Source organism: Ipomoea triloba, chromosome 13 (genome assembly GCF_003576645.1).
Source record: "Ipomoea triloba cultivar NCNSP0323 chromosome 13, ASM357664v1".
Taxonomy (NCBI): Eukaryota; Viridiplantae; Streptophyta; class Magnoliopsida; order Solanales; family Convolvulaceae; genus Ipomoea; species Ipomoea triloba.
The window spans coordinates 12,100,541-12,164,204 of NC_044928.1; the positions used below are offsets into that span (position 1 = coordinate 12,100,541).

The 63,664-nt window shown below is 37.5% G+C and overlaps 2 protein-coding genes, 1 long non-coding RNA gene and 1 pseudogene across 3 annotated transcripts; 3 read left to right on the top strand and 1 right to left on the bottom strand.

The window, feature by feature from the left end:
* Nucleotides 1–27,335: 27,335 nt before the first annotated feature.
* LOC116001871 lies at nt 27,336–28,310 on the bottom strand. The gene is made up of 2 exons (XR_004094318.1): nt 27,978–28,310; nt 27,336–27,889 (listed from the first exon to the last, which is right to left on the bottom strand). It is a non-coding gene; the product is annotated as an uncharacterized LOC116001871 (long non-coding RNA).
* A 4,541-nt stretch (nt 28,311–32,851) lies between these two features.
* LOC116001204 lies at nt 32,852–33,694 on the top strand. The gene has a single exon (XM_031241094.1). It carries the CDS (start codon nt 32,852–32,854, stop codon nt 33,692–33,694), a length of 843 nt encoding a protein of 280 aa, XP_031096954.1.
* A 4,630-nt stretch (nt 33,695–38,324) lies between these two features.
* On the top strand, nt 38,325–38,729 carry LOC116001205 (uncharacterized protein Mb2253c-like). Its single transcript, XM_031241095.1, has one exon. It carries the CDS (start codon nt 38,325–38,327, stop codon nt 38,727–38,729), a length of 405 nt encoding a protein of 134 aa, XP_031096955.1.
* A 1,073-nt stretch (nt 38,730–39,802) lies between these two features.
* LOC116001206 lies at nt 39,803–50,111 on the top strand (annotated as a pseudogene).
* Nucleotides 50,112–63,664: the final 13,553 nt, after the last annotated feature.

Here is a 63,664-nt window from a genome sequence, read left to right on the forward strand (position 1 = left end):
ATATATATATATATATATATATATATATATATATATATATATATATATATATATATATATATATATATATATATATATATATAACAAAAAAAACAAAACAGAGCAACCCCTCGCCGGAGGGGTTGCTCCGTGTTTGTTTATTGTTTTTTTTTAAATGTTTATTTTTAATTTTTAAATAGTTATTTAATTTAATTTAATTAAAATAATATTTCTAATTTCAATACTTTTTTTTTTGAAAATTCTAATTCCAATACCTAATCTTTTGTGTAATTAAATTCTTGTTATATTGGATTGAAATGGAATGAAAAATTTATTTTTAAATTTTATTGTGATGTTAATGTGTTTTTTTACTGTTTTTAACTATTTAAAATTAATTTATTATATTATTATAATAAGCTAAAATAATGCATACAAAAAATTTGAGTTATAAAGAATATCATGAAAATTTATTAAACGTTAGATACTACAGAAAATAATTAAAAATTATTATACACAACGTTAGATACTACAGAAAATAATTAAAAATTATTATACACAAAATTATTATACTATCACAATTTGAAATAATAATAAAAATAAATATTTTAAATATTTAATTACAAAATATTATAATAAAAATAAATATTTTAAATATTTAATTACAAAATATTATAATAAAAATAAATATTTTAAATATTTAATTACAAAATATTATAGTAAAAATAAATATTTTAAATATTTAATTACAAAATATTATAGAAAAAATAAATATTTTAAATATTTAATTACAAAATATTATAGAAAAAATTATTATACTATCACAATTAAAAAAAATAAAAAATAAATAATAAATATTTTAATTAAAAAACATAATGTTTGACCAACTTTAATGAAGGTGGTGTAAATAGCAAATTTTATTTACACCACCTATAAAGCTATCAAACCTATTAAATGGTGGTGTAAATAGAATTTTGGGTGGTACAAATAGAATTACCCATTAGAAAAGTAACACACTTTAAAATTATTGAGACTTGCCTGTGTTTATTCAAGAAGAATTTGTTTAATGTGACAGTTTGCAAATCCCGAGGGCCGCCCGTAATATCTCAAATCTTGACTTGTCCAGAGGTTTTGTGAATAAATTTGCAAGATTTTTCTCAGTGGATATATAGTCCAGCTCGATTTCTTTGTCTTCAACTAGCTCCTGGATAAAGTGGTGCCTAATGCCGATGTGCTTTGTTCGGGAATGATGAACTAGATTTTTTCTTATATTGATTGCGCTTGTGTTGTCACAATATAGCGTCATAACATCTTGATTTAAACCGTAGTCGGACAGCATCTGGCACATCCATAGGAGTTGAGTACAGTAGCTCCCAACATCTATATATTCAGCTTCAACTATGTTAAGAGATATGGAATTTTCCTTTTTACATAGCCAAGAGACTAAGTTTTTGCCAATAAAAAAATAGCCACCAGATGTGCTTTTTTGATCATCAGCATTTCCAGCCTAGTCAGCATCACTAAATCCTGCAAGATTCAGATTAGTATTATTTGAAAACCATATACCATAATTTATTGTACCTTTGACGTATTTGATAATACGTTTCACAACTTTAAGGTGTGATTTCTTTGGATCAGCTTGATATCTTGCGCACATTCTAACGCTAAGCAAAATATCTAGTCTGCTTGCTGTAAGATATAACAGACTACCAATCATGCTTCTGTATAGAGTAGGGTCTATTGAAATGCCTTTTTTTTTTATCTTTGAATAGCTTTGTAGTGGTTGATATTGGGGTTCTGGCATCTTTTGCAAATTTTAGAACAAACTTGGTTAGTAAATTCTTAGCATATTTCTCTTGTGAAATAAAAATTCCCTTACTTATCTGATTTACCTGTAACCCTAGGAAGTAGGTCAATTCCCCGATCATGCTCATTTCAAATTCTTTTTGAATGACTTTTACTAGTTCATCTGTGGCACCTGCTTTAGTAAAACCAAACTCAATATCATCGACGTAAACTTGAGCAATGTTTATGCGCTTACCTGACCTTTTCATAAATAGGGTATTGTCTGGGTCAGTCGTTCTTACTAGGAGCTACTAGGGCGAATGTTTTGTCGTAGTTGATTCCTTCTATTTGGGAATACCTCTAAGCTACAAGTCTAGCCTTGTTACGAGCTATATGCTGGTTGAATCTGTTTTGTTTTGAAATATCCATTTTGTACCTACAACATTAACACCATGAGGTTTAGAGACGAGATTCCATACCTTGTTTCTTTCAAATTGACCTAGTCCTTCCTGCATGGCCTTGATCCAGTGTTCATCTGTTAGGGCTTCTTTCACTGTTTTTTGGCTCAATTTTGAGGTGTAACATGCATATCCAGCCAACTCAATGTAATATCTCTTTGGTTTTGCCCTAGTTCGAACTCCAGAACTCGGATCTCCGGTGATATTTTATACTGGATGATTTTTTTGGATGCATGTTGTTACAACTAGGTCATGGTCTAAGCCAGATTCAGATTCTGGATTATGTGATTGAGTTGTGCCTGGTTCAAGTATGGATGGTTCTTGCGATGAGTTAGGAAAATCTGGACTATTTGCCAAAGATTCTGGATTATTTGTTGGAGATTCTGAATTATTTGTTGAATATTCCAATCGAGATCGCGGTATCTCAAATAATTCTAGTTGATCATCCACCACAACATTTTTCGATTCCATGATGGACTTTGTAACTTTTTTGTACACACGGTAAGCTCGACTATTGGATGAATATCCGAGAAAAATTCCTTCATCACTTTTAGGTTCAAATTTTGCCGTTGGATTCCTATCCTTCAAAATGAAACATCGTGAGCAAAAAATGTGAAAATACTTAAAATTTGGCTTCTTACCTTTCTATATTTCATATGGGGTTTGGCTTGTGCCAAGACGAAGATAGACTATGTTGATAATATGGCAGGCGGTATGAATAGTTTCGGCCCAGAACTTTCGGGGTAAGGCTTTTGCGTTTAACATTACCCTACCCATCTCCTAGATAGTGCGATTCTTTCGTTCCACTACTCCATTCTGTTGAGGTGTCTTTGGTGAAATTGACATTCCAGTTCTGATCACAGAGTTGGCTTATGCTTATGAGGTTTGCATGAAGGCCGTGAACCAGCAATACCGTTTTGAGGTTTGGTAATCCTGCAACATTCAATGTGCCAACTACAATAATCTTGCCTTTTACGCCATCACCAAATGTCACTTCTCCCTAGCTTTCTTTGATATCATTTAAGTACTTGACATTTCCCGTCATATAGCGTGAGCAGCCACTATCAAAGTATCACCTTTCTTCTCTACCTCAATTCTCGGTGAGAAAGGAGACATGACAAATATAATAAGATTCTTAACCCAAACCTGTTTAGTGAACGACATAATAAACAACTACTTGTATTTCTCAGCTCTTTGATCTTTGTAGAAATAGTAGCATTTTGGTCTGGTGTGTCCTCGCATCATGTAATAATGGCAAATGGGATTATAAAGTTTGTAAGTTCCTTTGTTTTGCCTAATCGTACCGCGGTTTTGCCTCGCTGCACTTGTCTCTGGAATATCTTCTGGATCTGGTCCAGTTGGTTTGACAAAGACAGTTGAAAGATGGTTTTAGTTGTGGTGAACAATAAGAGTATCAGCCTCAAGGAATAGCTTAATTGGAATTTAAGTAACGAGGGGTTAAGCATAAGTTTATGTGGGGATTGAAAGCTAACCTAAAGATATTTGAGTAGTGCATGTTCAAGAAATCAATAATGAGAATAAGTAAGTGAATTAAAAGATAATAAATGAAATAGAGGTTTGAACAAAAAATCCTTGCATAAAATCCCATTTGTGTCTAAAGTTTAAGTTATGTAAGTCTAGATGATGAACTTAGGGAAATGGTTTAAGTGCAAATGCCACTCTCATGATCAATTGGACTATCAACTAATCCTAAGTTCCATTCTCATGGCAACTTGGCTAGAAGAAGCAATTCAACAAACACTTTGTGTGCCTATTTCCTTCAAACTCCATTTTCTCAAAGGTGAGTAAGAAATATGAGAAGAATGGCTATGGTGTAGCCCTATTCTCATAGATGGAACACCAATTCCAAGTATCTCTTGCATAATTCGGCCATAACTACAAAGATCCAATTTAATTTCACCCAATTCATAACCAAGTTCAACATTAACACAATACAAAATCTAATTTATGCAATTCAATTCATATTGGGATTCATACTTAAGGGAGTTCAATTCAAATCCTAAATATGTTTAACTATTCATACTTTAATGTAAAACTAGAAGCAATTGAAGTAATAAACATAGAATTCAAAACTTTAAGAAATATAAATGCAAAAATATGAAATAGAGAACTTAACTTGATGATTTAATTGCAAGAAGGAAATTGGAATTCTTCCTCTAAATCTTCTAATAGATGGTGGATTACAAGTGTGGAAAAGTTTATGGAATGTTTTCTAGAGAGAAATCCTATATGGAGAGTTCAGAAGTTCAAAAATTATCTACAAACTAATCACACAAAGGTATTTATAGTCTAAAATTTGTGCCTTCACGCAGCATTCTAGACAAGGAGTCACGATGTGCTTTCCCCCGTGAGTCTCAATGACCAAAAACTCATCATTGAGACTCACGCTGGCACTCACGGTGTGAGTGCTAGTGTGAGTTTCAATGATCAGTTTCTGATAAGCATACTCACGTTGAGACTTACACCACGAGTCTCAGTATGAGTCGCCTATCAGAAACTCTGCTGTTGACTCACGCTAACGCTCAAAGTGTGAGTGTCAGCGTGAGTTTTTCTAGACGAACTTCAGGCTATTGTTTTGCTTCCCCGTTCCCAAGTGAGCCCTAAAGTGTTTTCCTTGTGCTTTAAAGTCTCGTTTTCTCCCAAGATTAGCATATTTTCATAGTTGCTTGCTCATTACTCGGTCATTCCTTCCTTCAATCAAGATATGCCAAATTACGCATTATCCCACCTTTCTTTACCTAACATTTGAGCAAAAAACAAGCATAAATGACCACAAATATAAGGCTTTTTAATAACATATCAAATCTCCCCCCATTCAGACTTTGCTTGCCCTCAAGCAAGACAAAATCCAAGCAACCACAAATAGAAATACCAAACACACTCATCATAAATGATTTTGCAAACATGTGATGTGCAAGAAGTCAAGAACATATTGGCCATCCTTCTTCCCCCGAGAACTGTGGTGAAAGAGTGTTACACCCTCAATTGGCTAAATGTTTAAGGAAACAAAAAACCCTGAGATCACTCAACTTTTTTTTCTCAGGGGAAACCTCTCAACACACTTATCCACAAATAACAGAATGATTCAATCCACAACCTCCATGGGTCTACCAAGCCGAGCCCACTAATGGGAACGATGCACACGGGCTTTCCAATCTTTGCCACATTAAGCCCCAACGACCCATTTAGATAAGTGTGATAGTGTAACACAAGCCGCTCCACGCGTTTTGGCTTAGCGTGAGAGTCTCTCTTTTTTCTAATCACCTCTAAGATATCCCGTCGAGTCAACTGCCTTCACGTAAAGCTCTACGCTTTTTTGAAGTCTGTGCAATAGTTGCTCGAATCCTACGAGATAGCTCACCTCATGTTTTTCCCTCTCAATTAAGGATAGCTTAATGTCTTTTTAGCTTTTTCTATTGATTCTTTTTGCATCCCCCTCATGCCTTTTTCATTGGGAGTAGGGAATCACACATCTCACCAAAAGAAAATCTCACCTTTTGCCTTGTGCCACACCGAAAAAGTTCATTTATGGTTCTTATCACCTTACATTCCACAATCCTTTCCGTGTACACTCTCATTTCGAGAGATCCTTGACCATGGTCCATGAAAGTGGTAGATTGAACCTCAAACAGGAATGCAAATGAATATAATCCTACTTGGGCCCTATGCGCACCTCACAATGGTGTAATAGGCGGTTTTAAAAAAGTTTCAGCCATTTTAGCCTATAACACTCTTTTCACAACAGATGTAGGGTAAAAGGAACAACAACACACAAATGCACCACCTATGTACTCCCAATCTTTAGCATGAACACAAAGAAAGCATAAAATACCTCCCACAAATCAAACCTCCCCACACTTGGAGGTTTACATCGTCCCCGATGTTAAGACACAATTTAATGCACAATGGAGGAGAAATTGAAATGAAAGCACACAAGAGAAAGGGTAAGACACATAATTTTAATTTGGCAAGAGCTTCACATAAACACATTAAAGATATCCTTCCTAAACACAATAATAACACCTTTGAAAGTATAAAGGAAATAATAGAAATACTCCCTCAAAGTTGTGTGCACTGGTGATTTTTAGCATTCAAGCTTGTGCTAACTCTCTATCTCTCTAAGAATCCCTATCAAGAAAATAAGAAGTGACAAGCAAAGAAAGAAACATAGTGAAATATTTTAAAAAAAATTGTAAAGAAGAATAAAAGAATCACAAATAATAAATAACAATCTATCCAAGGTGGCAGGAAGAAAACTCCCTTCTCTCTTTGCACTTTCTTCTCAAGGTATGTTGTCAAATGTTGAGCATTGAGAAACTCTCTTAAGTTCAATACTAGTGTATTCTCTTCAAAAGTTTGGCATTGATCTACTTCAAAGAATATTCTCTCATACTCCCTCTTCTTATTTTCTTCTTCTTGTTCCCTTTCTTCTCTGATTTCATATTCAAAATTCTCATCTCTTGTCTTTTCTTTACCTCTCTCTTCTTCACTTTCCTTCTCCTCTTCCATGATTCGGCAATGAACTTCCTAGCTTAAACAACACGTTCTTATTTTCAATATTTTCTTCTTTGCCCTTAACAATTTCTTCAAGCTCTTCTTCCTCTATGACATTCTTCTTTCACTTCCACTTCATCATCCACAACTTCATCAATATTCTCAACATAAAAACCAACACAATCATCATAAAAAATGTCCCCAAATGTAGGAACACAAATATCATCACAAGTAATTTCCTCATCACGCATATAACTCCATGATTTAGCACCATTATTACCAAGAGTAGTGATACCACAACTAAAATCAAGAGTCTTACCATATGACGATTCAAAGGTATCACCATGAGGTTCTTCATCATCCAACACTACTTCCACATCATCATTCTTCGTTTCTACAAATTCATTTCTATATCCCCTACGATTTTCCTTCTCTTGGCCTTGTAACTCTTCACTAATGTGGATCTCTAGCTCACTCTTCCTTATATCTTTAATGACATCCTCTAAGGGCACTTTGACGCTCACTTATTTCCTACAGTTATGCCTACCTTGATCAACCCTTGGAGTCACTCTAATATTCTCCTCCATGCTATCATCTAGTACAACGTTGATTTCCAAACGCCTTGCCAATGCCCAAGTTTCCTCACTGAATCTATACTTTTCTTGCGGCTTGGCATTGTACCCTTGATCAACTCCATCCCTCTGGTGCTTGTCCCTACATTCACATGAGAATTTTGTTTTACATCTATTGCAATAAAGATACTTATGGCATTGATACCTATGGTGAGGGCCTTTACAAGCGTGACAAATCACTTCTAAGTTCATATCCTCAAGCATATGTTCCCCAGTGGTTTTGTAGGGATCATTTGGATCTCTTGGTTTGGGTTCCAACCAATGTTTATATATGTGCTCGACAATGAATTTCTTTTTGGGTAGAGGTGTGTTTTGAGTATAACGTTGTGGAAAATAGGTTTGGGGTGGGTAGGATTCATAGGATTGAGAATTAATGACTTATCTTTGTGGAAAGTAGTCCTCATCCTCATTACAGTGGCTAGAGGGGTAAGATTGAGAACTGTAGCTTTGGTGATATGCACTATTTCTATCCCCCCGGTGCTCATAGTAGTAGTCCACTTAATCTTGATATCCCTCCTCATAATCATCCCAATAATACTTAGGCATTCGGTATTCCCTAGAATGATCATAAGAGATATCCCTCCATAGTAGTTGGGCCCCCATTGAATGCTCATAATCATGAACATAATAAGACATTTGGTAGCTCTCCAGTGGGTCATTGTTAGGAATAAAATGTAATAGTTTTGATGATACAAATTGTAATTTTTATTAGTCCACTTATTTTATTTTGAGTCTAGTGTACAATCTCCAAAGGTCCAAGTCTAAAGTCAAAGTCATACGAAATTGAGGAGAATTAGACTTAGTCAGCATATTGTTACTTATTAATTATATGCTGTGAAATTCATCAAATGATGAAATGGAAGATTGGATAAGGAGCGCATAGCACAAGCCAAAGGTCTTTGGTTCAAAACTTAAGATCAAATTTTATTCAGAGAACATGAGGATGACTCAACGATGGAAGAAGGACAACTATTAGGATGACAAAGTGAACAGTAAAGCTGGTTCGAATTTATTTATGCAAGAAGGAGAAAATGCTACTAAGGTCATTCTGAGAATAAAGATAATTTGAGAAGAATATTAACCAACGATTTAATATGGAGTAATGGTTGGAGTATGAAGCATGAACCAAAAGGTCCAGTGTTCAAATCCTTATGTGAGGAATTTATTTTAAGCGAAGAGGACGACACTCTATTTCAGAATGCAAACTGGAAGGTACATGTCCCTGGGAGCCCAAATCTTGGAGATAAAATTCCTAGTGAAAATTTTTATTTTTGGTAACATAAATTCTATCCAAAAGTAAATTTTTGGACTGAAATTGGAGCCAAAATTAAATTTAACTTTGGGATAATAATTCGAAAATCCAAAATTAATTTTTGGATGCATATTTTGAATTAAGGAAGTGAAGACCAACTTGGAGGTGTCGGTGAATTTTCGGTGATATAATTTATGCTCAAGCAAGAGTCACCGGAGAAAATATTTTGGAGAGATCAACTTGACAATTAGAAGAAGAAATTGCAAAGTCAAGTATTCACACTTGAAAAGTCAAAATTGGAGGGCATCTTGATAATGAAATTCAATTCAAGATCTGAGAATGCAATTGGACGAATGGGCTTCTTACAAGAGGAGTAATGACATAGGTCAATTTTCAAATTCATCTGACAAAGGCCATGGAGAGCTTCAGAACAAATTGGCAAATAATTTCAAAGATTCAAAATGGACGATCAAGATTTGAAGATCTACAACGAGTAGATAGCTTCTTCAAGCTATAAATACCCATGTAAGACTTGAAGACAAACACCTCCCTCACCTCTGTTAATCACTCATCTGCTTACGTATCTGAGATATCATTTGAAAGAAGAAAAATTGAGTGAGTGCTAAAAGTGAGCTATTATTCGAAAAAGAGAGAAGAAAAATTGAAGAGTGCAAGTATTGAGCTGAATAGAAAAATTCAAGTCTGAGAGAGAAGAAGAAAAATATTTCTTTGTAAAATCATATCTACTGTGAGTAGAGGAAAGGAGAGTAGCAGGTGTGGCTTGTGAAATCCGAGTTGAGTGCGAGGCACTTGGAAGGAGCGTGGCTTTGTGCGAGACGCTCGGGAGAAAAGCTCGGGAGTATAGCACTGTGCGGGATACTCGGAGGAGTGCGGCTTTGTGCAGAACACTCGTGAAGACTAAGTGTAGCTGGGTGCAAAACGTTTGGTTGAGGAGCGTAGCTGGGTGCAAGACGCTCGTGAACGTAGCTGGGTGCAAGACGTTCGGGTTTGTGTGTTGCTATAGGCAAAGAGCATTCGGAGTAGCAGATGCTAGAAGGGCACTGATCCACTATTTGTATCTGGTTGATTGAAGATAGTGGAAATCTTCCTTGGAGTGGAAGGAAGAAGTGGAGTGGGAGAATTACACCATCTCCGAACCACTATAAATCTCTCTGTCTCTTTACTTTGGTTGCACCATATTTATTCTTGCATGCATATCTCGTACTAACCCACTAACTGATATATCCATCTGGGTGTTGCAAAGTCATACGTGTGCATGCATAGCATTACAGTGCATATTTTATTACAAGTCTTCATATTCAAAGTGCATGTACTGAGCATTTCAATTTCCTAGAGCTTATTTACTATTCATGCACTATTCACACACTATTCCTTACTATTCACTCACTATTCACATTTATTTGTAAGGGATTCCTCCTGATTCATACAAACCTATTTATTATTCATTCTTTATTTATCATCTGGGTTTGCTATCTCTTTTATGTGCATGCGATATATCTCTTCATATCTGAACAAGTTATTTATAGCACTTTACATACTGATATTCCGCTGCGAACTCTAAGTTGTTTATTTGCTTTATGCTTGCTACCAAGAGTGGAAATTACCAAAGTGTTATATTTTTTGAAATTGTTGAAAAGTCTATTCACCCCCCCCCCTCTAGACTTTTCCCACCTTATTGGGACCAACAAGTGGTATCAGAGCGGTTGTCTATTTGAGTCAAAATTTGACTGCTAGACAGATCTCAAAACTTCAAGATGAAGAGAGACTTAGCTCAGAACTTATTATTCTCACTTGATAAATTTGATGATTGGAAAATTCGCATGCAGGTCCATTTATCTGCTTTACATGATGAGATGTGGGAAGTGATTTCTGATGGTCCAATTAAAATTCTCAAAGTCGACCCATCATCAGAACAATCAAGCACTACACCATCTTACATCTCAAAACCAAAAGTTGAATGGACTCCAGAGGATAGAATACGAAATAACTTGGATAATATTGCCAAGGATATTTTGTTCAAAGCTATTGATGACGCAACATTCCCGAAGGTCCGAAAATGCAAAACGGCGAAAGAAGTATGGGAAGTTCTCATCAAGATAGGTGAAGGAGATGAACAGGAGAATGACAATAAACTCACAATTGCATTAAAGAAATTCGAAGACTTCAAGATGCAAAGTGGCGAGACCATCGCAGATATGGAAGCAAGATTTATTAAAATCTTGGGAGAAATTGTCGATCTGGCAAAGAGATTGATCAAAAGGAGATATCGCTCAAAATACTCCGAGGGCTACCGTCAAGTTGGGACATGAAGGTTACCGCGATGCGTGACCATAGGGATCTCAAGATGCTATCAACCGACAAGCTTTTTAGTGATCTAAAAGCTTATGAGTTCGAGATGAAGTCAAGGACGAGGAAGAACGCGAAGAACGAAACAACGCGCTAGTTGCCGAACAACCGTCCGCGTCAAGGTCAATAGAAAATAGTGAATTATTATCTGACGAAAATTTGGCCTTGTATGTTAGGAAATTCAAGAAATTCATGACGAAGAAGAACAACAAATTTCCTCGAGCAAACTCGACAAGAAGGCCAAGGATGGAATCACCAGATGATTCGAACTTATGCTACAACTGCAAAAGGCCAGGACATTTTATGGCTGAGTGTCCCTATCCCAAGGTAAGCAAAAATCAATTTGAAAACTCACAGGAAGGAGTGAAGGGCAAAGAAAGAAAGTTCAAGAAGGACAAAAGAAAAGCTCTTGTAAGTGACCCACTTGAAATGAGTGAGTTAGAAGATTCCACAAGTGATGAAAGTGATAGTTCAAATGAAGACACTGCACTATTTTGCATGAGTACATCCAATGAGTCAAACTACCATGAGAAATGCTTAATGGCGCATGATGTTGAAGAAGATGAGGTAACATCTAAGACTTTTGATTCTGTAAGTACTTCATTTTCGCAAGAGTCCATCTCTCTTTTAATGAGAGATTGTCAAACCTTTATGGACACTTATTCTCAAATCGAAGAGCGCAATAATTTATTAATTCTTGAAAAAGAAGAAATAAATAAGAAATTGCAAAATGCTCTACTTGAGGCAAGAAACTTGAATGCCGAAATTATTCGTCTTCAAGAAGAGTGTAAATCAAGGGAAGTTCGAGAACATAACTTAAGGGAGGTTATTGCATCATTTGCTCATTCGTCTAAAATAATGGACAAAATGGTAAATATGCAAAAATCGCCAAACGATAAAACCGGTCTCGGTTATGATCCGTCGTGTTCTCAAACCTCTCAGATGTTGACCGATTCTACTACTACTTTAAATAATAAAGTCCAAGTGGTAAAATTTGTTAAGAGTCAAGATAGCACAATGAGACAAGGATTTGGGTATCACACAAAAGCCAAGAATAGTACTGTACGGCCGAAGCCCCATAGAAATAATATTTCGCCAAATCAGTCTATTAAAAGGCATGGATTTAATTATTCAAAGAGATATACCAATGAGTTAAGTGCAAAAAGACCACATTGGAAAATGGGAAACAATGAGTTAAGTGCAAAAAGACCACATTGGAAAATGGGAAAATTTCCAAAAAGTGCAAAAAGACCACATTGGAAAATGGGAAAATTTCCAAATAGTGGAGCTAGGAGATTTTCTCCTACAGAGTCATATTGCGTTGAAAATATTAAACCTTGGACTAGACCAAGATTTAATTGCGTTGAAAATATTAAACCTTGGACTAGACCAAGATTTAATAGGTTCAAACAATATATTTCTTGGACTAGACCAAGATTTAATAGGTTCAAACAATATATTTCTCAGGTGCCATATAGTAGAGTAAATTTTCAAAACCGTGCACCAAAAAGGTTTTCAAAAATTAGGCATGATTATAATGTTGATAATGGTTACAAATCACCTAATCTTGGATCGGTGAGATCTAGGTGGATTTGGGTACCAAAAAGTACTAACCTCCAAGGACCCAAGCAAAACTGGGTACCTAAAAATTGTTTTAATTGATTGCAGGAAGTTTGGTACTTCGATAGTGGGTGTTCACGACACATGACTGGAAACAAATCTAGTTTTGTAGATTTTAAAACTATCGAAGGACCAAAAGTCGTATTCGGTGGAAACGATCGATACGGCAAAACAAAAGGAGTAGGTACAATAATGCGGAACGGGTTGAAAATCGAAAATGTATCCTACGTGGAAGGGCTAAAATTCAATTTGTTTAGCACAAGTCAATTTTGTGACAAGGGATACCTCGTAGAATTCTGCAAAAACAAATGCCAAGTGAAGAACGAGTCAACCGGCGAAATCGTACTTGAAGGAACGAGAAAAAGAAACATGTATGTTGTAGATTGGAGCACAACAAAAGATTCTGTTTGTTTGGTGGCAAACAGCTCGAGCACTACAAGCTGGGAATGGCACAAGAAGTTGAACCACTTAAACTTCAAGACTATCAACAAGCTAGCAACAAAGAATCTAGTCAAAGGCCTACCCAACATCACATACGAGAAAGATCAAATCTGTGATGCGTGTCAGAAAGGAAAGCAAATCAAATCATCGTTCAAATCCAAGACTCATGAATCAAGCACAAGACCTCTTAGTCTACTACATATGGATCTTTTCGGTCCAGTAAACCCAATAAGTATGAGTGGTAAGAAATATACTCTTGTTGTTGTTGATGATTTTTCCAGGTACACATGGATGATATTTCTCAACAAGAAGAATGAAGTGGAACAAAAGCTACCGGAACTGTTGAAACAACTGCAAACCGAAAAGGAGCTCAAAATAGCAAAAATCCGTACAGATAGAGGAACGGAGTTTGTGAATAGTTTATTTCAAGCCTATTGCAATTCCCAAGGAATTTTGCATCAATTGTCAACTGCTAGGACGCCACAACAAAACGGTGTAGCCGAAAGAAGAAACAGGACGCTTAAAGAAGCCACAAGAGTTATGATTTCGGCAGCCGATCTACCAAAACGCTTTTGGGCTGAAGCAATCAACACTGCTTGTTACACGCAAAATAGAAGCACGATTCACAAGCTGCACAATAAGACACCGTATGAATTATGGAAAGGGAGGAAACCTAATCTTAGTTATTTTCATTCATTTGGTTGCAAATGTTTTGTTCTTGTTAATGGAAAAACACATCTAAAAACATTTGATGAGCGTGCAGATGAAGCAATATTTTTAGGTTATTCATCTACCAGCAGAGCATTCAGAGTATTAAATAAATCGACAATGGTGGTAGAAGAATCAATCCATGTTGTGTTCGATGAATCAGCAAAAATCAAGGAAGCAGATGTTTCGAAAAGTGGTAAAAATGTTCAATATAATTTAATTACCACTAATGAAATTTTTGAGAACGAAATCTTGCAGGGATTAAGCGATCTAGAATTAGATAATTCTAAGATTGGCCATCAAGGCGTGCTAAACACAAGAAATACGAATGAAGTTGCAAGGGAGCAGGACGAGGAACAGGATGACCCTGAGGATGACAATCAGGATGACGAGGATAACAACGAAAGCAATGTGACAATTCCTACCTCATGTGTGAACAATTCCTCACCACCAACCAACTCCAAAGACAACTTTCAACCAGATCTAAGATGGCTTAGAAATCACACTCAAGATCTTGTGATTGGAAGAGTACAAGACGGCGTGAAAACAAGATCCGCAACACGAGATACTCTATTCGCATGTTTTCTATCTCAAATCAAGCCAAAGGAAATTGACGAAGCTCTAAGTGATCCAAGCTGGATTGAAGCCATGCAAGAAGAGCTAAATCAATTCAAGAGAAACGACGTGTGGGAGCTCGTTCCTAGACCAGAAAATTACAATGTAATAGGTACAAAATGGGTCTTTAGGAACAAAGCGAACGAAGATGGAATCATTGTTAGGAATAAAGCGAGGCTAGTTGCAAAGGGATACTCACAAGAAGAAGGAATAGATTTTGATGAAACGTTTGCCCCGGTTGCACGACTTGAAGCAATAAGAATATTCTTAGCCTACGCAGCATACAAGAATTTTACGGTTTATCAAATGGACGTGAAAAGTGCATTTCTTAATGGCTTACTTGAAGAAGAAGTGTATGTTGAACAACCCCCCGGATTTGAGGTACAAGGTAATGTTGATAAGGTCTATAAACTAAAGAAGGCGTTGTATGGTTTAAAACAAGCACCTCGAGCTTGGTATGATACACTATCGACGTTCGTAATTAGTTGTGGTTTTACCAAAGGCCTTGTTGACAAAACCTTATTTAGAATTCAAGAAAATGATCATATTTTATTAGTACAAATTTATGTTGATGATATTATTTTTGGAAGTACTGATAAAACCTTGTGCGAGAAATTTTCTAAGCTAATGCAGAACAGATTCGAAATGAGCATGATGGGCGAATTGAACTACTTCCTTGGACTACAAGTCAAACAAATGAAGGAAGGAATCTTTATCAATCAGGCCAAATACACAAGATCTTATCAAGAAATTTGGACTGGAAGGAAAAACCTCAGTGAAAATTCCTATGAGCACAGCACAACGAATAGACAAAGATGACGAAGGGAAAGACGTAGATCAAACGATGTATCGACGAATGATTGGATCTTTGTTATACCTCACTGCAAGTAGACCCGACATATCTTACTCAGTGGGTGTATGTGCTAGATTTCAATCTAAGCCGAAAGAAAGTCATCTACTTGCTACCAAGAAGATCATTAGATACCTCAAAGGAACAATCAATGTTGGATTATGGTATCCAAAAGAAGGTAATTTTGAACTAACCGGATATTCAGATGCAGATTTTGCAGGTTGCAAAATTGATCGTAAAAGCACCTCCGGAACGTGCCAGTTCTTAGGGGGAAGGTTAGTTACATGGTTTAGCAAGAAACAAAACTCCATTGCTACAAGCACTGTCGAAGCCGAATATATCGCAGCTGGGAGTTGTTGTTCGCAAATTTTGTGGACGAAGCAACAGTTGTAAGATTACGGAATAAATTGTGAGGACGTTAGTATTTTCTGTGATAATACTAGCGCAATTGCAATTTCTCAAAATCCAGTGCGGACTCACGGACAAAACACATCGACGTACGACATCATTTTATTCATGACCACGTCGAAAAGAAGGATTTTAGAATCGATCATATTCCCACGGAGAACCAAATTGTCGATATTCTCACAAAACCGTTGTGTGAATCTCGTTTTGCAACTTTAAGGCATGAGATGGGCATGATCGAAATGAGCTAAATATCACTTTCATATCCTTAAGCTCAATTTTATTTAATTATTATTTAATGTGCTTAATTTTAATTGATACGTGCCTATATGCGTATATGTGCTAAAAATGCATATTATATGATTTTGTGCTTTAATTTGTGATTAATTGTCAAATACGTGATTATGTGCGTGCATGATAATTTGTGCAAATTTTGCACAAATTGTGCTTTAATTCTTTCGAAATGCATATTATATGTGTTATGTGATTTTTGGATGATTTCGTGAATGCTGGTACGTATTTCCCATCTTTTATGTTCAAAGTGTTCACATGCTTTTAGTCAAAGTACTGTAGAAAATCTTTGTTGATATCTTTGACATTTATTTTATCTTGTCTTGTAAGTCATGTGATGAAGACTATGTCTTTGCATGTATTTTGATAGGTGAGCATATGTGTCAAGTTTTTACCATCTTTTACTTTTACTAGAGTAGCTAGATTAACAACTGTAAGAAACTAGAGTTCTTACTTGTCACTCAGATATACTCTAGAGAAAGTTAAAAGAATTTATGAGCTACACCTGTCACATGTCAGCATTTATTTCAAACTTGTATTATTTTTAGCTCATGATTACTTATGAGACTTGCTATTTGATTTTATCTGATTTTTACGTGTCTCATATTTTTTTTTATCCCTTTTCGAAAATATTTTTGCATGTATCTATTTTTGCATGGATCTATTTCATCAGGGATATTCTTGAGCTGAAGCTACCGATTTTACCCAAATACCCTTTGAGTTGACCGAATTACCCTCAAGCCTAAAAAGACCAAAATTATTTCATTAAGGGTAAAGTAGTCTTTTGAACTCCCCAAACCTATTAAAAGACACCTTTTCGGATTCCCAAATTTGAAATCAGATTTTGAAAAACCACAATCCCCTTTCTCTTCTCTGTTTCGACGCAACTCTATAGCCGAGAACACCAAAGCTTCTCAAACTCGAGTATTTACTCCTACACATTCCAAAATAACCCCAAAAATGGCACCTACTACCCGAAAAACCTCTAAAAGAACCCCACCCACGATTTCTACTAAGAAAATTGAGACCGGGCACTTGTTCGAACCCGTCGACTTGGTGAATGTGGCCATCGACAAACAGCTTGCTCAAGAGATTATTGATGGATTAGAGAAGTCTGAACTGTTGAAGGTATGCAAATATTAATTTGTTGGTATTTTTGATGATGCCGTGTGTAATTTCTTTGAGCATGCCAAGTTGAAAAATGATGCTATTGTTTGTCGTATAAATGGAAAATCTGTTTGTGTGAAACAAAGTGATATAAAATGTCTATATGCTTTATCTGATGAAGTTACAAGCTTTGAAGGGTATTTTTATGATAAGGACAGTTTTTGGCCTGTGGTTCGAATGGATGAGGGAGATGCCGACAGTTTTTGGCCTGTGGTTCGAATGGATGAGGGAGATGCCGTGCCCAAATTTCCTGGATATCGAATGGATGAGGGAGATGCCGTGCCCAAATTTCCTGGATATGGGAATGATTTTAAGTTAGAATTTGCTAAGTTGGGTGAAATAATTGCTAAGTGTTTGTTGAGCAAGTTAGGAGGTTTTAACCGAATCACCTTGCAAATTGCTAGAATTATGCATGCTGTGTTTAATGGTGTCAACGTGGACTGGAGTGAGTTCATATTTGATAGGCTTAAGAGCATGGTGAATAAGACCGAGAAACCGGGTTACGGTTTGTTGATCGGAGAGTTGTTGAGAAAGAAGGGAGTGAAAATGGGTGAGATAAAACCGATACTTGCTTGCAAGTATTTGTTTAGGGTGAACATGAAGAGACCCATTGATGAAGATGACCACACATACGAAATTCCTTTGAATAGAGTGTTTAAGAAGGTTATGACTTCAAAAGAGAAAGTGGTTAGCAAAGAAAATGTTACTCGAGAAGAAATGGAGGCAATTGAAGCCTTAGAGGAAATGAGTGGTAACATTGGAGGGAGTGAGCGTGTGGAGTGTCAAAATAATGAGAGTCATGCTAGTGAGGGGGAAGGAAGAAAAGATGAGAGTGAAGGTGACCGTGTTGTTGAAAGGAGTGACCGTGAGGTTGAGGATGGAATTTAGGGAGAAGAAATTCTTGAGAATGAGAGTGTGGAAAAGCATAACATTGAGGGGGAAGAAAATTGTAATGTTGCCGAAAGAGTTGAGGAAATTGTTGGCGATCAACAAGTGCAAGAAAATGTGGCAACAAATGGTAATGAAATGCAACAAAGTGTGGCCGAGAGAGTAGAGAATTTTGAGGTTGAAAATGTTGAGGTGGAAGCAACAAATGTAGGTGATAATCTGGCTGAAAATGTTGATGAAATGGAGGTGGCAGTGGCAGACCAAGAAGAGAATCAAGAAGCAGTCCAAAGTGACAGTTTCATGGCAGATTTTCATGACACTTTTGAAGCAAAACAAGATGATGATGTGAGGGCTAATGAAGACATCCAAGCTGATGGTGTTGAAGTGGCAGAACAGGAGAACCAAACTAGAGGAGAAGAGCCCCATATCAATCCAATTGAGGTCATTAACGTGGATGAAAACTTGACTGCCGGACAGGATGACCGACAAGATGACTTGCAGGATGACCAGAATGAATTTTCTAAGGAAAATTCGAATGATGATGATGGTGTTGGAAATGTCAAGATTTTGAAAGCTTTGAACGATCTCAAGGAGGCAATTCACTCAACAAACAAAGCTGTAAATTATCAAGTTTTGCTTGATAATTTTGCAAAAGTGAAAGCACAAGTTGGTGAGATTAATCCATTTACAAAGTCTTATCTTAACACTTTTATTAATGAGTTGTTAGAAGCACTTGACAAGGAAAGGATTGCGGCCAAGAATCTTGTCGAATCACATCACAGTGAAAATCTTCAACACAAGATTCGGACGGAGAGGATAATATACAACATGGCCCATGAAATTGAAAAACTTAAAGATGCCGTGCACACCAATGGAGTGGAAACCGCAGCAAGAAAGGAAGAGCTAGCTTTGGTGAAAGCTACGAATGTTGCCCTGACCAAAAACATAGAAGAATTGATGGTGGTGAACAAGGAGATACGCTCGGCGCAACGTGGTGAACACATTATCATCAAGAACATTTGGGATGCTACCAAATAGGGGGAAGAGTGAAATACCCTCTCATTTTGGTATTTTGGAGAAAGAAAAATGAATGGAGAAAGTGAAGGTGGTGGCAGCAGGCTAGGACTCACGAAGGCAGTAGCATGTGTTGGTGTACGAAATGGTATGAATTGCTACTTTAAATTTTGTGACTTAAGGCATTATGTACGTATGGGCTTGCTTAATACTTTGACTTGGTACTACTATGCTACATTGACCGTATGCTATATATTATGATATTTTGGAGATTATTATATTTCATTGTATTATTTTTTAGAAGTCATAATTTTTTAGACACACTTGAGTTTTTTTGTAAAATGCAATTTGAGGAAGAAAAATGAAAATTGATAAAGTTAGAAAAATTTGAACCTCAAAATAAAATTGCATGATGTCTAGAAGGTGTCTAAAAATAAAAATTGAGTCCGTAGGTCCAATTTTTGTCAAACTCGTCAAATTGGCTAGTCAAATAAAATAAGAAAATAAAAATATCATTTTTTGAAAGACTAATAAGCCAAAATGTTCGGGTATATGATTTGGTATCATCAAAAAGGGGGAAATTGTTTGGAATAAAATGTAATAGTTTTGATGATACAAATTGTAATTTTTATTAGTCCCCTTATTTTATTTTGAGTCTAGTGTACAATCTCCAAAGGTCCAAGTCTAAAGTCAAAGTCATACGAAATTCAGGAGAATTAGACTTAGTCAGCATATTGTTACTTATTAAGTATATGCTGTGAAAGATATCAAATGATGAAATGGAAGATTGGACAAGGAGCGCATAGCACAAGCCAAAGGTTTCTAGTTCAAAACCTAGGATTAACTTTTTATTTGGAGAACATGAGGATGACTCAACGATGGAAGAAGGACAACTATCAGGATGACAAAGTGAACAATAAAGCTGGTTCGAATTTATTTATGCAAGAAGGAGAAAATGCTACTAAGGCCATTCTGAGAATAAAGATTATTTGAGAAAAATATTAACCAATGAGTTAATATGGAGCAATTGTTAGAGTATGAAGCATGAACCAGAAGGTCCAGTGTTCGAATCCTGATATGAGGAATTTATTTTAACACTCTGTTTCAGAATGCAAACTGGAATGGATACTGGAAGGTACACGTCCCTGGGAGCCCAAATCTTGGAGATAAAATTCCTAAGTGAAAATTTAATTTTTGGTAACATAAATTCTATCCAAAAGTAAATTTTTGGACTGAGATTGGAGCCAAAATTAAATTTAACTTTGGGATAATAATTCGAAAATCCAAAATTAATTTTTGGATGCATATTTTGAATTAAGGAAGTGAAGACCAACTTGGAGGTGTCGGTGAATTTTCGGTGATATAATTTATGCTCAAGCAAGAGTCACCGGAGAAAATATTTTGGAGAGATCAACTTGACAATCAGAAGAAGAAATTGCAAAGTCAAGTTTCACACTTGAAAAGTTAAAATTGGAGGCCATCTTGATAAGGAAATTCAATTTAAGATCTGAGAATGCAATTGGACGAATGGGCTTCTTACAAGAGGAGTAATGACATATGCCAATTTTCAAATTCATCTGACAAAGGCCATGGAGAGCTTCAGAACAAGTTGGCAAATAATTTCAAAGATTCAAAATGGACGATCAAGATTTGAAGATCTACAACGGGTAGATAGCTTCTTCAAGCTATAAATACCCATGCAAGACTTGAAGACAAGCACCTCTCTCACCTCTCTTAATCACTCATCTGCTTACGTATCTGAGATATCATTTGAAAGAAGAAAAATTGAGTGAGTGCTAAAAGTGAGCTATTATTCGAAAAAGAGAGAAGAAAAATTGAAGAGTGCAAGTATTGAGCTGAATAGAAAAATTCAAGTCTGAGAGAGAAGAAGAAAAATATTTCTTTGTAAAATCATATCTACTGTGAGTAGAGGAAAGAAGAGTAGCAGGTGCGGCTTGTGAAATCCGAGTTGAGTGCGAGGCACTCGGAAGGAGCGTGGCTTTATGCGAGACGCTCGGGAGCGTAAGGAGACGCTCGGGAGAAAAGCTCGGGAGTATAGCATTGTGCGGGATACTCAGAGGAGTATGGCTTTGTGCAGAACACTCGTGAAGACTAAGTGTAGCTGGGTGCAAAACGCTTGGTTGAGGAGCGTAGCTGGGTACTAGACGCTCGTAAACGTAGCTGGGTGCAAGACGTTCGGGTTTGAGTGTTGTTGTAGGCAAAGAGCATTCGGAGTAGCAGATGCTAGAAGGGCACTGATCCACTATTTGTATCTGGTTGATTGAGGATAGTGGAAATCTTCCTTGGAGTGAAAGGAAGAAGTGGAGTAGGAGAATTACACCATCTCCGAACCACTATAAATCTCTTTGTCTCTTTACTTTGGTTGCACCATATTTATTCTTGCATGCATATCTCGTACTAAGCCACTAACTGATATATCCATCTGGGTGTTGCAAAGTCATACGTGTGCATGCATAGCATTACAGTGCATATTTTATTACAAGTCTTCATATTCAAAGTGCATGTACTGAGCATTTCAATTTCCTAGAGCTTATTTACTATTCATGCACGATTCACACACTATTCCTTACTATTCACTCACTATTCACATTCATTTGTAAGGGATTCCTCCTGATTCATACAAACTCATTTACTATTCATTCTTTATTTATCATCTGGGTTTGCTATCTCCTTTATGTGCATGCGATATATCTTTTCATATCTGATCAAGTTATTTATAGCACTTTACGTACTGATATTACGCTGCGAACTCTAAGTTGTTTATTTGCTTTATGCTTGCTACCTAGAGTTGAAATTACCAAAGTGTTATATTTTTTGAAATTGTTGAAAAGTCTATTCACCCCCCCTCTAGATTTTTCCCACCCTATCGGGACCAACAGTCATCATAGAAGGATCTTCTTTGAGGTGGTGGTGGAGCTCTCCTTGAGTGGTGGTAATTAACATATTCCCTATCATCATATTAAGCTCTTGATGATTGCTTTCGTGGTGGATCATCATACTCATCACATGCCTCATCATTATGTTTCCTCAGTTGTGGCGATCTTGGTTGATATTGTGCTCTATAGTCCTCATCATCCTCATAACCATAGGGGTTAGAAAGTTGAGCATTGTAGCATGCCCTTGGTTGCTTATATCTTCCTTAGTCATCATAGCAATCCTCTTGTGGATATCTTGCTTGAGAATACATCATATATAACCAACCTACAATCACAAAGACAAGATAGTGTTTTACAACTAGAAATAGTTGCTTGTGTGAGTAGTAACAATTCAAGTATCCAAAAATTTCAAAAACAAACAAAGTAAATTGCAAAAGCAACATGTAAATAATGGGGGGTTAGACTCTCTAACTTGAACGATTTTCCATGTTAGCCCAAATGGACTCATTACTCAAAACTTGATGTCATTCCCCAGCAACGGCATCATTTGAAAGTTGGTTTTAGTGGTGGTGAAAAATAAGAGTATCATTCTCAAGGAATGGCTTAATTGGAATTTAAGTAATGAAGGGTTAAGCATACGTTCATGTAGTGTTTGAAAGCTAACCTAAAGATATTTGAGTAGTGCATGTTCAAGAAATCAGTAATGAGAATAAGTAAGTGAATTAAAAGATAATAAATAAAATAGAGATTTGAACCAAACATCCTTGCATAAAATCCCATTTGTGTCTAAAGTTTAAGTTATGTAAGTCTAGATGATGAACTTAGGGAAATGGTTTAAGTGCAAATGCCACTCTCATGATCAATTGGACTATCAACTAATCTTAAGTTCCATTCTCATGGCAACTTGGCTAGAAGAATCAATTCAACAAACATTTTGTGTGCCTATTTCTTTCAAAATCCATTTTCTTAAAGGTGAGTACGAATAATATGAGATGTATGGCTATAGTGTATGTAACACCCTCATTTTTTAACACCAAATTAGACCAATTTTCCTAAATATTTTTTCTTTCCTAATTGAAATTTCACTAATACAATAGCGGAAACATTTACAAACCAAAAGAAAATGGGTGTTAATGTATCACTCCTATACCCAAACGCTAAGGCTAATCCAAATTAAAATAATAAATTAAACCTCAATCACAAAAAGAAATTCTTAGGGAAAATATTATCCCTTAAACCACAAATGTACCAAATCCAAAGGAGTCTAAATAATTTATTACAAATTCAAATTTTCCCCTTGAAATTACTCTAACACATTTGTTCAAGCTTATAGCCACGATCTCATCCTTCATCAACCATAATCAATTACCTGAACAAAATATAATTTCCAAAAACATACAAAAATAATCGGGGTTAGCAAAACATTGCTAAGTAAGGGTTTACTCCACCCTGTAAAATAAGTTTTGGATTTTATTTTTTAAAATAATATAATAACTCTCTCAAAAGAGATTATTTTGTAACCTTACAAAATATTATAACTTTCAAAAATACATATGTGGAGATATACTTTTCAAAAATCAATTTTCGTACATAAACATGGAGAATTTAATATTTATAAATGGAGAATTAACCATCTCTTCAAAATCCATTTAGAAATTGAACCAATACCTATGTGTACACCCCTAGTAGATTCCAAGCCACTGGGTTGTATATGATCCAAGTAGCTACTCTTGGCTACCTCACCCTTATAAAATTGTAAACTGGATCACAACCTATGTGATACACCCTCATGGGATTCCAAGCTTAGTGAGTGGTAACTGGCCCAAGTGAACAGTAATTCACTTTTACTGAACACTCACAATATAATGGGTTCTCTAAAATAAATCATTTCTCCACAATAAATACATTCCCCAATTTTCTCCAATTAAATATAAAATTTTCTCCAAAATATTTTCCAAAACATTTTTTTTCCAAATAATTTATCCAAAATCATTTTTAGTCTACAATGTAGAGGTAATACAAATTTTCACCATATGGATTTATATATTACACAAAATCATTCCAAGCCAAATATTTGTACATACCATATACCATACCTTTACAAATATATATCGTGAAATTACTTAAAACACATTCCACCATTTTCACAAATAACACCTTCAAAGGAGTTTTCACAAAATGGTCAAATACATGCCATACTATAAAATTCACTTAATCCCTCATTTTCACATCTTGATAGAAATACACCAAATATATTACACACTTTAACATACTCAAATTTTACATCCTTACCACATAAACTATGCATAAAATAATTAAACTATATATATAAAAACAATATACCTTACGTATATACTATATAATATATACCTTAAACTATATTTTTTTATTTTAAAGATTTATGTACATACGGTAGATTTTCAAAATCATATATATATATATATATATATATATATATGTATATATAAACAAAACATATTGGGACACCAATTCCAAGTATCACTTGCATAATTTGGCCACAACTATGAAGATTCAATTTAATTTTGCCCAATTCATAACCAAATTCAACATTAACACAATACAAAACCTAATTTATGCAATTCAATTCATATTGGGATTCATACTCAAGGGAGTTCAATTCAAATCCTAAACATGTTTAACTACTCATACTTTAAATGTAAAACTAGAAGCAATTGAAGTAATAAACATAGAATTCAAAACTTTTAAGAAATGTAAATGCAAAAATATGAAATAGAGAACTTAACTTGATGATTTAATTGCAAGAAATAATCTAGAAATTGGAATTCTTCCTCTAAATCTTCTAATAGATGGTGGATTACAAGTGTGGAAAAGTTTATGGAAAGTTTTCTAGAGAGAAATTCTATATATATGAAGTGTTCAGAAGTTCAAAAGTTATCTACAAACTAATCACCCAAAGGTATTTATAGTCTAAAATTCGTGCATTCACACAGTATTCTTGACAAGGAGTCACAGTGTGACTCACGGTGTGAGTGTCAGCGTGAGTTTTTCTAAACGACCTTCACGCTATTGTTTTGTTCCTCTGTTCCCCAGTGTGCCCTTGGGTGTTTTCCTTATGCTTTAACGCCTCATTTTCTCCCAAGATTAGCATCTTTTCATGCTTGCTTGCTCATTACTCAGTCCTTCCTTCCTTCAATTAAGATATGCCAAATTACGCATTGTTCCACATTTCTTTACCTAACATTTGAGCAAAAAATAAGCATAAATGAGCACAAATATATGTATATTTAATGACATATCAACGGTTTTGTCTTTGTTTTTGCCACCGTGAAGCCAAGACCAAACTTTGTAGATGATTGCCTTCTTGTGTCAAGAATTTCGTCAAGAGTTGAGGTAGTATCCATCTTTTGTATCTGCTTCTTGAGAGTGCTTAGCTCCTGTTTTAACATCTTAATTTCCTGTTTCAGCTTCTCTTCTTGCTCAGAAGCAGCTCTAAGTAGTACATCTTTATCAGCTACTTGGTTCTTGTACACTTTGGTGGTTTTTTCTAATATTCCTACCTGATTACACAAAGAGCGATTAGCTTTAAGCAAGATTTTCCACTTGGGATACAACTTTTTATACTCTACTTCATAAGAAAATACAGGTAGTTCAAGATCCTCTACTGAGTTGTATTCACCACCTTCTGAGTCAGCCACATCTTTAGTTCCTGGATCAGCACCAGTTCTGGCCGTGAATGCAATGAAGTTGTCAGAAATCTCTTTTGTATCAGATCCAGCTTTTGGTTCAGGTTCATCATCGCTCTAAGTTAATGCGGCCATGGAGTCATTTCTTCTTTGATAGGTGGCACATTCTGCCTGTACGTGGCCAAACCCTTCACATTCATAGCAGCAGATGCCTTTGCTGCTTGACTTATCTCTAGTCTGGGATGGCCGGGATGCAGATGGTTTGTAATTTGATCCGTTTGATTTTGAGGTATTTTTTGATGCGTTTGAGCTCGAACCTTTATAATTTTGCGGTTTATTGCCTCAGAAGCTATTCTATTGTTTAACATGTTTCAAAATCTTATTAAAATGCTTGGTTAGTAACACTACTAGATCATCATCATAAGCTTCTTTTGAATAAAAAACTGTGTCCTGTTCGCCAGCTGTAAAAGCAACACTTTTTTTGCTTCCTAGAATGGTCATTAAGAATTTCCATTTCATAAGTTTTAAGATTACCCATTAATTGAGCTAAGCTTTGATTCTCCCAACCTGTATTTTCTTTAATGGCGGCTACCTTCATTCTGAACCGAGGTGGGAGTGACCATAATACATTTTCGATCAACTTCTGCTGGGAGAACGGTTCACCAAGTATAGTTGTGCAGCTAGCAATCTCCTGAACACATTCATTGAAACTAACAATGTTTTCATCGTCATTCATACGCAGATCTTCAAAATCACTTTGCACATGCTGGAGCTTAGATTGCTTGACTGATGCGGTACCCTCGTACGTGGTTTCTAAAATCTCCCATGCCACTTTAGCAGAATCACATGTTACCAAGTTAAACTGGTTTTCATGAATTAAGGAGAATATAATATCAAGGGCTTTACTATTATGACTTACTGCCATCATTTCTGCAGCATTACACTCGATTTCAGGTTTGATAACTTGAGGGTCATTTTCAGTTTCACCGGCTTTGGTAGGATGTTCCCAACCTACTAGAATGGATCGCTAAATGAGTTCACATTGGGCTCTGAGGTGCTTCTTGGTACGAGCTTTCCAGTACGCATAATTGTCCCTGTCAGTTCTAGACGAGGTCTATGCCTGTCTATTCTGTAACACTTAACACTAGTACAAAAAGAAACATATACTACACCTATAAATGTCCTTTCGCTACACCTGTAGAGGTGTAGCGGATGGGAGTGACACTAAAAGTCCTTGGCTTTCCGCTACACCCGCTCGAGCGGGTGTAGCGGAAAGTCATTTTTTTAATTAAAAAAAATACTTTACGCTACACCCACTCAAGCAGGTGTAGCGGAAAGTCATACTTTTTATAAAAAAATAATAAATATATATATATATATATATATATATATATATATATATATATATATACATACTATAATTAATAAAGCGCAAAACCTTTTTGGTAATTAAAAATAGAAAATATTTCACGCCAATTATTTACTGATAAAACAAAACTACAGAAGTTTCTAAGATCAAATCTGGCAAATACAGCATATGCTAACCTGATAAGTAACATAAAATATTTTTTAATTAAAACCAAAACAATAATATTCAACCTGCAATTCTCACACAAACATTATGAATTGAAATTACAATACTTCAAAGCTTAATAAACAATCAATGAAATTACGTATTTACAGTTCCAAATTAAAAATAATTAAAAGCTACAAAAGAAAAGAATGAAATTACAACCAAATACTACCACTAGTACAGAATCATAATGCAAGTATATGCTGCAATATGGGAGAACAAGGCAAAATGACAATACTAGTACTTTTAAAAAAGATGATATAGAAAATACATTGCCAAGAAAAATAAGAGGAGAATAACCAAACAATTAATCTTAACTCAGTGAGAACCTATCAGAAAGAGAGAAGTAGAAAACTACAAACCAGTGAAATAATCCCTTTACTGGGAGAACTCATTGTCTTCTCCACATTTGTCTTGAAGTTCCACCTGAGTACTTTCAAGACAACACAAGTACAAAACCAGAAATCCACTAGTCCAACACAAATTAATACAAACAACATATAAAAAAATCCAACATAAATGAGATAAACTAATAATATAGGCTTAGCTACAAACAACATATAAAAAAATCCAACCATGGAGTAATCACTTTAGTCTCATCTAGTGGCATCATAGAGCAATTCATAAGTAACTAATCATGGAGCAATTCATAAGTAACAATATGCAAGAATAATAAATGGACTAACCCGACTTGACAAGGAGTATATGGCTAAGGATGTTGCAAAAATGTCATGAAATAATTCAGGAATGGCCATAAGCTACAACTTATCCTTCAAAATTGCAACAAGTGAAGAATAAGGAAAACAGGAAACTAAGCTACAACTCATGGTATGGTCAAACAGAGAAAAGCATCATTACCTCATTATTTGCAAGACCATAAAGTGCAAATGCAGCATTATGTTGCAGAGATCCATTATTTTAATCAAAAAGCTTGAATCTCCGGTTCTACTTCTTCCGGCGAGTATACACATAAACACAATAATCCGTGGTTAACATCTCTAAAACGAATTTTGCTAAGTTTGGAGCCACAACATAAGATGTCAAGAGATTACCTAAAACAAGTTGACAAAAAGGACCTAAACAACCCGAGACATAAGCAATGGGCACTCATTCTTACCTACTCCACCCTTAAGATGACATGCCAGCTAGCCTGTGTACAGATTTCTGCATTGTTCCCACAAGTAGCCTTCTTGACATGCACCTAAAGCAGTGGCTCCCTCCCCCTCTACCCTTAGAACATGCCCTGACTCCTAATGTACATATTTCTGCATTTTGATCACCAAGAGCCATTATGGACCACACTCTAAGCAATGGTATATCAATCTTCAACAATTCCCCATCCTGAATTTTCTTTTTTCTTTTCTCCTTTATTGTTTCTTTTCTTCCTTTCATTCCACAGCCATAGCACATTTTTTTCCTCTCTGGTTTTACCTCTCTGCACTCAATCTGCAATAATGCCTCCTCTCTGATTTTCTCTCACACAACCCCTTCTAACTTTGACACACAAATTACCTCTCGTTTTATCACCTCTCATAGTCACCTCTCCCCTATGATTTTGTCACTCTATGGAAACCCTTATTTGATTTTAGAGTTTAAGAGAAGAAATAAATAACCGAAAATTCGAAATAAATAAGTAAAAATTGGAAGGGGGACTTACCAGCGGCGGTGGAGGCTAGCAGTGGCGGTGGCGGTGGCGGAGGCTAGTAGGGTCCGCGGAAGGTTGAGACAGAATGGTGTTGTCGGCGGTGGCGTCTACTGCAGGTCGCGGCGGTTCGCGGCGTCGGCGGAGGAGGCAGCGTCGGCTGAGAGATGGAGGAGATCGAAGGAGGTTTGTGCGATCGAAGGAGGTTCTCCCTCAGATCTGTTTGTGCGAAGAAAATAAAATGGCTTAAGTGGGTTGTTCTCCTCAGATCTGTATATGGGAATTGGGTTGAGTTTCCGCGGCACACATCTCTTTGGGTGCCGCGGAAAGTAAATTATTATTTTAATAATTAACTTTCCGCGGCACCCACGGAGATCAGGTGCCGCGGAAAGTTAATTAATATTTTAATAATTTACTTTTTGCGGCACCCAATCTTCGTAGGTGCCGCGAAAAGTAGTATTTTCTTTTTATTTTTGAGAATGCACTACACCTTTTTTAACAGGTGTAATGTAAAGTTATGTTTATATGATTAAATTTGTACTAGTGTAACACACAATGAGACTATAAAGAACGAACACAATAAAACAAGTAATAAAGCAAAGTGAACTTGTAAGTTCAAGAAACACAACTTTGTAGCCAGATCGGTTAAACTAACAATTTAAGTCCCCGAGCTTTAATACCAACAGAAATTGTATCGTGGATCTTTAATGTACAATATAAGCCTAAAGTTCCTACTTAATTTATCAGGATTACTTATCTAGACTAGTTAATGGATCAAATACAGATAAATAAAACATATAATCAACAAGTAAAGAAAAAGAACCAGACACCGAAGAATTGTTTACGCAGTTCGGAGCTAAACTCCTACGTCTGCGGGGCAACTCACTTCAGCCCAATCCACTAGATAATCACAAAGGGTTACAACGAGCTACACAACAACCATACAATCTACGATTTACAAAAACCCTCCCACAAATGCCTTTGTCATCTACAAGCTAACCTTGTGCATGCCACAATCAACTATCAACAATACGGCATCATCAAACACTCATACAAAGCTGATACATCTCTCAAAATAATAATAATAAGAAACTGTAGAAAGCTTTCGTGAACTGTTGGATCAGAATAGCAAATTAATTCATCAAAAAACCCAAGGTAATGCTTTGCTTATATAGTAGAAACTCCAACTGGTTTAGATCTGAATTAGTACATCTTAGATCTCCTCAAAAGTGCTTATGCATTCATTTAAAAATCAGCACAAGTAATGGATCATAGAAAACCAGATTCGATTAGAGTAAAACATGCCCACTGTTTTGCGTTATGTCACAGATCGAGGCGGCCTGAAGAATGTATTGACTTTGGTCCAAAAACTGATCCAGAGAACAGAAATTAACTTACAAAAAATCCTATGTTTTGATTAATAATTAGGTCAATATTAGAGGGTCCAAATATGTATCATTTGTACACTTACAATTTTTATTGTTTTGCTCTATTGACTTATATTCATATTTAATTTGACATTGATAAATGTAAACTTTGAATAAAAGAAATAAAAGTTTTAAAAAAAAATCTTTTTCGGTTGTGCGTCGGGCCAAAGTTTTTATTTTTTATTTTGTTCAATCCAACCCAATTCATATTTTAATATGTCATTGATAACTATACATAATAAGTCCAAACTAAAGAAATTGAAGAAAAAACTTAAATATTTTAAATCTTTTGGGCTATATGGGTCAAGTTAGGCCAAAATTTTTATTGTTTAGCATAGCGTGACTAGACTCATATTTTAATTGTAGCTAGAGTTTTCAAAGCATAGTATTTCCCTAACTCCTCCTTCTTAAATGTTGTTAGTGTTAGATACAAATCTAACCATACAAAATAGTTTACGAGAAATCTAACCTCGTAGTAGCGGAAACTGGAGCAGGGTTGATCTCCAGCCATAGTTGATGTGTGATGTTGGAGATGAACAGTCAATATTCTACAGAGATAATATATATATATATATATATATATATATATATATATATATATATATATATATATATATATATATATATATATATATATAGGATCGCGTTCAAATACGTACTGGCCGCCCAGGAGAGAAATGCGGACGAATCACAGCGCGCCACGTGTCCGGAATGTAGTTGCACCTAACATTATAACTAGGTGCACGTCATGTTATAACTAGGTGCACATAGGTGCACCCAGGTGCATAAATGCTAACAAGGTAAATTACTTGCACCTGCAAGTGAAAATAGGTGCACACGTGCAAGTAAAATGTATTACAAGTGCAAGTAAATTGTACAATGAGCATCAATACTAAGTGCACCTAATGTTATAACATGGTGCACCTAATGCTATAAGTAGGTGCACATAGGTTGCAACCAGGTGCATAAATGTTAACAAAATAAATTACTTGCACAAGTGCAAGTAAAATGTATTGCAGATGCAAGTAAAATGTATTACAGGTGCAAGTGAATTGTACAGTGAGCAACCATACTAAGTGCACCTAATGTTATAACTAGGTGCAACCTATGTTATAACTAGGTGCAACTATGTTATATCTAGGTGCACCTAGGTTGCACCCAGGTGCATGAATATTAACAAGGTAAATTACTTGCATTTGTAAGTGAAAGTATTTGCAAAAATAGGTGCATGAATATTAACAAGGTAAATTACTCGCACTTGTAAGTGAAAATAGGTGCACTTGTAAGTGAAACTAAGTGCACTTTTAAGTAAAACTAGGTGCACTTGTAAGTGAAACTAGGTGCACCAAAGTTCCAGTTATTTACGAAAATGCCACCGCGTCATTTTTTTAAAATTGCATCTGATTCGTTGATCTGGACACGTGGACGGTTGTGGAGCGTTCTCATTTCCTACCTGGGCGCTAGTTCGCACGAGAGAGCAACCCTATATATATATATATATATATATATATATATATATATATATAACATTCGAATTATCACAACATATATACACAGTGTTATAATAGTATTTCATTAGTGGACATTGATGGTATATAAAGGACGACTGGGTAGACGAGCCGGCCGATAGGAAGAAAAGTTAATAGAACACTGATACTCTGAAACATGCGAGGTCTGCCTCGACTCCTCGGGGGTCGGTCATCCCGTAAGGCGTCGGTACCCCGAAACACGTGAAGACCACCCCGACTCCTTGGGAGTCGGTCGGAAGGGGAACTGGCTGACTGGGTATGCAAGGCTGTTGGCTGGTCTTCGACAGACTCCTGAGGATGTTCGGCGGAGACGAAGGATCGAGAGAACCAACGGACGATCAAAAGAGAACGGCTATCATTATGAGCATTCAATGTCCTTTATGAGCTATTATTTGTATCATTGATTAGGAGATTAAGTGTGTAACCAATCAGGTGAGTGAGATATATAGCCATACGGAACCCTTTGAGAAAGGGGGGGCGGTAGAGACAAAACCACTTGAGAATTTATATAAAATACACTTATTGTTCTTGTAATTTACCGGTAGTGTTGGCCCGCCGGCCAATCGCCTGAAGATCGAGAAACCATCACTGGCGCCGTCTGTGGGGATCGAATAAAAGTGCTGCATCTCCGGTGAAGCAATGAGAGAGGCGAGTAAGGCAATCAGTGCGGGGGGACGACCTCGTTCCAACGATTTACGAGATCAGTTCGGCCGGTCTAATCGCCGCGATTTGCGAGAACAACTAGCTCGACCTAACAGTCAAGACTTAAGAGAACAGATATCAGGACCCTCCGGCGGAGCCGACTTAAGAGAACAACTGGGACGACCAAACGGCTAAGACTTGAGGGGGCGTCTGAGCCGGCAGACTTCCCGGCACACCGGGGAATCTCGCCAAGGTACGGTAAATAACCGACCTCCACCCGGGGAGTTGGAACAAATCGTAGTTCAAGTCATCAATGAGGTTGAAAAACGAAGGCTTGAGAACTTCGACACAAACAATCAGACTGATCCCGTTCGACCAACGGGAGAAGGGACCGCGAACCCTCAAGTTACTGAGCCAGAAGGGCGTCACAGGGAGGATCACCCTGCCCCCCGTCGAGAAGACGGCAGGCGTTGGGAGATAGCCTGGTCCGTTATGGATCGTTTAAGTGACCCCCAGGGAAATCCGTTACGAAATCCGCCGCGCGGAAACCCGGATCGACCGAACGGTAATCGCCAAGAACGTCGAGCCGCGGCGGCTTGGCGGAGGGTGCAAACTGCTATATCAGAAAGTAGCGCAGAATCTCCCGCGGAACCTAAGTACCGCCGAAGTCAAATGGAAGGCTTCGAGCGAAGGCTACAAAATCTACAGGATCAATTTAAAGGCAAGGTGAGGCCTTCTGCTGAGAATCTATTAACCTCCTCGCCCTTCGTGGATGAAATCATGGACTATCGGGCTCCCGCGGACCTAAAAATCCCAGAACATGTTACTTTCGATGGGACGGGGGATCCCCGAGAACATTTGGTCAGTTATCAGGCCAAAATGCAAGTTTTAGGGGTGGAAGAGCCACATATGTTCAAGGCTTTTCTCCCTACTCTCAAGGGGCTCGCTCAAAAATGGTTTTTGGCACTGCCAAGCTGTTCTATTCGGTGCTTCAATGATTTAGCCGACCGATTCCTTACTCATTACGCCGTAAACATCAAGCCGCAGCGCAATCTTACCCACTTGAGCGGAATCAGTCAAGATGAGGGAGAAGCTTTGAAGACGTATCTGGCTCGCTGGCAAAAAGAGGTACAAACTATCGAGGGGTTAGACGAGCAAGTGGCTATCACCTTTTTTATGGAGTCGCTCCGAGCGGGCAAATTGTTTATTGATCTCCACAATGATCGTCCTAGGACGTATGTGGAGGCTATCCAGAGAGCCAGTCGTCAGGCAGACACAGAAGAGGCTGTGAGACAAAAACGGCAGCGAGAAGCTGCCGGATCCAGCGCTAAGTGATCCCGACCTGACTCCAAGAGTCGAGCGGAACCTGAGCGTCCTAGTAGCACTGAGGTTCGACTGGGAGCTGAGAGGGTGGGGGCTCCGCCCCCTCACCTTACCGTGGCCCAACCGTGCATGAGGTAAAAGATACCTTGCCTCCCCCTCCGCCTCTGAAACCTGGAGATCAGCCCGAGATCCTACCTCCGGGAGGGGTCCCGGCGAAATACTGTCGATATCACCGATCGACTACGCATACCACAGAGGAATGCTTTTACCTGCGCAAAGAAATAGAGGCCATGATACAGAAGGGTGCCCCACCCCCACCTAATCAGTGGAAGCGACATCCGCGCTCCGACAAAACAGATTCGCGCTCCGACAAAACAGATTCACGCTCCGATCGAGGAAAACAACCCGCCTCTAAGGAAGAGGAGACTAATTGGAAGCACAAACCTATTATCAACATGATAGTAGGAGGACCGGAAGGAGGGGACTCATCCGGTTCTCGGAAAGCTTGGGCTCGACAACTGTACGTAGGGACCATCTATGGTCGGGATGATAGTCTAAAAAAGGTATGTCGAGAACCCATCTTGTTTACCGATGAGGACCTACCCCGAAGCCAACACACCCATCGGGATGCTTTGGTTATTGCCATGGACGTCCATGGCACGGTAGTCCGAAGAGTCCTAGTGGACACAGGGAGTAGCGTGAACATCTTGTATCTGGAGGTGTTTGAGAGATTGGGGTTACAACGTAACAAGCTAAAACCTGTGAAAACACCTTTGGCCGGTTTTACCGGGGACTCGATTGAGTCAGAAGGATCCATACGTTTGCCGGTCGAAATCGGGACCTTTCCCAACCTTCGAAGCATAGACATGGAATTTGTGGTAGTCAACCTATCCTGCTCACATAATATGATTCTGGGGCGACCTGGATTAGAAGATCTGGGTGCTCTAATCTCCCTAGAGCATCTTTGTTTGAAATTCCGGACTCCCAATGGGATCGGAGTCGCTCGGTGCGACCAGAAGGCAGCTCGGGATTGTTATTTACAATCCTGCCGAAAGATTGGGAAAACGGACCTGAGGATTCACGCTATCACTAGTCGGGAGGAACAGTTAAAGAGTCTTGACCGACCCGAGCCGGCGGTAGAACTAGAGGAAGTTGAGATTGACCCCTCGCGCCCTGAGAGACGAGTAAGGATCGGAGTGGGTTTGGCTGAGAAAGTCAAACAAGAAATTATCCAGGAATTGCAAAAAATATCAAAAGGTATTTGCTTGGGGCCCTGAAGATATGCCGGGAGTTGACCAATCGGTCATTTGCCACCGACTGGCCGTCAACCCTAACCACAAACCCGTAATTCACAAGAAAAGATACCTCTCGGCGGATCAACGAGAATTCGTTAAGAAGGAGGTGGAAACCTTGATGGCTGCGCAGCATATCCGTGAGGTAAAATATCCGGACTGGCTTGCCAATGTAGTGCTTGTGCCAAAGCCTCCCGCTTGGCGAATGTGCGTGGATTACACAGATCTTAATCAAGCTTGCCCGAAAGATCCTTTCCCTTTACCAAGGATCGATTAGTTGGTGGACGAGACGGCTGGCTGTGATTTATTGAGCTTCATGGACGCCTTCCGGGGCTATCATCAAATCTTCATGCACCTCGCTGACGAAGAGAAGACTGCCTTTATCACCCCAGATGGGGTATACTGCTACCGGGTAATGCCTTTTGGACTAAAAAATGCTGGGGCCACCTATACCCGAATGGTAGGACGATTGTTCAGAGACCTGCTAGGAAAATCCATGGCAGTCTATGTGGATGACATGCTTGTGAAAAGCAAAGATGAAGGAACTCATGCGAGAGATTTGGCGGCTACCTTTGCCATAATGGAAAAATACAATCTGCGATTGAACCCAAAAAAGTGCGCCTTTGCGGTACGAGAAGGAAAATTCCTCGGTTATATGGTCACTCGGAAAGGAATCGAGCCTAACCCTAAAAAGGTGAAGGCTATACTTGATATGCAGCCTCCCGGGACCTTGAAGGAACTACAAAGGTTAACGGGGCGACTCGTAGCCTTAAACAAGTTCCTGTCTAAATCAGCAGACCGGGCATTACCTTTTTTCGAAGCTATGAAGAAGAGGGAAGGGTTTCGCTGGATAGAAGAATGTCAGAAGTCATTTGACGAGTTAAAAGATTATTTACAGACTCCGCCACTACTATCTACTCCGAAGGAAGGGGAAGTGTTATTCCTCTATCTAGCCGCCTCTCAAAAGGCTGTTAGTTCTGTGTTAATCCGAGAGGAAGAGCGAGTACAACATCCCGTCTACTATGTCAGTCGAGCCTTAAAGGCTTCAGAGATTCGGTATACCCCCTTGGAAAAGGTGGTGTACGCTCTGGTGATCACAGCCCGGAAGCTGGTACCGTACCTCCAGGCTCATCCCATCCGAGTCTTAACCGATCAGCCTTTGGCAGGTGTTCTGCGAAACCCCAACTCTTCGGGGCGTTTGGTAAAGTGGGCCGTAGAGCTCACCCAGTATGCGATTGAGTATCACCCTCGCCCCTCAGTGAAACGCCAAGCCTTAGCCGATTTCATAGTAGAATGCACCGTTCAGAGCCCGGAACCCAATGCCAAGGCCCCTGATGTAACACCCCAATTTCTGCTCCGACAACTATTACAATATGCGTAATATAACGCTGCGGAAGCTTACATCTTACAGCAGTAAACTGGGTGCTACCGCCACACTTAGAGTGAAGCCTATCACCTCTTTGATAAAACTTCCACTCTAAGTGCACAGGCTAAAGGAAACACACTCAACATCAACACCCCAAACATCAAAATATAATATTTTAGGCATATATATTAATATCAAAAGGTATTTATAAGAATTTGCCCGACGGCTGTTATTACAAACTCCGGGTCCTCCACAACCTAACAGACTAGAGTCAGCCAAAACTAAGGTTACCAAAAGATATTTACTGGGCTGACTGGGGTTGCTGGAGTATAGTCAGGGGATGCTGGAGTATAGCCTGGAGAGTAGCCTTGAGAATAGGGTGGAGAATACGGGTCTCTGCCCGACGTGTCATGCAAAGTCTGACCAACAAAAGTAGGTCCCGAGCAAACATGATCAGGAGTGTTTGCCGGGCTACAGGATCCCTCACTGGATGACATCTGAAATGACGTACACGGTGAAGTGTAGTTAGCACGATGGCTAAGTAAGGTAATCCATTTGTCACTTCCATCAGGTAAAAGTTTTGACAAATATTTCATAAAGGTAAATACACATTACCAAATATGGTGTCCATGCCTTTCATTACTGCAATCAACAATTAATGCCATATAATCACAAGCATATAATGAGTATATAAGTCACAACACATTTCCTTATCAAACTTCCTAGTTCATCAAACTAGGTTGCCTTTGATTTCTTTTCATACAGGATAGGTTTTCAGAACTATCCCTGTCTATCACATATGTCAATGCCACAATTATGACTTCTAGTTGTCTTCAATTATGAAAACGTTACTTAGTTTCTGACTAGAAGCAAGAGACCTTATTGAGGATACAAATTTCTTTGACTAGACCGAAATCGGATCTGGACATGGGGATTACGGTCCTGCCCCAAGTCTCGTTCGTGATCCCTTGGACGAAGGTTCATCATTATGGTCCCTAGTTTGGCCCCACCTAGGTCCATAAAGCTGATACCAACCCGAAAATGACATGAGTATCTATACTTAAGTGTGCACACCCCCACGGCCTACGCCTGACTGAGTGATATAGAAAACTCCCCTGCGCCTGACTGAGTGACGCAGAGCCTCCCTACGCCTGACGAAGTGACGTAGAGACTNCTAACACCTTAGGAAGCAATTTTGGATCCTTTCCCCAATTTTCACCTTAAAACCTAGGTTCAAAATCAACACCATAACATCATGTATCAAGAAATTAAACATAGATTCATAACCTAGGAAGGATTACAAAGCTTTCTACCGAATAATATCGAAAACTTACCGAATAAATTGGAAGTTTAGAAGGATTTGGCTATGGAACTTTGGAAGAAAAAATGGTGGAAGATGATCACACCTCTCTCTCTCTCTTTTTGGCATTTGGGGAAGAAAAGGGAAAAAAAATTCCTTTTATATTTAATCCCAACTTATGGGATAAGCTTTAGGAAAAAAAATAATAAAATAATAAAATATCTCCACAACATATCAGTTGTGGTCCAAACAGATAAAGTTTCGGTGGAAAATAATCCAGAAAGAATAATTTTCGAAACCACAAATTTATTCCAGTCAAAAGCTCCAAAATGGGCTAGGTTCGGTACACTGCGGAAATTTCGCGGTGTACGATCAGAAATAAATTTCGACCCTTATAGCTCATCCAATTTCAACTTAACTAAGCAGGAAGTTCATACTTAGTCATAACATGCCTAATCATCAATTTTTAAGGAAATCCGAGCTGAAAATTCGTCCTCGAAAATTTTACGGTTCGTGACCGGCACGAACGATCGCAGCTTAATGACAACTATACCTCCGTATAAAAATTCCCTTGACATATCGGGAGATCATCTTATGAATGTCATAGCCTAAAGATATATTTTCCGACCCTTAGACTTATCGGAAAGACGAGGGGTTACACCTGAGGAAGGGGATTGGTGGGAAATGCATGCCGATGGAGCCGCCAGTCAACATCATTGTGGGGGTGGAATCATGTTGACGACTCCCGGAGGTTTCCGTTTATACTATTCATTGACGTACGAGTTCAAAGCCTCGAATAATGAGGCTGAGTATGAGGCCATGATCGGAGGATTGCGGATGGCCAAGGCCCTTAAAGTTCAAAAGATTCGGATAAAGACCGACTCCCGCTTAGTGGTCGGACAAGTAACTGGAACATGTGAGGCGAAGAATGAAAGACTCGGACGATATAAAGAAGTCACTGAGGGACTTCTGGGTGAATTCGAAGCCTATGAGTTAGAGAACGTGCCCCGCGCCGAGAATACAGAGGCCGATATTTTGTCCAAAATGGCCTTAGGAGGAATACCAGATCATCTCCTCAGAATCTGTTAGAACGAACAAGTCTCGCTACCCAGCATAGAACCAAAAGTCGTTCCAGAAGACGTGTGTATCATTGAGGAACTGGACCCTGAGGAACATCCAGAAGTATTCTGGATGGAGGAAATTCGTAGGTATAAGGAAAAGGAGGACCTCCCTGACGATCCGGCCGAAGCAGCGAAAATTCAGAGACGATCCCCCGCATATGTGTTGATAGACGGTCACATGTACAAGAAGTCCTTCGGGTGACTATTGCTAAGGTGTTTGTACCCTTCTGAGGCAAACCAAGTTATGGAGGAGACGCATCGAGGAATTTGTTCAGCTCATCAAGGGGCCCATACGCTAGCTCGCAAAATAGTGTTACAAGGATATTATTGGCCCACTATGGTCAAGGACTGTATCAACCAAGTCGCTAGATGTACGATATGTCAGTCCTTCGCTAAGAAGGACACTCGGCCAGCCTCTTTTTATACTCCGATTACGGTAGCTATTCCCTTCGCCAAATGGGGGATTGATATCGTTGGGCCGTTGCCCAGGCACCTGGACAACTGCGATTTTGTGTGGTGGCCGTGGATTATTTCACCAAATGGGTAGAGGCCGAGCCCTTGGCAACTATCACTGAGTTTCAATGTCGCAAGTTCCTTTGGAGGAAGGTCATTTGTCGATTCGGGCTCCCGGAGCACCTAGTTAGTGACAATGGAAGACAGTTTGATTGCCGACCCTTCAGTGACTTTTGCCAACAGTATGGAATACGACACACCAGGGTCTCAGTAGCTTACCCCCAGGCCAATGGTCAGGTCGAAAATGTTAATCGAACCATTGTGGATGGAATTCGAAGAAAGTTAAATGACCTGGGAGGAACATAGGTCGATGAGTTGGATCGAGTCCTATGGGTGTATCGAACGACTCCTCGGAGAGCAACCGGGGAAACTCCATTCTCCCTTACTTATGGCTTCGAGGCCAAGGTACCTGCCGAGATTACCACTCCAACCCTTCGGGTGTTACAGTACAACGACGATGAAAATGAAGAAAATCTGCAAATAGAGAAAAACTTCCTTGAGGAAAGGAGGGACGCGGCGTATGGACGGATGACCGAATATCAGCAGACAGTCAAACGCTATTATGACAAAAGAGTAAAGGAGAAGAAGTTTCACGATGGAGATCTAGTCTTAAGAGACCGGGACGCCAGTCAACCTAATCAAGGGGGGAAATTTGCAATTAAATGGGAAGGTCCTTACAGAATCAGAGAAATCATTCGCCCGGGAACATACCGTTTGGAGACCCCGGAAGGGCAGGCTGTTGAGAGAAAATGGAATGCGGTACACCTGAAGAAATTCTTTCAGTAGAAGGTTAGGCTTTTAAAAGATTGTAATGAAAGTCATGAATTTTAATAGAGTAATCACTTTTTACAACATCTTGTTTCGAGGGCGCTTATGAGTCTGGCAGTCTGTCTGCCTTTGAGTGAGTTAGGTTGAGATAACCTAAGTCTCATTTCGATCCTGAGTGAGTTAGGTTGAGATAACCTAAGTCTCATTTCGATCCTCAGTGAGTTAGGTTGAGATAACCTAAGTCTCATTTCGATCCTCAAATCCTTATGAGTCTGGCAGTCTGTCCGCCTTTGAGTGAGTTAGGTTGAGATAACCTAAGTCTCATTTCGATCCTCGGATCCTTATGAGTCAGGCTGTCTGTCTGCCTTTGAGTGAGTTAGGTTGAGATAATCTAAGTCTCATTTTGATCCTCGGATCCTTATGAGTCTGGCAATCCGTCTACCTTTGAGTGAGTTAGGTTGAGATAACCTAAGTCTCATTTCGATCCTCGGATCCTTATGAGTCTGGCAGTCTGTCTGCCTTTGAGTGAGTTAGGTTGAGATAACCTAAGTCTCATTTCGATCCTCGGATCCTTATGAGTCTGGCAGTCTGTCTGCCTTTGAGTGAGTTAGGTTGAGATAACCTAAGTCTCATTCGATCCTCGGATCCTTATGAGTCTGGCAGTCTGTCTGCCTTTGAGTGAGTTAGGTTGAGATAACCTAAGTCTCATTTTGATCATCGGATCCTTATGAGTCTGACAGTCTGTCTGCCTTTGAGTGAGTTAGGTTGAGATAACCTAAGTCTCATTTCGATCCTCGGATCCTTATGAGTCTGGCAGTCTGTCTGCCTTTGAGTGAGTTAGGTTGAGATACCCTAAGTCTCATTTCGATCCTCGGATCCTTATGAGTCTGGCAGTCTGTCTGCCTTTGAGTGAGTTAGGTTGAGATACCCTAAGTCTCATTTCGATCCTCGGATCCTTATGAGTCTGGCAGTCTGTCTGCCTTTGAGTGAGTTAGGTTGAGATAACCTAAGTCTCATTTCGATCCTCGGATCCTTATGAGTCTGGCAGTCTGTCTGCCTTTGAGTGAGTTAGGTTGAGATAACCTAAGTCTCATTTCGATCCTCGGATCCTTATGAGTCTGGCAGTCCGTCTGCCTTTGAGTGAGTTAGGTTGAGATAGCCTAAGTCTAATTTCGATCCTCGGATCCTTATGAGTCTGGCAGTCTGTCTGCCTTTGAGTGAGTTAGGTTGAGATAACCTAAGTCTCATTTCGATCCTCGGATCCTTATGAGTCTGGCAGTCTGTTTGCCTCTAAGTGAGAAGGTTGAGAAAACTTGTTGGATGAGTCCTCGACTGAGGGACTCGGAATATGTGAGTTGGCGGTCGTTAGACCTTGAGAAGGTTGAGAAAACCTGTCAGATGAGTCCTCGACTGAGGGACTCGAAAGATGTGAGTTGGCGGTCGTTAGACCTTGAGAAGGTTGAGAAAACTTGTCGGATGAGTCCTCGACTGAGGGACTCGGAATAAGTGAGTTAGCGGTCGTTAGACCTTGAGAAGGTTGAGAAAACCTGTTGGGTGAGGCCTCAAGCTGAGGGACTTGGCCCACAGCCAGGACTTTCGAGTTGCCGGGCGAAAGTAAAAAACAAGGAAAGAGAAAGTAAAGACAAACGAACAAATGAAAGGAAAGGCAATTGTTTGTTCAAAACCTAAGAGGCCTAAGGCAGTCAAAAAAGGCCCCTCTACAAAGGTTCGAATAAAACATAGCGCAGCGGATATTTTTTAAGCCCCCAAGTTACCACCATCTGTCTCCCCAAGTTACCACCAGCTTCAGGCGCGCAGCAACGAAAAAGAAGGCGCGAGCAGCTTTGGACGCCGATTTCGACCGATTCTCGTTCGCGGAAGATCGAAAATCAACCAAGCTTTTGAATTTGACGTTGAAATTGTGAGAGAAATCAACCTTTGATTTGGTAAGAGCAATAATTTTAGGGAAAATTGTTGGTTCAGAACCCTATAAAAGGAGAGTTATTCTAATGTATTTTAGCGGATTGTTCCTTTCATATTCTTGGAACTTTAGAATAGTTTTTCTCCATGTCTGGCTAGATTTTATTTATTTTGATTCAAGGAATTGAAATTTCAGTTGTTAATTTAGGGAGGTTCGAATTCAATTAATTTGTTGGATTCATGTACTTCCTGTTCTTTTTAAGTTAATTTTCCAGACTGATAATGAATTAAATTGACAACTTAGTTTATTATTGTCTTCCTATTGCTATCTATGAGTTTATGATCCGTAATTGTCATAAACAATTAGACCGAGTAGTCTGTATTAATTATATTATTGTGATCAGTACATAAAGAACAGGAAGACTAAGTTGCAGGTTGTAGCTATCTCAATCTGTGATTTAGGCTTAGTTACTTTTCATTTAAGTGTAATGATGTTATTGAGTGAATATGGAACGCTATCGTCCCCAGTTTATTCAATAACAATTGTTGGTTTGAATGCTTAGTTTGAACCAATTAATTCAGGGAGATCAAAGGCTAGTTATGGCTATCTTGATTAGTCTTTGGCTAAGTACTTGAATTAACAATTTATTTGTAAGAACCAATGATCTAAGACACATCTTTAATATTTCTTTTTCCTTGAATCAAATATCATCATACCTGAACTTGTTTACGATTATAGTTTACTTTATTTACTTATTTCAAATTATTTCTTCCACCCTAAGTTCTTTTAATTTAAGAAACGATCCTCATTAGTTCTCTTGGGATTCGACCTGGTCTTGCCACTACTACAAATTAGTGGAGTGAGCCAGTATTAATTTTGTAGGGCTTCGACAACCTTGCCAAAATTTGGCGCCGTTGCCGGGGAACTAAAAATTGTTTCTTGAATTATTAATTTTCATTGCTTCTGTTATCCTTAGTGTTGCATGACTCGTTCTTCTCATTCAGGAGAATTACAATACATTCCTGAAATTGAGAAACTTGCGAAGCAACTAAGGAAGGAAACAAAGCAAAGAAATAGCTCATCGAGCTCTGAAGAAGTAAATTCAACCTGTGATCCAATAAACGAGGAGGTTGTAAGTAAAATGGCCGAACAAAACAATAGAACACTTAGGGAGTTAGCTACACCGGATCTAAACCAACAACCTCTATGTATAACAGTACCGAATCTTGAGGTTGATTTTGCTTTAAAATCTGGTTTGATTCATTTACTCCCTATTTTCCGAGGTTTGGCTGGTGAAGACCCACATAAACACTTGAAAGAGTTTCAAGTTGTTTGTGCAGGTATGAAGCTACGTGGGGTGACTGATGAGAACATAACCCTTAGAGCTTTTCCATTTTCATTAAAGGATAAAGCAAAAGATTGGCTCTATAATATTCCCCCTGAGTCAGTTACTATGTGGAATGATGTGAAAAAGTTATTTCTAGAAAAATTCTTTCCTGCATCTAAGGCGACTAATATAAGGAAGGAAATATATGGGATAAGGCAATGTACAGGGGAAACANATAGCGCAGCGGATATTTTTTAAGCCCCCAAGTTACCACCATCTGTCTCCCCAAGTTACCACCAGCTTCAGGCGCGCAGCAACGAAAAAGAAGGCGCGAGCAGCTTTGGACGCCGATTTCGACCGATTCTCGTTCGCGGAAGATCGAAAATCAACCAAGCTTTTGAATTTGACGTTGAAATTGTGAGAGAAATCAACCTTTGATTTGGTAAGAGCAATAATTTTAGGGAAAATTGTTGGTTCAGAACCCTATAAAAGGAGAGTTATTCTAATGTATTTTAGCGGATTGTTCCTTTCATATTCTTGGAACTTTAGAATAGTTTTTCTCCATGTCTGGCTAGATTTTATTTATTTTGATTCAAGGAATTGAAATTTCAGTTGTTAATTTAGGGAGGTTCGAATTCAATTAATTTGTTGGATTCATGTACTTCCTGTTCTTTTTAAGTTAATTTTCCAGACTGATAATGAATTAAATTGACAACTTAGTTTATTATTGTCTTCCTATTGCTATCTATGAGTTTATGATCCGTAATTGTCATAAACAATTAGACCGAGTAGTCTGTATTAATTATATTATTGTGATCAGTACATAAAGAACAGGAAGACTAAGTTGCAGGTTGTAGCTATCTCAATCTGTGATTTAGGCTTAGTTACTTTTCATTTAAGTGTAATGATGTTATTGAGTGAATATGGAACGCTATCGTCCCCAGTTTATTCAATAACAATTGTTGGTTTGAATGCTTAGTTTGAACCAATTAATTCAGGGAGATCAAAGGCTAGTTATGGCTATCTTGATTAGTCTTTGGCTAAGTACTTGAATTAACAATTTATTTGTAAGAACCAATGATCTAAGACACATCTTTAATATTTCTTTTTCCTTGAATCAAATATCATCATACCTGAACTTGTTTACGATTATAGTTTACTTTATTTACTTATTTCAAATTATTTCTTCCACCCTAAGTTCTTTTAATTTAAGAAACGATCCTCATTAGTTCTCTTGGGATTCGACCTGGTCTTGCCACTACTACAAATTAGTGGAGTGAGCCAGTATTAATTTTGTAGGGCTTCGACAACCTTGCCAAAATTTGGCGCCGTTGCCGGGGAACTAAAAATTGTTTCTTGAATTATTAATTTTCATTGCTTCTGTTATCCTTAGTGTTGCATGACTCGTTCTTCTCATTCAGGAGAATTACAATACATTCCTGAAATTGAGAAACTTGCGAAGCAACTAAGGAAGGAAACAAAGCAAAGAAATAGCTCATCGAGCTCTGAAGAAGTAAATTCAACCTGTGATCCAATAAACGAGGAGGTTGTAAGTAAAATGGCCGAACAAAACAATAGAACACTTAGGGAGTTAGCTACACCGGATCTAAACCAACAACCTCTATGTATAACAGTACCGAATCTTGAGGTTGATTTTGCTTTAAAATCTGGTTTGATTCATTTACTCCCTATTTTCCGAGGTTTGGCTGGTGAAGACCCACATAAACACTTGAAAGAGTTTCAAGTTGTTTGTGCAGGTATGAAGCTACGTGGGGTGACTGATGAGAACATAACCCTTAGAGCTTTTCCATTTTCATTAAAGGATAAAGCAAAAGATTGGCTCTATAATATTCCCCCTGAGTCAGTTACTATGTGGAATGATGTGAAAAAGTTATTTCTAGAAAAATTCTTTCCTGCATCTAAGGCGACTAATATAAGGAAGGAAATATATGGGATAAGGCAATGTACAACTAATATAAGGAAGGAAATATATGGGATAAGGCAATGTACAGGGAATATAAGGAAGGAAATATATGGGATAAGGCAATGTACAGGGGAAACATTGTTTGAGTATTGGGAAAGGTTCAAAGGGTTGGGGGAAACATTGTTTGAGTATTGGGAAAGGTTCAAAGGGTTGTGTTCTAGTTGTCCACACCATCAAATCTCAGACAAAGGGTTGTGTTCTAGTTGTCCACACCATCAAATCTCAGAGCAACACCTAATACAATATTTTTATGAAGGGTTGTTACCTATGGATAGAAGTATGGTGGATGCAGCCAGCGGTGGTTCTTTGGTTGACAAGACACCCACGGATGCTAGACAACTAATATCAACCATGGCAGAAAACTCTCAACAATATGGGACACGAGCGGATGGGTCAATCCGTAGAGTTAATGAGGTAAGTTCTTCTCAACTTGAAAATAATTTCAGATTTAACTACTCTTGTGCGTCAAATGGCTATAGGGCAAATGCAATCCACAGGAGCATGTGGAATATGTTCATTTGTCGGACATCCCACAGACATGTGCCCGACATTGCAAAATCCAAGTCAAGAGTTGAATGCAATCGGGGGATTCTCTGGTCAACCTAATCGAAAATATGATCCATTTTCAAACCAGTATAATCCCGGATGGAGAGATCATCCAAACTTGAGTTATGGGAATCAAGGGGTGCAACCAAGGTTTCAGAATCAGAATTTCAAACAATTCCAAGCGCATCAACAATCTCAACCCCAAGCTTCAAATTCTGGTATGTCTTTAGATGAAATTGTTAAAGTACTTCTCAACCCCAAGCTTCAAATTCTGGTATGTCTTTAGATGAAATTGTTAAAGCACTTGCTAATAACACTCAACAGTTTCAACAAGAAACAAGGGTAGGTATTCAACAATTGGGCAATCAGATTTCCCAATTAGCCACTTCTGTTAGCAAGTTGGAAGCTCAAGCTTCAAGGAAATTACCATCACAAACGGAGGTGAACCCCAAGGAAAATGTGAGTGCAATCACATTGAGAAGTGGTAAGCAACTTCAACCAGAATCCTCATTACTAGTGGAAGAGGAAAAAGAAGAAAAATCAAAGGAGGAAAATGAGTCTATAGCAAATGAAAATTCTAAGGTAAGTTCTGAATCTTCTGTTGGTTAATATAATTCATCTCTACCCCCTTTTCCTTCAAGGTTATCAAAATCAAAAGAAGAAGAACATGAAAATCAAATTCTAGAAACCTTTAGAAAGGTGGAAATCAACATCCCCTTGCTAGAAGCCATAAAGCAAATTCCCAAGTATGCAAAGTTTCTAAAAGAACTTTGTACCAATAAGAGGAAGTTGAAGAGCAAGGAGAAAATCATATTGGGTAAGAATCTTTCAGCCATGATAAGCAATGATCTTCCTAAAAAGTGCAAGGATCCAGGTATGTTCACCCTACCCTGTATAATTGGTAATAAAAAGATTAAGCGTGCCATGTTAGATTTAGGAGCATCAATAAATGTCATGCCATTTTCTATTTATCAATCTTTAAACATGAATTCTTTGCAAGAAACTAGTGTAGTTGTTCAATTAGCTGATCGTTCTTGTGTGCACCCAATTGGAGTTATAGAGGATGTTTTAGTGCAAGTTAATGGGCTGGTTTTTCCTATTGATTTCTATGTTTTGAAAATGAATGATGATGCAATAGATCAATCAACTCCAATTTTTCTAGGTAGACCATTTATGAAAACTGCTAAAACAAAGATAGATGTTGATAAGCGTATTCTTTCTGTTGAGTTTAATGGAGAAATTGCTAAATTTAATATTTCTGATGCAATGAAGTACCCTGATGATTATCATTCTCTTTATCATGTCGATGTAATTGATTCAATGGTGCAAGATGTTTTTGAAGATGTTTTTGTTGAAAATTTGCTTGATTTAGAAGCTGAATTTGATTTAGATGAGTTTGTTGATTCTTCTTGTGAAGTTTTATCAGCTGTAATAACTGGTTTAAATTTTTCAAATGCTGATTTTACTTTAAATCATGAAAAGATGTTGCCATCTGTGTTGCGGGCTCCAACTTTAGAGTTGAAAACTCTTCCTGATCACCTCAAGTATGTATACTTAGGTGAGGGAGAGACATTACCTATTATTATCTCAAATAAGCTATCACAGGAACAAGAAGACAAGCTGGTTTCAGTGCTGAAAGAACACAAAACTGCAATGGGGTGGACTTTAGCTGATATAAAAGGTATAAACCCAGCTGTTTGTATGCATAGAATCCATTTAGAAGAAGATGCCAGGCCAACAAGGGAGCCACAGAGAAGACTCAACCCAACATTGAAGGATGTGGTATTTAAAGAGGTTCTTAAACTCTTAGATGCATGTATAATCTATCCAATTTCTGATAGTGAATGGGTAAGTCCAGTGCATGTAGTGCCAAAGAAAACTGGTATAACTGTGGTAAAAAATCAAAAGAATGAATTGGTACCCATGAGAATACAAAATGGTTGGAGAATGTGCATAGATTTTAGGAAGTTGAACTTAGCTACAAGAAAAGATCATTTCCCTTTACCTTTTGTTGATCAAATGTTAGAAAGATTGGCTGGGAAATCTTGTTTTTGCTTTTTGGATGGATTTTCAGGTTACTATCAAATAGCCATTGCTCAAGAAGACCAAGAAAAGACTACTTTTACTTGTCCATTTGGAACATTCGCGTTCAGGCGGATGTCGTTTGGTTTATGTAATGCACCAGGGACATTCCAAAGATGCATGATGAGTATTTTTTCTGAATTTATTGAAAGTTGCATAGAAGTGTTTATGGATGACTTTACTATTTATGGAGATTCATTTGAAGTTTGTTTAAATAGTTTGTCTAAAGTTTTGAAAAGATGTATTGATGTTAATTTGGTTTTGAATTATGAAAAATGTCATTTTATGGTTAGTCAAGGAATTGTGTTAGGGCATGTAATTTCATCTAAGGGGAAAGAAGTTGATAAGGCTAAAGTGGATTTGAATGTGAACTTACCTTACCCTACAAATGTTAGGGAAGTTCGTTCTTTTCTTGGACATGCAGGATTTTATCGCAGGTTTATTAAGGATTTCTCAATGATTGTTGTCCCTTTGTCTAAGCTGTTGCAAAAGGAGGTTACTTTTGAGTTTGGAAAGGAATGTCAAGAAGCTTTTGACAAGCTTAAGGCATTGCTGACAAGTGCGCCTATTATTCAACCTCGAAACTGGGAACTACCCTTTGAGATTATGTGCGATGCCAGCAACTATGCAGTTGGAGCTGTTTTGGGCCAGAAAGTTGGGAAGCAAAGCCATGTCATATACTATGCTTCAAGAACATTAAATGCTGCACAGTGCAGTTACTCCACGACTAAGAAAGAAATTTTAGCTGTTATTTTTGCTTTAGATAAATTTAGATCTTATTTGCTTGGTTCTAAAGTCATAGTTTTTTCTGACCATGCAGCATTGAAATATCTTTTGGGGAAAAAAGAATCTAAGCCTAGGCTAATAAGATGGATTTTATTACTTCAGGAGTTTGATTTGACAATAAAGGATCGAAAGGGAGCTGAAAATCCAATGGCGGATCATCTAAGTAGGTTGGTGAGAGATGAAGATACACTTCCTATTTCTGAAAATTTTCCTGATGAGCAATTGTTCCAGATGTCAAGTATGGTTCCTTGGTATGCTGATCTTGTTAATTACTTAGTCACTGGAGCTTTACCTGATTACCTTAGTAAGTCTAGGAAAGAAAAAATAAGAAGTGAAGCTAAGTATTATGTTTGGGATGAACCATATCTGTGGAAATTTTGTGCTGATCAAGTAATAAGACGATGTGTGCCTGAAAATGAACAACAGTCTGTTTTAGCTTTTTGTCATAATTATGCATGTGGTGGTCATTTTAGTCCTAAGCGAACTGCGAGAAAAGTTTTGGATAGTGGTTTGTATTGGGAGAATTTATTTAAAGATGCATATTTGTGTTGTAAGACTTGTGAAAAATGTCAAAAGACTGGTTCATTGTCTCATAGAAATGAAATGCCTCAAATTCCTATTCTAATTGTGGAAATATTTGATGTGTGGGGCATTGATTTCATGGGACCTTTTCCATCTTCTTGTGGCTTTCATTATATTTTGTTAGCTGTTGATTATGTGTCGAAATGGGTGGAAGCAAAGGCCACCAAAACTGATGATTCTTCAGTGGTTGCAGGTTTTATGAAATCTAACATCTTTAACAGATTTGGAGTTCCGCGTGCGGTTATAAGTGATCAAGGGAGTCATTTTTGCAATAAAACAATTGAAGCATTGTTCAAGAAGTATGGTGTGCATCACAGAACAGCTACAGTGTATCATCCCCAAACCAATGGGCAAGTTGAAGTGTCCAATAGGGAGGTAAAGTCTATTTTGGAAAAAACTGTGAACACAGGTAGAAAAGATTGGAGCTTACGGTTAGATGATGCTCTATGGGCCTATCGGACAGCTTACAAAACTCCGATTGGGATGTCTCCTTATCGGTTGGTTTTTGGAAAAGCTTGTCATTTGCTTGTAGAGATTGCACATAAAGCCTACTGGGCAACGTTGTAATATGGAGATGAAGAAGGCTGGTGAAGAGAGGAAATTGCAGTTGCAAGAATTGGAAGAGATGAGGTTAGATGCTTATGAAAATTCCAGGTTATATAAAGAGAAAACCAAGACGTTCCATGACAACATGATTTTGAGAAAAAGCTTTGAGGTAGGACAAAAAGTTTTATTATACAATTCTCGTTTGAAGCTTATGCCTGGTAAGTTACGTACTCGTTGGATTGGACCTTTTGTTGTTTCTAACGTTTTTCCTTATGGGACCTTTTGTTGTTTCTAACGTTTTTCCTTATGGTGCAATAGAGATTAAAAGCATTGATACAGGAAAAGTTTTTAAGGTTAATGGTCACAGGTTGAAGCCCTTTCATGAGGGAATGACAATTTTGAGTTTGGAAGATGTTGATTTAGCCCTCTCGGAGTATTTGTGATTTAAAAAGACACATACAGGGTTGCGTCGGGCATAACGACGTTAAACAAATGTGCTCTTGGGAGGCAACCCAATTCAATAATTCATTTTTTTTCTCTTTTCTTTATTTGTTTTTATTTTTCAAATAAGTTTTCTTAAAATATGCTCAATTTCTTTGTGAATATGTGAAGTTTTTATGTGTGCATACATTGAGGACAATGCATGATTTAAGTGTGGGGGAGAGTGTTGCACACTGATGATGACTTGTTTGGGTTACTTTCTTGTTATTTAGGGATATGTCTTAAGTTATGATATATTTTTGGTTTAGAGTTTTAACACATGAGAAAAGCAAGCATGATTTTATTTATTTATTTTTTTTCTCTTTTATACAAAAAATATATTTTCAAATCCCTGTTAGTTTTATTGAATGAAAATGTGCAAGACTTGATGCAATTTGACCCTTTTGGTGAGCTTTTGAGCCTAAAGAGCAACACTTTGCTCAATTTTCTTTGTTGTGTGATATCAAGCATGGCTTGTGTATGCTAGAACTTGCTCTTAAATGCATTTTGAGACCACATTCAAGTGAGTTAGAACATGGAGATGAAAAGGGCACCTAGGTTGAACCACTTTTAGCCAAAAAGCCTACCTTGCATTTTAACACCTAGTGAGCCACTTTGAGCTTTTAGCCTTTCTTTTCTTTTAATTGCCACATTACAAGCTATTTTTCTCTTTTCTTTGATTATTTTCCCCCAATAAATTTTGAACCCTTGAATTGAAGGAATCATATTAGTCTATTTGCACAAAGTTTTGCTTGTTCTTATTGTCAATAAAGTGTTACTATGAGTTCAAGATACAATTGGAAACTGAAAAGTGTAGCTTTTATTGGGAGTTGAATTAATTTATCTAAGTGATGGTTCTTCCTATGTGAAGCATTGTTTTTCTATGAAAAATGAAGTTGAGAAATATGGAAAAAGAAGAATGAAGAGAATTGAGGAAAGAAAGTGTTAAGAAACAAAAGAAAGAGTTTGAATAAAGTCTTATGAAGGCAACAAAAGAAATGCAATATATATGTGGCAAGGGAAAAAAAGGTATGAAAGATGAAGAAAGTGAAAAAAAAAGCATGAAAATGAAATATGAAGGGGATGGAGGAATGAAAATATGTTTATGGCTTTGTAATTTTTCTTAGGGTGAATTAAAAATTCCTTTTACCATATCCCTTTACCCTAGCCAAGTTACAACCTTTAATGAAAGACCATTTGATTCATGGTTTAATTCATTTTTGCTAGTGGTGGAGATTTGATTTACTTGCAAGCCTATGGGATTACTTGCTATGTTTTGATTTGAGAGTTTGATACACTATACCTTAGATACTATGAGTGCAATGAGTGAATTTTAAATCTTTGTGAGGGTGTTAAGTCTTGTTCATTTGACTTTGATAAAACTAGTGAGTTATTTTATTTTTATATTTATTTTCAAGTGTTATCAATAAACCATGCTTGTTCTCTTGAGTGTGTTTCACCTCTAGCACTTAAATATATAATGATTTTTGATATATTTCTAGGTGGCTTGGAAGGAGTTGGAAAAGTCTATGTTTGAAGGATGAGGATATGCTTGAGGGCAAGCATAGTTTTAGTGTGGGGGAATTATGATGAGCATATTTTATACCATGATTTAAATAAGATTTTATAGGTTAATTTTATTATTTATATTTTATATTTTATCAATTTAGTATATTTTATTATATTAGGATTAGAAAAACTTACTTAGTTAATAAAAGGATAAATAAGCTTTATTAACCTAGTATAAATAAATTTGGTATTAAAGTGGGTCCAACATGGTAATTAATATAATCCTAATCAAATTGCATTTGTTCTTTGCCGTAGGTAAGTATATTTTAATTTTGTTTTCTTTTTACAGCTTCAGGCGCGCAGCAACGAAAAAGAAGGCGCGAGCAGCTTTGAACACCGATTTCGACCGATTCTCGTTCGCGGAAGATCAAAAATCAACCAAGCTTTTGAATTTGAGGTTGAAATTGTGAGAGAAATCAGCCTTTGATTTGGTAAGAGCAATAATTTTAGAGAAAATTGTTGGTTCAGAACCCTATAAAAGGAGAGTTATTCTGATGTATTTTAGCGGATTGTTCCTTTCATATTCTTGAAACTTTAGAATAGTTTTTCTCCATGTCTGGCTAGATTTTATTTATTTTGATTCAAGGAATTGAAATTTCAGTTGTGAATTTAGGGAGGTTCAATTTCAATTAATTTGTTGGATTCATGTACTTCCTGTTCTTTTTAAGTTAATTTTCCAGACTGATAATGAATTAAATTGACAACTTAGTTTATTATTGTTTTCCTATTTCTATCTATGAGTTTATGATCCGTAATTGTCATAAACAATTAGACCGAGTAGTCTGTATTAATTATATTATTGTGATCAGTACATAAAGAACAGGAAGACTAAGTTGCAGGTTGTAGCTATCTCAATCTGTGATTTAGGCTTAATTACTTTTCATTTAAGTGTAATGATGTTATTGAGTGAATATGGAACGCTAACGTCCCCAGTTTATTCAATAACAATTGTTGGTTTGAATGCTTAGTTTGAACCAATTAATTCAGGGAGATCAAAGGCTAGTTATGGCTATCTTGATTAGTCTTTGGCTAAGTACTTGAATTAACAATTTATTTGTAAGAGCCAATGATCTAAGTCACATCTTTAATATTTCTTTTTCCTTGAATCAAATATCATCATACATAAACTTGTTTACGATTATAGTTTACTTTATTTACTTATTTCAAATTATTTCTTCCACCCTAAGTTCTTTTAATTTAAGAAACGATCCTCATTAGTTCTCTTGGGATTCGACCTGGTCTTGCCACTACTACAAATTAGTGGAGTGAGCCAGTATTAATTTTGTAGGGCTTTGACAACCCTGCCAACACTCGGTCAACCGTGTCTCCCTGAAAAGGGAGTGCGAGAAAGAAGTCATAAGGTTGGTGTTTTGGTTAGGCAGGAGTCCTGAAAATGGAGTCGGCACTCGGTCAACCGTGCCTCCCTGAAAAGGGAGTGTGAGAAAGAAGTCATAAGGTTGGTGTTTTGGTTAGGCCGGAGTCCTGGAAATGGAGTCGGCACTCGGTCAACCATGCCTCCTTGAAAAGGGAGTGTGAAAAGAAGTCATAAGGTTGGTGTTTTAGTTAGGCCGGAGTCCTAGAAATGGAGTCGGCACTCGGTCAACCGTGCCTCCCTGAGAAGGGAGTGTGAGAGGAAGTCATAAGGTTGGTGTTTTGGTTAGGCCGGAGTCCTAGAAATGGAGTCGGCACTCGGTCAACCGTGCGTCCCTGAAAAGGGAATGTGAGAAAGAAGTCATAAGGTTGATGTTTTGGTTAGGCCGGAGTCCTGAAAATGGAGTCGGCACTCGGTCAACCGTGCCTTCCTGAAAGAGGAGTGTGAGAAAGAAGTCATAAGGTTGGTGTTTTGGTTAGGCCGGAGTCCTGAAAATGGAGTCGGCACTCGGTCAACTGTGCCTCCCTAAAAAGGGAGTGTGAGAAAGAAGTCATAAGGGTGATGTTTTGGTTAGGCCGGAGTCCTGAAAATGGGGTCGGCACTCGGTCAACCGTGCCTCCCTGAAAAGGGAGTGTGAGAAAGAAGTCGTAAAGAGATTGCGATAGTTAGTCAAAGAAAGGGGTCAGTGCTCGACCAACCGTGCCTCCTAAAAGAAAAGCGCGAAAAAGAAACAGGGAAAGAGTGACGTTACACGCAAAAGAGCCATTTGTTCATTAAAAGCCTAGCCGAGAATACAAAATAGCCCTATAGGGCCTAACATGTCTACGGTCATGGCTGCATAGAGACTTTTTGACTGGTGGGAGGTCAAGCTGAGGCAGTAGGAGAATCGGCAGAAATCACGGATGGCGTTTGAGAAGGAGGAGACGGCGGATTAACCTCAAAAGCACCTGAAGGAGTAACTGGGAAGACTGTGTGCGGAGTCGCTGGGGAAGCCGGCGGAGTATTCCCTAGGGAATCATCAGCCAAGAATTCCGTTAAGAATTCCAAGTAGTCAGAATCGTAGTTGGGGTTAAGAGGAGAGCCTGCTTCAGTTTCAGGAGGTGGTGGGGCCGCCACTTCCTTTTCCTCATCGGAAGGAATGAGAAGAGGATCTTCGTGGGTATCCCCCACTTCGTGACCGCCGTGCGCAAGCTTTCGTTGGCGGAGCATCTCTTGTCGAGCCTGCTCGGTCAAGCGTAGGGAACGTCGTGAAGGAGGACCGGCGACGTCTCTTTTCCTCATTTTGATCGGCAAAGGAGGGTGTGCCCTTTCAAAAGAAAAAGAAAGGGGGAAGATATTTATAGCAGAAGAGAACGAGTTAAAGAAACAAGGGCAAAAGGCATAAAAACCAAAAAGGACGACTGTCAGAATAAGGAAGGTTCTAACACACAGATTCGGGGAAAATCTCTTGGTAATCGAGAAAAATCAGGGATTTTAATTGGAGTTGACAGGAGGAAAGATATGACAGAGATACGGATCCACTTTGTCAGGAGATGTACTTTCCTAGGCTTCGGTTCCTTAAACCAAGGAAAGTGAGGGACTAGATGATGGTATATAAAGGACGACTGGGTAGACGAGCCGGCCGATAGGAAGAAAAGTTAATAGAACACTGATACTCTGAAACATGCGAGGTCTGCCTCGACTCCTCGGGGGTTGGTCATCCCGTAAGGAGTCGGTACCCCGAAACATGTGAAGACCACCCCGACTCCTTGGGAGTCGGTCGGAAGGGGAACTGGCTGACTGGGTATGCAAGGCTGTCGGCTGGTCTTCGACAGACTCCTGAGGATGTTCGGCGGAGACGAAGGATCGAGAGAACCAACGGACGATCATAAGAGAACGGCTATCATTATGAGCATTCAATGTCCTTTATGAGCTATTATTTGTATCATTGATTAGGAGATTAAGTGTGTAACCGATCAGGTGAGTGAGATATATAGCCATACGGAACCCTTTGAGAAAGGGGGGGCGGTAGAGACAAAACCACTTGAGAATTTATATAAAATACACTTATTGTTCTTGTAATTTTCCGGTAGTGTTGGCCCGCCGGCCGATCGCCTGAAGATCGGGAAACCATCAGACATTATTGCTTGTAACAGTTGTAACGGACGCAATTATTTTTCATTATGTATCCTATTATTGTATCCCTTTATATATATGTGTGGAATAATGAATAAGAGTACTTCTGATTTTTGTCTCTATTACTTTGTTTTTACTTTTCTCCCTGCATCATGTTTGAGCTAATAGGTTTTCCAACACGTTATCAGCACGCTCTCCGGTGAACGGTAAATTTTTTTTGCCATATTATTTCCAGAAGCTTAAAATATGCCTAAAAATTGCATATGTTACGTTCATGCTTTATGGATTTATGAATATTATAAGCATCTTCCATATATGAATATATATTCATTTTCTGTCTATTCCCTGCTGTTTATCACAATTTTTTTTTTTCAAAAGTTTCGAAATACAACGAAAAGTTTTTTCAACAACAAAAAAAAACTTTTTTTACTGTTTATTTTCGAAGCAAGAAGAAAAATCAATATATTTTCCCAGATATGTTGTTTCCTTCCTTTTTGGAACAAAAGTGCAATATACATATATGCTATCGTGTACAAATCTGTATATCAACAAAAAAAAAAAACCCAATAAAAAAGATCACACCTGGCGGTGACGGAGGATGCCTGACGGCGGCAGTGACGGAGGACGCTTCGATCGGCGCTGCTCGGATCGTCGTAGGCCACGAACACTGCCTCGTAGATCTGCCCGGCTCGTTCTTCGTCTTCCTCTGAGATTCTGCTCGGATCGGATTGGCGGCTATGGAGACGACGTTAACGGGCGGCGGTGGTGCAGTTGTTCGGCTCGGCTATGGAGAACGGCTGTCGGCGGTGGTCGGCGGTGCAGTTGATGGGCGGCAGTGGTGCGGACGGCAGTTGGCTACGGCCGACTCCCTCCACCTCGTTGCGTTTGTTTTCTTCTCTTCCCAGATCATTTTTTTTCCTGTTGGCTGCGACGATCAGGGAGTGGTGGCGATGGGTATCCGACATTGTTGCGAATAGTGGTGCTTCTCTGTCCGGCACGCGCTATTTTTCATTTTTTTCGTGCCTCCTTCATTCCTTCCTGGAAATGAAAGGATGTTTTGTTTGGGAGATGAAGCAAGTAAGCAGCTGTGAAAATGGGCAGGTTTTGCATTTTTATGACCCGTCAATTCCCTGGTAAATTGCTAACTTGCATTTTTTTTAAAAATCTTATTAATTGCCATTATCATTCTTTATATAGATAAAATATGCCATGTTTTAAGATTTATTTATTATGGTAATTGAGATTACCATTGTTTTAATATTGGACCTAATTATCATTATCATTGATTTATGTCTCTAAATCATGCTTATGGATGGAAGGTTGCAATACCTATAATTCCTTTTCGGCATTTAATTGTCCAATATTAAGTGCATTTCTTATTTTGTTTAATGTTAATGGTAATTGACAGTTTGACACTCCATATTTGAGTTTATGCATATCGTTCATGTATAATTGGTTAAAAATTAGATCCCACAATTTTTTTTGGGCTTGTAATTTGATTTGAGATTATATTATTACTCAAATTATTATTTGATTATTAATATCTACTATATTAATAAGAGCCAAAAAGAGTTAGATCTAAAATTGGTAGAAAAAATGGCGGTCAAATTATTTAATCAAATGGATGGTTCAGATGAATTATTTAATCAAATAGATTGTTAAGATAATTCAGATTAATATTATTAATAGAGATTACCTAATTTAACATTACTTTTATGATTATCCGTTAAGTTTTCCGTTAAATATTCTCTTTTCCGTTAATGTTCCGTTAACTTTTAACTTACCCATTAATTTCTATAAGAAAGGTCTTAGGTTCGAACCTCATCTCAATAAAATTTGACATAATTAAGTTTCTTACTCTATTTTACTCTTATTAAATTAAATAAATTAGTAGCTACAACAAAAAATGATACATATGTATTACTGCAATTTAGAATTATGTGTCTACAATACCTTTATTTGAAAAAATTATTCATTATCAAAAAATTAAATTAAATAAGAGAAATAATTTCATTAGTTATATTGTCTTTATTTTCTCTCATGCAAAGATTCTTTACTTTCAAATTTATCAATTGATATTCATTACATTGTCCATTATCTTATTTTTACAATATCTTGTAATTAAATATCAAAGTTATAGTACAAAAGAATGTTATATATTTATTTACGAAGTATTTTATTAATACTATGAAAAAAAATTTAAAATAATTTGAAGCTAATTATATTAACTACTTGGGGATTGGTAGACAAAGAGAGTACTCAAATAATAACCCAACAAATTGAAGTGGAATCACTCTATTTTACTCTTATTGAATTAAATAAATTAGTAGTTACACCAAAAAACAATACATATGTATTTCTTTAATACCATGAAAAAAATAAAAAAAAAATAGTTTGAAACCAATCATATTAACTACTTGGGGATTTGTTGACAATTAAAGTACTCAAATAACCCATTACCAGCAAATTGAAGCGAGAAACTACATTTTAATATCTTTGGAATACATCATATTTAAAAATTTTAAATTTTTACTAATTTATTTAATCTTTTTCCTTAAACTAGGGATTTCTTTATCCACAATATATAACTTATTCAACAATAATGGTTGAACAAAATGAACCCCGAGCAGTACACCTAAAGGAAAGTTCATAGCTCATATATCATAATCTCATTGTATGACGTTGTCATCTATGCTACCAACAATAACCCAATTGCAAATAGTACACTACCAACAAAATGGAAGAGAACAAATAGTAAAGATGAAGCCAATGACAATAATGTTACTCAAAAGAGAATTAAGAATACTTAGAAAAATTCAAACCAAAAGTAGTATTTATTTAGACGATCATTTTTAGACCAAATATTTAGACTATCGATTTTACAAAGTTACAAACATTTATTTTAGTGACAATTATAATGAATTTCCTATATTATCTTGGATTCATAAACTTTGAGTTACATATTTAAATAAACAAATTCGACATTCAATTACCTATGTATAAACTTCTCCTATATAATCTTGCATTGATATACTTTCAAATATTTATTTAAATATAACCATTGGGCATTAATCCATTCGCGCAATACGCGTGTAAAACTAGTAATATAATAAGTGTGGGATCCCGGGAGTGGTACATCAATTATGAAGCACGGCTGAAATTGATTACAGAGAATTATCAGAGATTTTGACCATACTCCAATGAGGTTAGCCCATTCATATTTTAATATGATAAAATATTATTCCACGCCATGTACATTCACGTGATAATTATTATGTGCAAACTAATTATTTGTGCACTAATTATTGGGCATATGATTTATACTTTACATTCAAATTAATGATTCAATTATTAGAGCATTTGAAATGTGAAATATTAACATTATGTGGCAATTATGTTTGTGTCACAATTTGCTATATAATTATATGACTCATTAGGAAAGTATTTTGGCATAATACTTATGTGCTATAGGCCATGAATGTTAGCAAATTGATTATGTGTCACAATTTGTTATATAATCAATTTTGATATGTTTATCAAATTTACGGGATAAATATAGATCATTATGCCTAATTTCGATACATGTTATTCTCAAATATCAATCATGTGATGAATAAATTGAATCTAATTTCCGCTTCATCCTTGATATTGTTATCTCTCCTTCAAAATATCAATTATTAAATTGAAAACTAAATAGAAAATACCTGATGAATATTTTCTGATATCCTTTCAAAAACTCATGAATTCCTGATTACGTCATTCAGCAATTTTTAGACCTCCTCTTAAACGTAGAGGGACGAATCAATAATTTCTTCATAGCATTAGGTGCTTTCAGAAGAAAATATTGAGAAATCTCTTCTTTGGTTATTGTTTTGGGATTACGCGCGCTAAGATCCTTTTATTATATTTTTATCTACACTCTTTATATCTATCCCAGAAGTGATAGCTTCTTCCTCTATAAATTACAAACAGTAATTCTGTTGCAAGATCCTTAACATTTTTGAACGGATGCTTGATCTATGTTCAGTTGAGGATCACTATCCCTCGATGGTGATGGTTCATCAGTAAGATCATTCTGGTAATAAGAAGAGGAATGAGAAGGACTTGCCATTTTTTTTACGCAAGTAAATGAAAACAGAGAAATCAGAAGAGAGTCTCAACGAAGAAATTAAAAAGAGGATGTGAACAACAGTGTAATAAAATGAAGCCAGAAACTAGAATTTATAGCAGATGATCGATTGCGATTCGTATCATACTATTCATGATGATGACAAATTAAAAATTTGTGACTGAAAGGTTCAAATATATTCTCTCGATGTTTTAACATCTTAGTCAAACCACATTATCCACATCATCTTATACGACATTCATTGCGTGCTTTAATTTTGTTAAAGCTATTTTGGCACTCTTAAGAAATCATACCATACTTATGAGTATCATTTGGTTTGTCAAAATGTCGTGATAAGACCCAAACATGTATTGATGATTTTGGGGACATCATACTTGATATATTTTCAAATCTAGCTCACTGCATATCAGTATTAATCCCCCATCAACCTAGTACGTGTAAACATTTCCCATTCTGCGTTCTTAGCGTGCAGTCCAATTGCTATACCACCATCATTTGCGTATCTTTATGGGCTATAAAAACTCCATATATTTACATAAAGCCCATAATAAGGAATCGATAGATATGCTAACTGCATACTGAAGATCAGTTTCACGGCATTAGGGGGAGATATACCCAATTTTAAATGCCGAGAAATCCCATGAAATTGCATGATCTTCATTATAATCCACGTACTAGTAAAAGTGAACTAGAAGTTCAGAAGATAATCTATTTGCAATATTAACAAATAATCTACCAAATATATATACTGATAATGTATATATACACTGATCATGTTGATTAGAAAAGAGTGACAAGGTCCCATAAGATAATTCCCAAATTGGACCAAATATACTTATCTCAATACTCCTTGACACTAGAAGTGTAGGAGATCTATCGGTTTAAGAGATATGAAACATAATGCTAGCAAAGAAGCATTGTCACTCTTGTTCTAAAAAGGAATTATGTCCTAAAGACATCTGTCCAAAAGACAAAAACCTAGTAAGGTGCACCAAACAAACATAATACTAGGGATGCAGAACGATCAGATCTTAATATTTGGAAATGTTAACGATCTGATTAATTATCATGAAGTTGGGAGAAAACTATATATTATAGTTGTCGACAACACATGCCTATATAATTGCTCATTTAAATAAACTGGATCCAAGTGAGGTGCCAGATGCATCTTCATTATTTAATATTTAAAAGAGCAATTAAGGCAGAGCTCGACTCGCTAAAATAGATTCTCTTGACAATACATACACCATTGAATAATAACCCTGTTGGTTACAAATGGATGTTTGTACGAAAGAGAAATGAAAACAATAAGGTGATATAATAGTGAGTGTTTGTAGCATGTACGATGACATTAAGTTCCGCTATACAAGATAATTGGCAGTACAAACTTAGATATGCAGCTAATAAACGTCGTGACCATATGAAAATAAGGTCACTGGACGATATGGTCTTTATATGATCTTAGCGCAGATCACAATTAACTAAGTAATTTCCTCCTGAAGTAGGAAAATGTAAAAATCAAAATATACCGCAGTACTTATTGAATCATAAGAGCTTAATGATATTAGCTCCAAAAACGAATTTTAGAAATTAAAGGACTTTAAAAAACCAAGTATTATCTCGACTTGCAGATCGAGTATTCCCTTGAACTCATCACACTAACGGTTCCTGGTTATATCTCTTGAAGAAGATAAGGAACCGTTTAGACGCAAAAATGATACTGAGGACACTTTAGGACCTGAAGTCCATTTCTTCATTATTGGAACACTACGAAAGAACCAGAAGTTCCGTGATCATATTAGGACTAACATTGTTCATACAGTGAAATCACTTATAACTCCTAGTGCTCCAAATATCATCTAGTAAACTTATGTAATAAACCACTGCGTGTTTCTCATAGATCACTTGGTATTGCCTTCTTTTTCAAAACTAGTTGTGTGTTATTCAACCCACATAAGCTCCAAAAGAGTCACAAGAATCATTGTATAAAATATTAACTTATAGTAACAATCCTGAAGATTATCATATCATCTCCTCTACGATCCCTTTGAAACAACTATTCTACTTTAAGCAATGTAGAAATTGAAGATTGTTATCTTCAGGGGGAGATGCGGACTACATTTACTTAAATCAATCCTGAAGATTGGGTGGGTCCTAAAAGGACCAACAATTGTACTCTTTTGCAACCTATATACCATGTACTCTTTTCCTCACTAGATTTTTTCCCATTGGGTTTTTCTAGTGTGGTTTTTAACGAGGCATGAGTATGATATAATAAACGGGGAGAAAGTTGCAAATAAATACTTAAATAGACGAACCCCAAAATCCTGAAGATTATGCCCTGCAGGCTTATGATTGTACTCTTTTCATTAACTGAGTTTTTCCCACCGGGTTTTTCTTAGTGTAAGGTTTTTAACGAGACCTTTGAAACATGGTATATAGGTTGCAAAAGAGTACAATTGTTGGTCCTTTTAGGACCCACCCAATCTTCAGGATTGATTTAAGTAAATGTAGTCCGCATCTCCCAATCTTCAGGATTGATTTAAGTAAATGTAGTCCGCATCTCCCCCTCTTCAGGATTGATTTAAGTAAATGTAGTCCGCATCTCCCCCTAAAGATAACACTCTTTTCTGATCAACATGATCAGTGTATAATACATTATCAGTATATATATTTGGCAGATTATTTGCTAATATTGTAAATAGATTATCTTCTGAACTTCTAGTTCAGTTTTACTAGTACGTGGATTATAATTTTTCCCATTGGGTTTTTCTAGTGTGGTTTTTAACGAGGCATGAGTATGATATAATAAACGGGGAGAAAGTTGCAAATAAATACTTAAATAGACGAACCCCAAAATCCTGAAGATTATGCCCTGCAAGCTTATGATTGTACTCTTTTTCCTTAACTGAGTTTTTCCCACCGGGTTTTCTTAGTGTAAGGTTTTTAACGAGGCAATCAGGAAAGTTGTCGTCTTCAGGGGGAGCAACAACATACAAATTATTTGGTCCATAAGACCACCAACTATTGCAAATCCTTAAGATTAAACGCAGAAAGTTATGGTTGTACTCTTTTCCTTAACTAAGTTTTTTTCCCACTAGCTTTTCATAGTGTAAGGTTTTTAATGAGGCAACCCGGCCTATATATGTGTAACACCCCAATTTTCAACTCTTACATTTATTACAAAATCCGTAATAAAACGCTGCGGAAGCTTACATCTTATCAGCAGAAAACTGGGTGCTACCGCCACACCTAGAGTTCATTCTATCACCTCTTTGACAACCTCCACTCTAAGTGCACAGGCTAAATTTACAACATCAATATACAACATCAACATCAAGCTTAATACATATGGAAATAATTCTTCCAGGGTGTCTATGCTAGGATAGAGTAGACCTCAACCTGTACCTCCATCCTATTCAGAGCTCATCGGGCTACAAGGGCCCACGCTACACTGCATCTGATAAGGAAAACACATCGAAGTGTAGTTAGCACGACGGCTAAGTAAGGGAATCCGTTGTCACTTAAAAGTAGACAAAGGTTTGAAAACACAAATAATTTGGAAGTTCGTAAAGTTTTTACCCATGATTGGAAAACCTACCTACAACCAAATGATTCGTAGATAGTATAGTAGCGTATATACGTTAAATCATGTAAAGCTTTTCTCAAATAAGAATAATGGCATAACTGCCGCTCAAAATCATTTCCACGTCTTTCAGACGAATTTGCAAACATTCTCATTTCCAGGAATTCCATCATTTTCACGTTACACACGTGAATTTTCACAACCATACTTGACATTTTCACAATATCCCATTTCTCAGACATCACTCGACTAGTTTCTTGGAACTAGTATCACATATCTCATCATAGTCATTGGTTCAACCATTACTTGTGAAAACTCGACTTAGTTTCATTTCAAAGTATGAGGCCTTATAGGAAATGTTGAATATTCCTTGTCGTTGACCGATTGAACCTGGAACATGGGCTTGCGGTCATTACCCAAGTTCTCTTCTCGGTCCCTTGGACGATGGTTCATTAGAATGGCCCCTAGTGTGGCCCCGCCTAAGTCCATTAAAATGACACCAACCCGGAGACGACGGAGTCAATACGCTTAAGTGTGCACACCCCCACAGTCTAGCCATACATGAGTGACGTAGAGACTCGGCGAATAGACTTCGCC

Coding starts and splice junctions, on each gene's coding strand:
- LOC116001204 (XM_031241094.1), top strand. CDS start 32,852: ATGGATCGTTTAAGTGACCCCCAGGGAAATCCGTTACGAAATCCGCCG.
- LOC116001205 (XM_031241095.1), top strand. CDS start 38,325: ATGCATGCCGATGGAGCCGCCAGTCAACATCATTGTGGGGGTGGAATC.